At 41.7% G+C, this 69,925-nt stretch overlaps 1 protein-coding gene across 5 annotated transcripts; it reads left to right on the forward strand.

Annotated features, from left to right (window-relative positions):
* Positions 1-9,678: 9,678 nt before the first annotated feature.
* LOC143286793 (uncharacterized) lies at positions 9,679-58,147 on the forward strand. 5 transcript variants are annotated; one of them, XM_076594581.1, is made up of 6 exons: positions 9,679-9,874; positions 37,374-37,476; positions 43,324-43,544; positions 44,550-44,707; positions 46,241-46,416; positions 51,226-58,147. In XM_076594581.1, exons 1-6 carry the CDS (start codon positions 9,818-9,820, stop codon positions 51,291-51,293), a joined length of 783 nt encoding a protein of 260 aa, XP_076450696.1. In that variant the 5' UTR covers positions 9,679-9,817; the 3' UTR covers positions 51,294-58,147. The 5 variants fall into 5 exon arrangements, with proteins under 5 accessions (XP_076450696.1, XP_076450693.1, XP_076450694.1 ...); XM_076594578.1 differs by lacking the exons at positions 37,374-37,476; positions 43,324-43,544; positions 44,550-44,707; positions 46,241-46,416; positions 51,226-58,147 and adding exons at positions 11,152-11,254; positions 17,184-17,419; positions 18,615-18,772; positions 20,633-20,811; positions 25,586-26,285 and having other exon boundaries at positions 9,727-9,874; XM_076594579.1 differs by lacking the exons at positions 37,374-37,476; positions 43,324-43,544; positions 44,550-44,707; positions 46,241-46,416; positions 51,226-58,147 and adding exons at positions 11,152-11,254; positions 17,199-17,419; positions 18,615-18,772; positions 20,633-20,811; positions 25,586-26,285 and having other exon boundaries at positions 9,733-9,874.
* The last annotated feature ends 11,778 nt before the right edge of the window (positions 58,148-69,925 follow it).

A 69,925-nucleotide genomic window follows, 5' to 3' on the forward strand; every position in this document is an offset into this window, starting at 1 on the left:
CCTGACGATGACATAATCGATGAGATGCCAATGCTTTGAGCGAGGGTGCATCCATGACGTCCTGTTACGGGTAGGAAGGCAGAAAACTGTGTTGGTTATCAGCAGTTCGTGCTCTGCACAGGTCTGAAGCAAAAGCAATCCATTTGGGTTGCAGTGGCCCACACCATGCTTTCCAATCACTCCATCCCAGGAGATGTAGTCAGAGCCAACTCTAGCATTGAAGTCCCCAAGAATGATGAGCTTGTCTGCTTTAGGGATAGCAGCAATGACAGAGTGAAGGTCCTCGTAGAACTTCGCCTTCACTTCATCCGGGTTGGTCATGGTTGGGGCGTAGGCACTGACAATGGTGAGGTGCTTCTGGCCAGATGCCAGTGGGAGTTTCATGGTCATAAGCCTATCGTTGACTCCCTTTGGGATTCCAGCTAGCTTGCTGACAAGTGCTGTTTTTACTGCAAAACCAACGCCAGCCTCACGTCGCTCTTCGCTTCCTCGTCCACTCCAGAAGAATGTGTAACCAGATCCCCGTTCACAGAGCTCGCCTTCACCTGCAAGCCGAGTCTCACTCAAGGCTGCGATGTCAATGTTGTATCTGGCGAGTTCGGATGCAACTAGTGCCGTTCTCCTTTGGGGTCTGTCCGCGTTATCTCTGTCCAGGAGAGTCCTTATGTTCCAAGCACCAATGGTGAGAGGAACGATCCTTGTTTTTTTCTTTTCTTTCTTGTTGTTTCGACCGCTGATGTAGGGTCCCCGCCAGCCGCGGTATGCTGGCCAGGGTGATATGGAGCAGGCAATTTTTAGGGCACCTTTTCTAGCCCCTTCCTCATGCCAGGGAGGTGAGCAGTGCATTCCTAAAGAGGGCTGCTCAGACGCTCAGACGGCTGCCGAGCTCCATCGCTGCTCCTGTCGACGAAGAACGACCCTATGGCCTGAGCCGCCTGTGTGCAGGTCTGCAACTGCGACTGCCAGTGTACCCACACCTGTCGTTTCGTCGCTCGCCTGTCGCCACAGGACTTGGGGGTGATGAAATGATGAAGGATGAAAGGTCATTTTGGATGACTGATGACTTGCGCGATGAGTTTGTTTAAAGTGAAGAGGAGTTGCGCAACGTCAACCTCACTCTCTCGTCCGGGTCCACCAATTTCCAGTGGCAAGACTAAGTCGAGACGACTGGAGGATGAGCACGGATGCAGTGGATGACCAAGATATCCTTTCGGTGTCTCATCTTGCTCTCTGCACTCCACAGTGCGTTGCTGTAACCGCCTTCCTCTCCGTTGAACCGATAGGTTTCTTCCGCAGATACTGCCGGATCCAGACTTCGCATGCATGGGTAGACACACCCCGGGGGCCAACTGCGTGTGGCATGCACACAGCACAGTGGAGCTAGATGGCCGTCGGTGGCTCTCCTGAGCCAACGCCCTTTTATGGATCTCCATAAGGGTGTCTAGCCACCCGCCTCACCAGTCCCAGAAGGGAGCGGTGGGAGTGCCGGTTTAGTCGCCGGCAGATTAACGTCTGACTGACTACAACAAGACTCATATAAGATCTCGAGGCTCTTCAGCAAATCAACCAGACACCCCGAACATCAACTCCAGTCCACACCAACCACCTGCGTGAGCGGCAACCTCCCCTTTCACGCCAACGAACCTTCAGAGGGCTACACAGCTGGTCGAGAGACGCTCACGAAGTACACGGCGGACTGAGCTGAGCCGGCACACACACACACTAACGGTCAGTGTCCAGATAGATTCTGCCTGCACTATGCTATCATTATATCGGGGAAATATCTCGCATATTCCCTAAGGTGTACGTCGGCTAGGGTTATCCTGACACTTCAGTAGGGCTTATGGCACTTTATAGTTTTTATGTTCATTGTAAAAACGAGAGACAATAAAGTGGTTACGCTTACAGACACGGGCATCGCGGGCCTTTCTGTTGTAGCTTCGAACTGAGCCAAAAAATAAAGTCGGAATAGTTTTCTCATATCAGAAAATGTACTTTTTGTCAACTGCTACGTCATACTAAAAACTATTGTTCCAGCAAGACTCGTCGATGCCGCAGACAAGGACAGTCGTCACATTCTCGAGACAAATGTACTGGTGGTGTAAGGTTTTGTTTGAACTGCAAAGGAGACCATTCATCTGCTCTCCACGGATGTCCGGCAAAAATCAGCTGCTCTCCACGGATGTCCGGCAAAAATCATCGCAAGAGAAGGGAACAAAACTGAAATCTCAAACATAGATTCTATTTCAAGAAGCACTTCGACAGGCAAAGCTGAGGCCGACCCAAAGTGTGTTCGAAAACAAGAAATGATATGCAGAAGTTGTTAAAGCTAATCATAAACTTTGCACCAAGCCTACACAAACTAATGTAGATTATGATAGTGCATCATCTCAAACTGAAGTCATCAATAAAAGGTCAGTGTTGAAATATGAATTTGGTAATTACATGGTTAAATCATCAGAACAGAAATCATCCGGTCTACATGATCTTCACGTGTCATTTGGCCTTTACAACAACCACCTACTGCTGTCTTCAGAGGAGACATCACCTGTTTTACAAGATGACCAGCTGACATTGTCATCAGAGGAGATATCACCAGTTGAACATAATGTGTACCTGATATCGTCATCAGAGGAGATATCACCAGTTGAACATGTGTACCTGATATCGTCATCAGAAGAGATATCACCAGTTGAACATGATGTGAACCTGATATCGTCATCAGAGGAGATATCACCAGTTGAACATGATGTGTACCTGATATCGTCATCAGAGGAGATATCACCAGTTGAACATGATGTGTACCAGATAGTCATCAGAGGAGATATCACCAGTTGAACATGATGTGTACCTGATATCGTCATCAGAGGAGATATCACCAGTTGAACATGATGTGTACCTGATATCGTCATCAGAGGAGATATCACCAGTTGAACATGATGTGTACCTGATATCGTCATCAGAGGAGATATCACCAGTTGAACATGATGTGTACCTGATATCGTCATCAGAGGAGATATCACCAGTTGAACATGATGTGTACTTGATATCGTCACCTGGGGAGACATCACGTGTTCTACATAACGATCACCTGACGTCATCATATCAGAAGACATACCTGTTCTACATGATGACCAACTGACATCGTCATCAGAGGAGACATCATAATTTCAACATGATGACCACCTGACATCGTCACCTCAGGAGACATTACCTGTTCTACAAGATGACCACATGACATCATCATATGAGAAGACATTACGTCATCATGTGGTCTACAAGACGATCACCTGATTACCATGTGTTTGATTACATTATGTTCTTCCTAGATCATTATCCTCTTTTAAATCGTATATCACATTACTAAAGGTATATTTGTTCTGCAATTCATTTTAGCTGATTATGACTAAAAAGAAGTTGCAACAAACGTGTGGGAATCTATCAGTCCTGCAATGGAATGCCCGCTCTCTAACAACAAATATTGATAGACGTTTGCTAAATTCTGTTTCACGTCAGATTTCCTCGATCTGTCAAATCTGTTAACTTGAATTACATAGAAAAAGCTCCATTCGGCACTTTCTGTCTCAGGATGCAACAAAAACTCTTGTCTGTTCCCTGGTCCTCTAGGCTTAACTACTGTAATTCTTTGCTCGCTGGATGCCCCAACTACTTGTTATCAAGACGTCAGAGAGTCCCATACGATGTTGCACGGCTCATCTTCTGTTCTCCCAAATCTGCTCGTATCACTCCTCTCCTTTATTCCCTCCACTGGTTATCTATTGAGAAAAGAACAGAGTACAAACTCTATCTCCTGTGCTACAAATATATGATCGGCATGTCTCCTTACTTTTCTGACCTCCTGCATTACTATTCTCCATCTCGCCAGCTCTGGTCATCAGGTAATGACCGTCTCTTAAAAAATCCCTCTTACAGAACCAGATAATATGGAAAATGCACTTTCTCTTTCCAGGGTTCTTCCACATGGAAGTCCGTCATGCTGTTTCTTGCCCTTCTTTCAAAACCTCTTTGAAAACTCATTTATTTCCAGCCATTCAAATCAGTAAATAACTTCTTGTCTTTATTATTATGTTTTAGTCAAGTTAATTTTTTTACTTCTATTATCTTTACTATCTTTAAACGGACATATGTTTATATGGTTTGAACGGCCAAGATATGCGTGCTCGCGCCAATGTGTGTGTTTGCATCTTGTGTGGAGTGGTTGCGGGTTGGAGTTGGAGTGGAAGGATTTGTGTGTTTTTAGTATGCATACGGCATTGTATTTTTCATTGTAAACGCCCAGGGCTTTTGTTTCATTAGATTGGGCGTACCAAATGTCCTTTCATTATTATAATCTGCGTCCATACCTTTCTCATAACTTTCATCATATTCTTCTTAGTCCTTAAATGGTACTAAAAACAAATTACAGAATCTGAAAGGTTATTATTATTATCCTCCCATTTATCATACAAGCGAGGATTCTGACAAAATTAGTACAGCTATTTATGTGCAGGATGGTTTGAATTATGCATGTGTCCTTCCGTCTCCTATTTCAAATTATACCGAAAAGATGTCAGCAATATTTGTAAAATTGCATGTCTCAGATAATCAAATCATACATTTTACGCCTGACTACTAACCTAAAGGCCCAAGTGAGCAATATACAAATTGGTTGTGAGCATTAGATTGCTCAAAAGAAAGATGGATCGTCAGAGGAGATTTTAATTCCCATGCGCCCTTCTGGGACAGTGATTCTCAAATAGTATCTCATCCTGATTTTGTCGAAAACATTGTTGATTCATCGTTACATCTACTTAACGATGGGAGGGTTACACGTATCCCAGATGTGGCTTACATAGAGCATCAACACTTGACCTAACCTCCATATCACTATTGCTAGACTTATCATTACAGTAGTATACTGGCGATGATCTGCTAGGCAGTGATCACGTGCCAATCACACTGTCTTTTAAGGAATATACCGAATCTAAATACAGCAGAGAAGACGAAATCCCCAAATTTGATTATAAACAAGCAAACTGGGAAACAATTCAAAACTATCTTATAAACATTTCTAAAAGTGAAATAGTTTGTGAAGATTTAACTATTAATGTTGTTGTTTTTTTAAAATAATAACCTTCAAAAGTCAATTATTGGAAATGCTGCAATACTATTCCAAAAAAAAGGTTCAAAGAGGAGTGACACTTTTTCTGGAAATGTTTGGTGGAATAGTACATATGCTTTGGGTGCCAGTGCAAAGAAATTAGCATGCCTAACATGACTAAGACTTAGAAAAGAACATGATAAAGATGTTACCAAAAAAGTCGCTCGTGAAGAAATCCGCTTCACAAAAATCAAGGCGAACAAAGTAACAGCGCAAGAAAAAGACAGTACTGTCACAGTTCTGTTTCAAGGAAGTATCTGACCACGAAGATATGAAAAACGTGTGTGCCAAAATGAAAGAAATGAAATCTGGCATTGTACTGCAAGACTACCCTGTTAAAAAGAAGGATAAAGAGTACTGTCCCCTCAAGAGAAGGCTGATGAATTTGTATATATTCTAAATCAGGTAGTGTGGATAGTTTGTCAAATGAACAAAAGACATTAAGAGAGGAAGAAGAAATCAGTGACAAATATAGAGATCCCACCACACAAAATGATAATACAATCAACTCGGCAATAACTTTACAGAAGGTAAAGAATGCTATTCTTTTACTGAGCAACAAAAATGTGTCCATTGATAAGGATGGAGTATCTTATGGCATGTTAAACCATTTACCAGAAAACTGGATAATGATATTGCATACACTATTTCAAAAGTTCTGGCAATGCGGACAAATCCCTGAGGTATGGAAAACTTCCATTGTAACTCTTGTACTAAAAAAAGTGTAAACCTCAAACGGAAGCTTTGAGCTATAGACCAATTTCTGTTACTTCCCACGTTGGGAGAGTCATGGAGAAATTGTAAATTTTAGAGTGATATATTACTGTGACAAAAATAATATAATTCCGTCAGCTCTAACTGGATTTCGGAAAGGAAGATCTACAACTGATCATCTGACTCGTCTCACTACACAAATAAAAAAACAGTTTTTCAAGCGAAAAAGTAACCTTGCGTCCTTCTTCGATCATACTAAAGCTTATGACTGAGTGTGGTGTAGCAGACTGTCATATAAACTGAAACAAATTGGTCTGTCTGGTCATGTTTATGACTATGTTAAATCCTTTTTAAGTATTAGATATGCAGTGGCAAAAGTAGGAGTAACTTTATCAACCTCTAGGACTATAAATATGGGAATCCCTCAGGGTTCCATTATTTCTCACTGTTGTTCAACATTATGGTTTATGATTTGCACACATGCTTTTCATCATCTACCAAGCTGGCACAATAATTATGCATAACAAAAAGGACAAACCTACATTACATCATTTATGTACAGAAACCTTTTCGGGGTGAATTTGATAGATTGAATAGCACTTGAATGGATTTGAGTTTTCTGTAGAAAATACGCACTTGATCCTCCTTAATGATGGTTATAATCCCAGCATATTACCACGATTTTTTGGGGACGACGTGAAATATTTTTCAAGTGGGAAATAACATTTCTTGGGACCCAAGTTACTTCAAAACTTAACTGGAAGAAACACATTGAATCGCTAGTGACTAAAGCGGTTAAAAGTTCAAATTTCTTTTAAAAACAAAAACACTTGTAAGTCACTCTCCAAGGCTCCAAGGTTCTGTTAGATTTAGCGACTTCTCTCGTAAGATCAAGATTGACCTACGGTCAAGAAATTTTCTTTTCTACTCCAGCGACACTTCTTCAGAAGCTCCGAATCATTGACAGAAAAGCTGTGAAACTGGCTTTGGCGGTACCTGTGCATACTTAGATCTCCGAAGCCTATAAGCTTGCGGGTATTATACCACTCGATGAAATAGGAAAATTAAGTTCTGCTAATGCATAGTGAGATTTACAGCAATGGATGATTTTGATGAATTAGATATTAGGTCTGATATTGATTTTTTTTTTTAATGCACAAAATAATTTAAATCTACAAACCATTCGCACATGTCTCAGATATTTTACATTCCTCAGACACTGATTAACATGGTTTTTGACTGTGATTTGACGAAGCCTTACCCGCAAGGAAGTGTGTCGTCACAAGTGACTGAGACTGTTGATGTTTTTGACTTTTTGTATTCATTATCAGTTGTTTCGCATATTTTTATGAAGTCCATTAATATTCTGTAACTGTATTTAGACATTTGCTTCAAATTTCACACCCCATTTACACTGTTTCCCTCCAACTCAACATTGATCCTTCTCCCCTCCTCTTCTAAAAGATAATACTCAAATGCATATATTGATACTATAACAAAATGTCTTAAATCACCGACACGTGTGGCGGGACATTAAACAAAATTCCCCCCTCCTGTCCCCACCCTCCTCTCCCCACCCTCTCCCCAATCTATCTGTCCCCTTCTGATCTAAATCACCTTTCCACACTACTTCCACCCTTCTTCCCCACTCCTGTTTAAAGCTATTCAGTTTAAAGCATGTTTCATAACCATCAGATTATTTCATCTGGATTTATCATGTTCACAAAATCAGAGGTTGAGCATTCTACCAATCTTTTTCAGTTCGTTTTATATTTTGTTGTTTCCCACTCTCACAGGTATATGCTCCGTGAAGTTCAAAAGAGGTTGTGATCTGATCCTATTTTGTTCTATTATTTGGCAAATGATAACACATAACATTTTTCACATTCCACGTTCATTACACATTTCTAACATATTTCATGACATTTGATATTGTTGATTTGAATCCACCCGACCGCCGTATCAGGACTGCCCAACCATGTTTAACCCAACATATTTCATGAGAATGCTCTTTTTTAAACATGTGACTCCACCTGATGTCTTCCCACGTTCAACAAGACTCCACGACTGATGTTGCAGTGGAGAAAAGAAAACGTTCGACATTCACAGACGTTCTATAACATTAGCTGGAAGTCAATGCTTGTGTGTTTGTTGAACATTGACACTGTCACACAAATCTTTTTCTCAATATCCACAACCGGACACGCATGTCCCAGCACATAAAGATTAATGTCTATCAGAACCAGCCTCACCACCAAAAATATCCAAACACACAATCTCTGTCACCAAAATCAAGACAGCATCTCTGTCACCCAAACACGCAATCTATGAATCAGCTTTTCTGCTCATTTTCCTAACCGGACACACATGTGTCCCGACACATAAGGATTCACGTTTATCAGAACCAATCTCACCACCAAACCCATCATTACCCCCAAGTGCATCAGTTTTCCCTATCTGCTTTTTGTATGCAGTGTTCTCTAGGGCACTTCTATACTTTTTTCTGTCATCCCCAGCCAAAACAAATTTCCTCTCTTCATTGGGTACATTGTTAAAATCATGGTAGTTCTTTCATTTTGGCCCATAAAAAGGTTGAGGTAAAATGAAAACTTATTTCGTATAAGCCTTGCCCTTTGAGGAAAGTCCTCTTATCTAAAATCATTGTCACCATTACGTTTCCAAGCATCCTTTCATAGCTGAACCTCGTCTTTGTACAAAGTACACCTGGTTGTCATCGAAAGTCGTTCTTTTCATTAATACCCTTGAGAGGAATTTTCGTTTGGATCCTTCATTGCTGATGATGGATCCCAGGTAACTGAGCCATTGAACACTTCCTAGCTTGAGTCCATGTGGCTTTATCTTGTTGATAATTCATCCAGTCTTTACAAGCATGGCGATTTATTGTACTACATGCCAGGTCATTGATGTCAGATGCGAAGCGAAAGTTTGTGATGGTTCTTCCTCAAATGCTGACTGTGTTGTTGATAAGCTTTTGCCCAATTTTAAATTTCTTCAATGTTATTCATAGTGCCTCTGACTGTCAGACGTCTTTTTGAAGTTAATTAAGACGTGGTAGAACTCCTTGTTGTGTTGAATGTGTTTTTCGCAAAGGATAAGCTGGTTAAAGATCTTCTCAATAGCACTTCTGCATTTGCAGAATCCGGCATGTTCCTCAGCAATAATGGTATCTGCTTGCAGCTGTAATTTGTTCAGAATGATTTTTAGCATTACTGTACTGGCATAGCTCATCAAACTGGTGGTGCGATAGTTCTGGCATGTGCCAGATGTTTTTGCAGATGGCAGTAAGGATATCAGATACTGCCTCTCCACTGTGTTTGAAGAGTTCATCATGGATCTTGTCCATGCCAGCAGCCTTGCCACGTTTCAGGAACAGACAGCCCACTGTGCAGGGGTGGACGTGCAAGGTGCGCATTGTATCGTAACTGCGAAATAGAGAGATAGATAGATAGGCAGCGAGAGAGAGAGAGAGAGATAAATAGATATAGAGACAGACAGACAGACAGACAGACAGACAGAGAGGTGCAGACAGATGGACATACAAACTGATAGGAGTAAGCTGTAAGACAAACTGCAAAAGGCAACATCCACTATGCGTGAGTATTAGCAGAAGTAGTGGTGATGGTGGTGGTGGTGGTGCTGCTGCACTACCACTACTGCCATATTGCATTTTTTGCGATATATCTAGAAGGGGTTGGGCGCTGATGAAGCTGGAAGAAGAAGGGAGACAGAGGGAAGGTGGTGGTTGGTGGTTGAATGGGCGTGGCGAACAAGCAGTTAGTTCCCGGCTCAACCAGAACTTTTTAAAATGTGAACAGTCCACTGAAAGACCTGTGCAATGTGACAGTTTATCCCTCCAACCAAAAAAGTAACCCCCAGGAGTTTCTCGGTCAAAGGCCAGGAGTTCGTTTGGATCAGATCAAAATGACTCCCATCTGCTCCCCCAGTTTGTGTCCTTTGTGTGAGGACTGCATGAGAACGGTGAGTACGTGCGTGTTTATGTGTGATCTTTTGAATCAGTGTGCATATGTCTGAGGTGTGTGTGTGCCTGTGTGTGCGTTTGTATGGATGTGTGAGTGCATAGGAGTGCGTGATCACATGCAAATATGCGCATGTATATGTGTGAGTGTGTTTGCGCACCCGTGCATTTAAGTTTGGGTGATAGTAAGGATCAGATTTATATCAGTGGAAACAACACCAATCATTGGCATCTGTCAGAAAGAGAGAGAGAGAGAGAGAGAGAGAGAGAGAGAGAGAAGGCAGAAAGTGGAGACAAAGAAATTTGGAATTATGCACAACGCACTCTCTCTCGCCTTGACTACTGTAATTCTCTATTGTCTGGTTTGCCTACTTCATTCATTCAGTCCCTTCAGTGCATACAAAACTCTGCTGCCCGACTCGTCCTCAGAAAGAAAAGATCTGAGCACATCACTCTTCTTTTGCGACATCTCCACTGGCTCCCTTTCTCACACAGAATAAAGTACAGGATCAGCACACTATGTTATGAATGTATTCACAAATTTGCCCCTTCCTATCTCTGTGGCTGGTTTCACCTCTACACTCCATCTCGCTCTCTACGATCGGCTTCAGATCCACTCTGTTTATGCATACCCAGATTCAAACACTCGTCTGTTGGCCGCTGTTCTTTCTCTATCTCTGGACCTTGCTATTGGAATGAACTTCCTCTTTCGCTTCATCAAGTCTCCACACTCTGCTCTTTCAAGTCTGGCCTTAAAACCCACCTCTTCCCAAAATAGCCTCCCTTCCCTGCCTCTTCCTTGTCTTCATTTTCTCCAGTTTTACAGTTATGCATGCGTGTGAATGACTGGTGCAAAAGCGCTTTGATTTATCTCTGCACAAGATTCAGCACTACATAAATACCATTATTATTATCATTATTCATTTACGTACACACGCAAGCGTACGTAAGAATAAACACATGTACACAGGCATGCACACACGCATCTACAGATATATTCAGCAAAAATGGGCATGCACACACATTCTTAGAGGCATATCAGTGTGTACATAGAATAACCTTCATTATAAGATGGGAGTGAGCATAGAAGGAAGGGACTCAGTTTGGATAAGTGTAAAGCTGTTTTAGTCTGATCCGAGAATTCTCGGGAATTCATCTGGCCATTGCGTGGAATCATTCCAGGGAGTTACTTTGGTTGGGGTGCTAAACTATCACGTTATACCACTAACAGCACTTAGGCCCAGGCTCTGTTGATCTTGAGCTGATACTGTATAAACAGACGGTCTCCATTCGCCAGTCGTCAGAGCTCAGGAGGGGAAAGAGAATGGAGAAACTACTGGTGATCATCGTCGTTATCCAGTCGGCTTTGTCCGCAAAGTCAGGTCAGTGGGCTTAGCAAGGGAAGATCTCTTCTCTGTTCTGTCTCTCTGAATCTTGGCTGGACTATTTTTTGTGAGCATGTTTTGATTGTCGTTTTAAAATGAAAGGGCGTATTGCTTTCCCTGGAATGGGGGTTTCATTTTAGAAAATGTGCGCTTCAAGGTATCATTCCAAAGTTATTTTAAACACAAAGCATAATATTCTTAAATGTCATCGTGCATCAGAAATGACAAAACAAGGAGTTCTATTGGATTATAATGGTATAAGGAGTGTGCGAACCATGACACATATATATGCTAAGGTTTATTATTCTTTTCATAGTGGTGTATCATGAATATCAATGGAATAAGAATTCTAGAGGCATTCTGTAAACATGATTCAAACTAAACATATGCATTGTTTGAAGAGAATTGCTCTCTTTCAATTTTACATTAAATATATAAAAGACCAAACTGTAAACCTGCAAATTATTGTCAGTAGCTGAGAGTTGGGTGGTTATCAGTAATTCATTTAAACAGTCGTAATGTATCACATGTTCTTGATTTTTCAGAGATAACTTATGCTCCAGCTCATCAATGAACCTTTGTAGTTTGGGCTGTACTCTTGAATTAACTTGGGTAAAACACAAAAAAACACTGAACCGTAACTCATTACATTGTTTTTGATCATCTATGCCAAGCAATTGAACTGAAAGGGCAGTATTTCAATGCTTTTACCTTTTTTAGGGGTTGAATATGCTTACCACTACAGCCGTCGGTTTGGTCTGTTGGCCAAATTTTGCGGCTAATCCAGTACTAAGATGCCTCTGCCAAGCCCGTCATTTGTTCAGCCAGTCAGCCCTACTCCCAGCCTTCAGAAAGAATTATTCACACGGCAACTGCCCCCAGGGCTAAGTCTATTAGCGGATCTTCTGCTGTGTTTGATTATTTTTTTTAGATTACTTGAATCCCATTTTCTTAGATTGAATACTAAATTAATTTCAACCTGGTGCATGATAATATTTGTTTTTCCAGGATTACGTTTGACTGGTTTTGCTAGACAGTCTATTTCTTGTTCACATTTAAAAGAATAAAATCTTGACAGAACACATAGAACAACAATAACTATTCTTTTTGGGGGGTCAACCTTTGTGCATGAAAAGTCAGTCATTGTGGGAATCGTTCTACAAACATCAGCTACATTTGTTATGAAATACCTGAATGGTAAAGTCATGGAAGATAGGAACAGGATCTGATGCTGGCTAAGACTGTCTAGCACAACCAGCATAATGTTTCAATAAATCTGTAAAAGTTCGTACTGATAGTGTGCATTTAAATATGGTTTTGATCAAATCATGCAATCTCCACATCGACTAACTGCAAAAATACAAAGAGAATAACCCCAGAATAGAAGATTTGTGTGTGTGTGTGTGTGTGTGTGTGTGTGTGTGTGTGAGTCCATGGTAAACTTCAGCATTACCATTATCTCTGGAAATACTTTGTCTGCCAATACCAAATTTGGCTTGAAAATAGCAGGGGAAAAATCTCAATAATAGTTTGTATGTCTCCCGAATTTCGCTGTGTTTCCAGATCATTAACGGTTGATTTCGATGAGGCACATTCCCGATTCCGAGAACACTACATTACCCCATCCCAGTTGCCGGAATGTACGCTGTGTCTGGTACGAAGACGTCATGACCTCCTTTTTCTTGTTCACAATTAAAAGAAAAGAAATACAAATTCTGGACAGAACACAGACACTGATACAGTGACGCTAACTACACAATGACGTGTTTACCGCATATGAATATTCTAAAGTGGATACTGAATTAACTAGAATGCACGTAAAAGAAAAATTGAATCCACTATTTCACTGAGTCAATCAACCTTGTCTAGACTGGTCAGTACAGGTCTTGACAAAAAAAAGAAAAAGAAAAAGAATATAAGTCAGCAATGAAAGAGTGCATTCGACAAACAAACATAACTGTTGGCAATGATAAATGCTTGAATATGTCTATACTGTTAAATAAGTTGATATTGATACCTAAAGGCTCAAAGTTGTATCATGGTGTACTGACTGACAATGGTAGCCATCTACAATGCTGTTCAAAATGGGATGAAACACTTAATATTGTATGTGATTGGAAAAAATGGTTTACACACACACAGACACACACACACACACACACACACACACACACACACACACACACACACACACACACACACACATATATATATATATATATATATATATATATATATATATATATATATATTAGTAAGATTCCAGATGTAAATCTGAAATGGTTCCAGTTTAGAATCACACACAGATGTCTCGGAACAAATGTTATATTTAAAGAGATGGGGTTAATTAGCAGCTATCTATGCAGTTTTTGTAATGTAGTGAAAGACAGTATGAAACATATGCTACGGCGTGCACAGTTGTTCAACAATTCTGGCACGCAACGAATAAAATGAATGGAAGATGTCCAAACATGTCCAAACATTCAAAATTTACATATAACTGAGCCATTAGTCATACTTGGATTTGATAAAAATGCAGTCATTGATTCCACCTTATATTTCATCTTATGGTTAACTAAACAATGCGTGTACACAAAGCTGTGCCTTTTCTACAAGGTTTCAACAATAAACTGAAATATAGAAATACAATTCAGAATATTTATCCCGAAAAAAACCCTCATAATTATTTTATCATTAGATGGTTTCCATATGTTTATAGATACAAACTAAAGTGATGAATATATGTTGACTACATTATGTACCATTGCAATATTGATCTAGATGTACTCTATATTTTACATCACAGTTCAAGATGATATGACGATATGTCTAATAACAATATAAATTGCAACCCCCAGTTTATCAAACTTATCAAATTTCGGTGTGTATGTGTATGTATACGTTTATATGTTTATGATCACAGTATAATTTTGTGTATTTAAAAAATGTGAACGTGAATGTAGATGTGTGTGTGTGTGTGTGTTTGTTTGTTTTTTTTGTTTTGTTTTTTTTTCGTTTCATTCATCTAATGATAATTTTGAATTTATCTAGTATTCGGATGAGACGATAAACCGAGGTCCCGTGTGCAGCTTGCACTTAGCGCACGTAAAAGAACCCACGGCAAAAAAAGGGTTGTTCTTGCCAAAATTCTGTATAAAAATCCACTTCGACAGGAAAAACAAACAAAACTGCATTCAGGAAAAAATACAAAAAAATCGGTGGCGCTGTAGTATAGCGATGCGCTCTCCCTGGGGAGAGCAGCCCGAATTTCACACATAGAAATCTGTTATGATAAAAAGAAATACAAATGTCTGTTTTTCTTTCAGTCTTTTTCCCCTCACGTTTGTTATTATTATTATATGGATGTGTGTATGTTTTGTAATGTCAATATAGAAACTTTTTAATTAAAACGTTTGAAAAAAAAATGTTGGGTGTGTCTGGCGCAGTGCCAAGTCTCCTTTACCGCAGAATTAAAAGAATTTATTGAACAATCATCGGCGTGTTTACTGCATATGAATGTTTTAAAGTAGATACTGAATTAAGTGGAATGAACATAAAGATAAATTGAATGGACGGTGTCATAGTTTCTCAGTGAGTGTAACGACTGAATCTTGTTGAACATGGATCTCTGCAGATCTAGAAAAAAAGAAAAAAAAAAGCCAAAAAAAGCCACATATTGCAGCGTGTTTGAGGCGATGGGAATTTCTCCTTTACCTCGCATTTGAAAGAAATTCTCAAGTGCCCAACCAAAATAGCATGTTTTAAACGACGTTATCATTTCGACTACCGTTGTCAATTTATAATGCTAAAAGAACATGCTCAACTAATAATTTTTGAATGTCATTGGAAAAGCTGCGTTAGCGCTGCGTATAAAACCACTTGCTCCCGACCCAAACATGCATGGTTCGAATCTGCTGTGTCTTTTTTTTGTCTTTTTAGCGCAAAGCTTTATATAACCATGATGATGAATACAGAACGAATTTTAACAAAATGATCTTTTTAAATTCATTTTAATTATTGCTATTTCTTTAAGTGTGTATCACAAGTGAGTCTTGAAGGCGTTTCCTCTCGTTATTTTTTTGTTTGTTACAATCTACTTTTTTTCCCTTGGGTTCTTGAAGATAGTTCAGTTATTTGGAGTCATTTTAAAATAGCGTATCCTTTCAAAGTCCTCATTCTCATTTATTTTCTACTTCTTCTGCTTCTGCTTCCATAACCTTGTGAAGAGTCATTGGGGCACTGCACAGAACTGTCCATCAGATTCATCCAGGACTGGTGGTTGTGGTTTTCCCGTCCATTCTGCAATGTTGACAGTGGTTGTGGTTTTCCTGTCCATTCTGCAATGTTGACAGTGGTTGTGGTTTTCCCGTCCATTCTGCAATGTTGACAGTGGTTGTGGTTTTCCCGTCCATTCTGCAATGTTGACAGTGGTTGTGGTTTTCCCGTCCATTCTGCAATGTTGACAGTGGTTTTGGTTTTCCCGTCTATTCTGCAGTGTTGACAGTGGTTGTGGTTTTCCCGTCCATTCTGCAATGTTGACAGTGGTTTTGGTTTTCCCGTCTATTCTGCAGTGTTGACAGTCCATCACTTTTCCTGTCTTACCCCCATCTCTGTCCCTCACCAGTCTCTTGAAGAATATACATTTTCTCACAAGTTTCACACCAGTTTCAGTTTCATGTAGGTGTCAGAGCATGTGCACAGATCCATTTATGATAAAGTGATTGTTTAGCGCTCTTGTTTATGTGTGATATGATCAGTGTAGCTGGTGTTCAGTTGTGATAAACCCTCATTTCCATGGCTTGGATTTTTTTCTCCAAAGCTGCCGTGAGGGTCTATGTCGCAATTATGTCCAGGGGAAAATGAATATGTTAACCAGTACGATGGACACACACACACACGCACGCACGCACGCACGCACGCACGCACGCACGACACACACACACACACACACACATAAACACACACACACACACACACACACACACACACACACACACACACACACACAAAGGGATGGACAACCAAAACAGGATTATTACACACTCATTTTGTATTTGCGTACACACGTACACACGTGAACCCAAAATGATCGTAATGAACAGAAACGATGCATTTGGTCACAAATCAACAAGCAAAACCAATGCATGTTTCAATTGAATTTGGAGAATGTGTATGAGTCATTAATGTATAAGCATAAACCGAAAGAGTGAATTCACTGTGTTCAGATTTCTAAGGAAGACCAGAAAATGAGATGGCTGATTGGTTTTGAATATATTCAGCATAAAAAGAAATCCACAAGATAATGAGCCTCTTCTAAATCGAGGAAAATCTTATGGTGATCTTGTATTGACTGACTGCATCTAACAATGTGTTGGGTTATAGGTGTATGACAGTAGTTAATAATGGCGACCTTAAGGAACATAACATCATGAAGCTTTAAATAATTATGGTTAGAAATAGCCATAAGATAAATCTACCCATATTACCACATGATACAGTTCACTAAAGCATTATTTTGCTGCAATTATAACTATGTACATATTTTTCTGCTGTTTCTTCAGTCAGTATGTATTGTAAAACTAACATTGCCCGTTTTCTAACCACTCAGTAGCTGTGTTCCTCACCGTCATTCTCACTTATTAATTAATGACATAGCAATGACTTGACTGTAATTAGCGTTTACAGAAATTTTCTGTAAATTAGTCATCGTTTTCTATCATATATTCATTTTGCTAAAACAGTACCAATGTTAATTCACTCTACTGTTTGTTTGTTTTTTGTCTGTCAGTGCAACACTAGTTAATCTAACAATAAATGGCCGATGCCTGACTGCCTGGTTGACACGCACGTACGTGTGTGTGCACCTGTCTTTCAATATTTGTGGATTTGTCAATCTATAAATTATGTGCATGTGTGTTTGCACCAGTGTGGTCTGTTTCAGGCTTGGTTCATGATGGGGAGTACATTCTGGCTTTCCGCCTGACACCCGGCATTGGCAAGTCGTCCTACGACACGTACACCAAGGTTGGCTACAATGATGACGACCCTCTGGTCCGCAGGGTCATGCCTGCCGGCTGTCTGACAGTGGACGGCTCGCAGCCCTGTGACAGACACTACCGCAGCAAAGTGCTGGACCTGTGGGATGGCCTCCGTGTGAAAGAGGTCCTTTTGCTTACACACACACACACACACACACACACACACACACACACACACACACACACACACATATATATATATATATATATATATATATATATATATATATATATATATATATGTACTGTTACTGACTTCTTTAGTGAGCTAGTTGGGATCAGATTTTCGTTGTAGAACGTATGTGTGCTTCCATGCCATGATTGTGAATCAGCTGTGCAAACATTTTACCTTCCTTATTGTTACTTAGGATCCGTACCTCACTGCCTACATGACGGGTTAACCCGTCATTGGGTTTTCCCAGGCCAGCATGGAGAGGACAACAAAAGCATGCCAGAGAAAAGGAGGAAGGGGGGGGGGGGGGTATGGTGGTGGGGAGGGGGGCGGGGGGTGAGTGTGGTGATGAAAAGGAGGATGAGGGAATGATGAGAGCACGCTTTTTGGTCCAAAGCATTGTGCAGTCATGACAGTTTCATTGGTTTTTGGAACGGATATCACTCATTGCAAACATAAATATTGAGTTCTTGCAAAATGGTATTTAGTAGTCATTATCACCATGAGCTGCTGACCAGTAGCTATGAACTGGTGCTAGGTGGGTTAGGGGATCAGGTTGAGCGAAAGGTGGTGTCAGCTGTCACTGGCCAGAGAAGGGAAGGAAGGGATGGTAGGGGGTAGATGGCAGTATGACAGTTTTGCATTCACCGCTGTCAGAAAATGGAGAGCAGCTCACCAAAAAATATAAAAACGAGAGGGTGCTTCTGTTTTTTGCTGAGTTGGAGACCACGCACAAGGACTATGAACAAAACTAATGGAGATGCCAGATACTTTTTTCTTTCTTTCTGTGTTTTGGTCTGCGACTCCTAGGCAGCCATACTATTTTTTCGGGATGTACATGATGGTTTTGTTTGTTTGTTTGTTTTGTTTTGCTTTGTTCCCATAACCCACCAAATACTAACCTGGATTAGGGGAATCAACGTGTATGTTTCGTCATTTGAGTATGTATACACGTGAAGCAGGTTCAGGCACTTGCAGGTCTGAAGATAGGTTAATCTGGAGGATTGGAAAAACAATCTCCACCCTTAATTCACCAGTCGCCGATCATTGGACAGACAGACAGACAGGCAAGCAGACATGCAAGATCATTATTAGCTAAGCCTGGTTGCTTGGTTGTTTCATTGACGGTTTATGCTCCCATTGACAGGCGTGGGTGTCGTTGTACGTGAACGGGAGTGAAGTTGCTTTCTTTGAGTTCAATGCTGTGGGGGCGGACTACATCAACTGGTTCAAGGCAGAGAGACTTGCCAGCAGCAGCTACTGGGACCTGTTCACCGAACCTAAAAACTACTGCTCTATTGAAGGGTAACTATGAACTTCACTTTCTTTCATAACTTGTCACTGTGCTGTATTGAAGGGTAGCAGTACACTTCATTGTATATCTTGTCATTGTGCTCTATTGAAGAGCAACTTCACTGTATATATTGTCACTGTGTACTATTGAAGGGTAACTGTGCACTTCGCTGTCTATCATATCTTGTCATTGTGCTGTGTTGAAGGGTAACTGTACACTTCATTGTATATCTTGTCATTGTGCTCTATTGAAGAGTGATGGTGTACTTTAATGTATATCGTATCTTGTTATTGTGTACTATTGAAGGGTGACAGTGCAGTTCTTGTCTCTGCACTGTACTGAAGGGTGACTGTGTATTCCATTGTATTTCATACTTCGTTATAGTGCTCTGTTGCAGGGCAACAGTGCATTTTACTGTATATCGTACTTTGTTATTGTGCTCTGTTGAAGGGTAACAGTGCATTTTACTTTTTATCATATCTTGTTAATGTGCTGTATTGAAGGGCAGCTAGTCATTTCCCTGTCTGTTGTATCTTACTGTGAGTGTGGATGTGGGTGTGTGTTCTGTCTGTCTGTCTATCTGTCAGCCTTATCTTTGTCTGTGTTTGCTACTTGTGATAATTTGTCATAGCAGATACGCTGTTGATATATTCATCCGTATGTGAAAGTTAACAAGTATTTGTATTTAGGAAGAATAAAATTCTAGGACAGATGCTTGCTCTTGGTGTGGATTCATGTTTTACGAGTATGTATGCCTGTGTAAAATCTAGGGTTGGAATTGGGGTTTAGGTGACGTATACATATTATATCAAATGTACTTCTGGTATGAAACAAGATGACAGCCATGCTCTGTTTTCTCTTTCTGTCAATGAGATAAGCATAACCTTAGAAATTATTAGAAACGGAGAACACGTTGCACAGTTTACTGGTGAGATACTGGAGTTGTTTATCCTTCTTCTAATAGTTAATGTTGTGTTCATGGATGAAACTGTTGTTGGTTTGTTAAGACAACCGAATAGTGTATTTCGAGCTGCGACTTCGATCAATTGGACGGGCGCAATAGCCGAATGGTTAAAGCGTTGGACTTTCAACCTGAGGGTCCCGGATTCGAATCTCGGTAACGGTGCCTGGTGGGTAAAGGGTGGAGATTTTTACGATCTCCCAGGTCAACATATGTGCAGACCTGCTAGTGCCTGAACCCCCTTCGTTTGTATATGCACGCAGAAAATCAAATACGCACGTTAAAGATCCTGTAATCCATGTCAGTGTTCGGTGGGTTATGGAGACATGAAAATACCCAGCATGCACGAACCACGACAGAGTCATCGGCAAGTCGATGTTGGTCGTGTAACGGAAAGAAAGAAAGAAAGAAAGTTCAGATGAAGGTAAAATGGTCAAAAAGTAATATTTTGAAGCTGGTTTCTAGGAATATGAGAAAGTTGGAAATATGATGGGGAGATGGCGGATGTACTGAAAATGTTTGAATATATAGGAATATTTTTTCCACTGAATTAAGTTTCACAGCTGCATGTAAGGATCGTTCAAGTAGAGGTTAACACGCATAATTCCATGTTATGCAAAAAAGGAAAGTTAAAAAAAAGAAGTCTTTTGGATTGTTTGATTAGCTATTTGACACTAAAGTACAACCTGTTGTAGTCTATTGTGTGAATGCAGATTTATTTTCGTTGAAATCATTTCTAGGAGTAACCACGGAAACGCCTAACGGTGTGATTGATGGGTAGACAAATAGATAACATGTGCATTTGTGGGTTAAGTTGGAAAGAATGGGGTTTGCTAAAACATATAATGCTTTGTGTGTTCCTGACACTGGTTATAGTTTCTGACTTCTTCCGCTTTGTTTCATGGTGTAGGGCAGCCTCATATCGACGGTTCTACATCAACCGGAATTACGATGGCTGCCCAAAAGACAGGGGCTGGCTGGTTGTTTGGGACACAGCCGATGGGTGTCGCCCCATATGGGGAGCGGACCCTCCCTACCCTGCTGTTGGCTACATGCACGGGAAAACCCAGCAGCTCTGGACCAGCACGTGTACGTGTCTATTCGTAGTTGGTTGAGGAGTGTGTGTGTGTGTGTGTGTGTGTGTGTGTGTGTGTGTGTGTGTGTGTGAGACAGAGAGAGAGACTGTGTGTGTGAATGTTTGAGTGAGTGCTTGCATGTGTGTGTGTGTGTGTGTGTGTGTGTGTGTGTGTGTTTTATAATAGTATTCTTCAGTTTTACGTCTTTCCACTTTGAACGGTATCACAACATCAACAACAACAACCACCTAAGAAACAGTATATGTGGGTGGCAGGGAAGGGGGGGTGGATGCGGGGTTGGGATGGGGTATTAGGGGAGTGAGGTTGAGAAGAAAATGCAAGTAAATCCACTATGTGTAGAGGTGCGTGTGCATGCGTGCTTATGTGAGCGTGAGTGTGTACGTGTGTAAATAAGTAATAGAGAACAAAAGTTCTTGAACATGAGCATGAAAGACAGCCATGGAGAGGAAGTGAGGGGAGGGGAGTGGGGAGGGGAGGGGGGAGGCGTATCTCTATCAGTGAGTGTGCTGCTCTTGATGTTGGTGGGTGTATGAATAATGTTTAAACTAGAGGTGACCTGTTTGGTGTTCTATGGGATTCTGGTCGTTTGTCGGCTAATAGTAATACTTACCCGGGATTGGGGAGGGTTTTTTTTCATAGTGGTTTTCTTTTGCATTTTATATAAGAAATGAATAATTTACCTGTCTGCCAAGTTTAAATTGCGATATAAATGCTAGAGGAGGGTAAAAATATAGGCCATTTCCCTTCTTAAGGCACGGTAATAAGCTTTTTGGGTATAGGTGCTTGAAACTGCACCATATCCACATGTTTTATCATACATTCAATTTCAGAAAGGAATTGGATTTGCGTCGCATTAGCTTGTCACGTGATCAAATATTTCTAGTGTATTGAAAATGCTCATGTGCCAGCAACCTGGTTACTGTATGAAGGATTTCTTAATGACAGTGTTGTAACTGCTGACATAACTGGGCACTGCATTACAATGCATTTGTGTTGTATAATTATGTAGTATTTCATTTAATCTGTCTAAATGACATCGTTTATAGCCGAGTCAACCGCAAAAGCCATGTTGTGAATGAACGGGATGTTTTTCTTTTTCTTTCTCCAATGCATTTTTTTTCCATGAAATCACTATGTATCTGTCTGGCTGGGTTTATTTGCGAATTTAATGCAGAGGAAGCAAACATATAGGCCGCTTTTCCTTCTTTCATCTATACAAATGAAGTCTGGACATACCTGGTTGCAACGCCATGGGGTGTGAAAGACAAAATTCATGTTTTTGTGTGAAACAGGAGTCAGAAGCATGGACACACGAATTCTGAATCATTCACGTCAGTATCCTATAGACAAGAGATCAATGTAGTTACCGAACAAGCAAGATTCAGAAATATGAAATTCAATGCGCTCACAAAGATTATGAAAATGTTCAGGATTGCATGAAGTTTCCATTGATACTAGATGAGACATTGCACAGTAATGTGGGACGGGTAATTATGGACTGAAAAAACAGACCAAAGTTTATAGCCAGTATAATGAAAAATCCCCCTGCTGATCTAAATGGGGTTTATGGACATCTGATTCATTACTGGTGATACTTTGTTTACCAGTGAAACGTTGCTGTAAATTGCTTTGATGCCACAAGTGAAAATTATGCGGCTTGGGTCAGTTTTAGAAAGTATGTTATGCCCTGGTTCATTTCAGCAGGTCATTGTTGATAAGAGAAGGATGGGTAATATAAATACAATGCCTTACAAACCTAATTTTAGTCAAACAGTACACTTCACTCATAATAACAGACCATTTTTCTTGATCACACACATTACAAAAAACGTGCATTTTGTAACCGTATCGTAATTTTTGACGGCAAGTTGATCAAACTGCCGTGAAAATTTATCAATAACTCCCCCCACCCCTCGTTACCAGGGTAAGGAGGTTACGGTGGTTGTAATGAGGTGTACTCGTTGTTGTGTGGCGGTGGTGACGGTGGTATGTTTGGGGTGCATAGACAAAGACACAGACAAAGAATTCATTCACTGGATTTTAAGTTACTGGTTGGTCACTATGCTGGCTGACTGAAAACAAACAACAACAACAAAGAAACAAAAAACTCTTTTTCGATCTTTTTATATTCTTCTTTTGTTAAACATGCACATCATCAAACAAAGGTGTGTGGTACAACCAACTACTGATAAATCTATCATAATGATGTGTCTGGTCTTGTCTATTTCTGTGTCTGTGTCTAGTCATTCGGATGAGACGATAAACCGTGGTCCCGTGTGCAGCATGCAATTAGCGCACGTTAAAGAACTCACGACAACAAAAGGATTGTTCCTGGCAAAATTCTGTAGAAAAATCCACTTTGAAAGGAAAAGCAAATAAAACTACATGCAGGAAAGAGATACCAAAAAAATGGTGTCGCTGTAGTGTAGCGACGCGCTCTCCATGGGGAGAGCAGCCCGAATTTCACACAGAGAAATCTGTTGTGATGAAAAGAAGTACAAAATACAAAAAATTCAAAATGGAGACCAGCCGCCGTGGCGAAGTGGTTAGCGTCGCAGACTGACGGCTGGGAGGACGCGGGTTCGAATCCCAGCGGAGGTGGGTTTTTCAGCCCGTGGCCGGACCCTACCCAGAAGTGTGCTGTGGGCTTAAATGGGGAGACTGGGACCACAATGTCGAGTGTCATCCACTTCAAGGATGCGTCTTTGGGTGTGTTGCTCTAATTACTTGACCAACACTGCGAGTGTCTGTATCTCTCGGGCCTGGTTAACGCCGGGATACCATTATGAAAGGACCTCCATGGCAACATCGTCGTCGTCATCCTCCTCCTCCATCATCATCAAAATAGACAAAACAGTCTCAAAGTCTGTGGCCTTTCATGCCCTGCTCTCATGGTGACCTCAGTTTCGATACCCCTCCATATCTGTGCTGGGGGTGAGTCCTGTCAGTGTCTTCAGTGTCGGCAGATTCATGGGGTTTTTTTTGTTGGAGGGACGTGGTGGCGGTCTCCACTCTGGGAGGGACGCTCACTCGGTCTGGCTCCGCGACTAAGCCATTATTGTCGTTAGTAGGGGGCATAGTAGGTGGTGTCCTAAAAATACATTAAATCAGAACAGGCACCACTGAACACCACCGAAGTGACTCAGCAGCAGTGCAGGGTCTCCTCTGGTGTGTGGCCTCCTGGCGACCTAACAACGATGGTTCCCTGCGGACTGCCGATGCTGGAACTGTGACGGACGAACCCGGGTGTGGCCGTGTATGGGGAAATCTAAATGAGCGACGTGGGAGTAATGCCGCTGAAACGGTGCAGATGATGGGGCAATAAAGAGAGAGAGAGAGAGAGAGAGAGAGAGAGAGAGAGAGAGAGAGAGAGAGAGTTAATTATGGTAACATGCTTATCGATGTGAAATCGTGTTTTTAGATGTTTAAAAAAAAAAAAAGTCAAAATTGTATGCATTTATTCATTTTACACCTGTAAATAGAAAAAAAACGCATGTTGAACAATCATGTCAAAAACATAATTTGTCTTGAATTTTTCGAATAACCAAACAGCATGCCTACGATTATTTCACTGGATTTGAAATATGTGAAGTGGAGAGAATTTCCATTCAAAGTTCTTTACAATTATAGCTAGAAGGAGTGCAGTTATACACAGTTCCAAAAATGTATGCTGTATATTTTCCTTTTCTCGCTTGCAAAAGGTGCAAGTGTCACCAGTCTCTACGCCTATATTCTTTGATATCATATTTGTGGCTAGAATCCTATGCACTAATCTAATCTCAAACCACTTTAATTTGATTTCTTTAATTTTCTATACTTCCTTTAGAACTAATTTCCAGCTGATGTCTTCTTGGCATTTGTTGTTCCATACCTGACAAAATTTCGAAAGGTCTTCAACCTGAGCCAACATATCGTAGTATACCCTATGTGCGACTACCTTTTTCTACCGAATAGAGTTCGGTCAATAAAGCAGGAAATTGTGGTCTGATATTACTCACTATTTATATCTTGAATTTCAACATGACTGCTGTGATCACTTTTAATAGACATGCATCGGAAAAGAAATTTGTAATTATGTTATACCTTTCTCTCAATTCAGCATAAGACATAAAGCTACCATTTTCTTTATACATATCTGCAATTTTACTTAACAACTATGCTCCATTCCCTTTTGTTTAATTCAAGATTATTCAAAATAGATTTGTTGTTATGAAATATTAGTTCGGCCAACATTCGTGCTTCCGTTTTGTGGCCAGATTAAGTTTGCAAAGTCTTTAAATGCATGAAAGACATCCTTTCAAAATACAATATTTTTTTTTCCAAAACAATCAAAATAATTTGGTCCATACTAGTTTCAGGATGAAAAACAAAACAAAACAACAACAAAAAACAAACAACCCAATTTTACCTCCCGTTTCTTTGGGAGAGAATGTAATAAACCTGGTGTACAAAAAAAAAACATTCAAATTTTCGGCGTTCATCGCCCACATAATGAATTATTGCTGCTCCGCCAAGTTATACAACATTCGCCACCACCACCACCACCGTTCTGACGTCCCCACTTAGATTATTTCTGTGAACGAAAGTGATTGATATGGATTAACATAACTTGCCAGTCAGCATTTTTTTTTTTTTTTTAAGTAGGCAGCGGCCACCTTAAATTTAGATTTTGATCTGAACTGGTAGATGAGGTTGGTGTGTGCAGGTATCGATATAGCTGTTTGGGTCGTGCTGAAACGCGAAAGCTGAATGTTCATGGTTTTCAGATGTGCGCTACGCTGATGTGATGGCTATCTGGGTCAAGATAGGGTCCCAGGGAAGGCTGCGTGGTTGATGATCCAGACGGCAACAAGACGGCAACGGAGAGAGACGTACAGGCTGCAGAAAAGGACAGCGTTTTCGACAAAGCATTACACGCCACATTGCCCAAAGTTTTGCTTTCAAAAACGTGCCAGAGCTGGTTAGCAAGACTGATTCAATATGGTTCAGTTTTACTTCTAGCATTCATTAGTTCCGCTGATGTTCAGAAGCTGGAATATCATTCACCATTTTATATATATATATATATATACTACACACACAAAAAGTATTCAGATCTAAGCATATCTGTCTATTGGTCTGTCTGTCTGTATATCAATCTAACTATTGTTTTAAGATTTCATGTATCATTAAAAAAAATTACCAACTTGTATAAGCAACACAAAACAAAAGATAACAAAAGAAAACAGGAGAAATGTAAGTGTCCCAGAGACCAGTACAGAACTTTATTAAAAATCTGTCAGATAATCATGTATATGTTGGTTGTTGTTGTTTTTTTTAATTGATTCAGTCAGATTCATTACATTGCATCAGTAGACAACAACAACAAAATAGAAGAAACGTATATCGTATGCATGTAAAACTTTTCAGCTGGATTTTTGAAAGTGCGCTGCAAGCAATGAAAAAAAAAATCATCTGCAAAACAAATATGATCTCTGTGTGTTTGTGTGTATCTCTCTCTCTCTCTCTCTCTCTCTCTCTCTCTCTCTCTCTCTCTCTCTTTCTCTCTGTGCATGGATGTGTATATGTGTGCACATATTTCTTGATGGAATACTGAGTAACAGAACTGGCAGTTCGTCCATCTAGCCTGGTCCATTGAGGTGTGCTTTGAGAGCTGCTTTCAGACTGCAGAGTGTGGTGTTTTCTACACTAATAATAGTTGGGTCCTTGATCACAAGAGTTCTCAGCATACAATCACGACTGAACACCGTAATTCATCCTTGTATTCACGATAACACCAGCTGGGTTGAGTGCTCTCAAGTTCTCCTCAGTCGGACCCGTATATCGGAAATGACGGAAATGTATCACTACGCGAACGAACGCGATTGAATAAGGCTCCAAACGAACCACGCTACATCTCCCTACCTTTCAATTGTCGATAAACTTTGAGGATTCGGAGTGTATGGACATATTTCAAAATGAACATGATTGTTCTCAAACATAAATGTCTTCTTAGCTTTCAGCAAATGTTCATACCTTTAACACGAATGTCTGTCATTGTGGGCAGCTAACAAAACGAAACAAAATGAAATAAAATTGCGCTGCCCATTTTATGAAGACTGGACTGGAAGCCGGTTCACTCCTGGAGCCGGGCAGTTCTGTTGATCTGGCGTCCACTGTGGATTGTCACCAGCAGTGAAGACATCACGGCGGGCGGAGAATCAGGAACGCAGGCTGGGCCACGTCTGCTGGCACCACGGGACAGCTAGCTGGCTGGACCACGGCTGCTGGCACCAGGGAACAGCTGCTTCGGCGGCACCACCAGGCTCGTACCACCAGAAGATGAGGAGCCAGAGTGAGTAGTGGCGCCAGTTGCAGGACCATGAAGACCTCTGGACTGCAGCTTTCTTGGAGACTGCATGATCTGGTCAGGTTTGGACAGGGATTACAGGGATAGGAAAGGGAATACTTGGTCAGGGATAGGATACAGGGACATGGACTTGGCAGGGGAAAGACCAGGATCAGACATGCAAGACATTGGATTTGGTCCTGCGATCTTGGCTCAGCTGAGCCCTTGAACGACCTGACGATGATGACTGGTGTCTTTCATCAGCTTGAGATGACGGCGGTTGCGTGGGATTTGGCCCTTTGAAGTTGCAACACGTAGGATGGGCTCTTCTCCGTTGCAGACGAGGGTGTCGCTCTATAAGCCAGTAATCCCAAAAATGGGTCTTTCTGTGCTAAGATTTTCTTTGTGAGCTGAACAGCTCGTTCTGCTTCTCCGTTGGACTGAGGGTGATGAGGACTTGATGTCTTGTGGGAAAATCAGTCAGCAGCAAACTTTTGAAATTCACAAGATGTGAACTGTGTCCCATTGTCTGTGATGACAGTCTCTGGCACTCTATGTCTGGAGAAAATGTTTTTCATTCTATCTATCACTGTTGTTGAATGCATGCTGGTCAGCTGACCAATCTGCAGGTAGCGAGAGTAGTAGTTGATGAGGACTAAGTAGTTTTTTCTCTGAATTCACAGGAGTCCACCGCTACTCTTTGGAATGGATGGTCTGGGCGTTCTGTCGGCCTACCCTCCTGGTCGTGATGACAGTTTTCTACAAGTTTGCGTGATTGTTTCGTTGATACCAGGCCACCAGACTAACATTTTTGCTCGTTCTTGGTATTTGTTGATCCCTTAATGTCCAGCATGTATTTTGTCAATGATGTCTTTTCTCATACTCTGAGGAATGATGATCCTGTTGCCTCTCAGTAGGCAGTTTCCTGCCTGGCAGTTTCCTCCAGTTTGTGGTCAGATGCTCGCCATGATGACCACAGAATCCACATGAATCTCGACATCATCTTGCAGCTCCATGTCTTTCACGTCACTAACAGTTTTCTGCGGACTGTGAGAAAGTGTGTCGGTGATGATCATCTTTTTCCCTGGCATGTACTCAGCTGGGAAGTTGAATCTCAAGTCTCATCAACATGCGTTGACATCTCACTGGGCAATCTTCTAAGTCTTTCTTGTTCATGTGTGGAAGGAGCGGCTTGAGGCAAGTCAAAACCATGAAATGCTCCAGACCTACTAGATAGCGTGAAAACTTTTCACATGCCCAGACTGATGCAAGACATTCCTTTTCAATCTGTGCATAGTGTTTCTCTGTTGGTGTCATGCTTCTTGAGCAAAATGTGACTGGTTTCAGATCTCCATCCACTTCTTGCAGAAGGACCCCTCCTAGTCCGTATGAACTGGAGTCTGCGCTGACAACTGTTGGTTTAGTCAGATCAAAGAAAGTGAGTGTTGGTGCAGTGGAAAGCAGTCTTTTCACTGTCTTCAAAGCTTCTGCCTGTGCTGGCCCCCTTGACCATGCTCTGTTTGTCTCCAACAGTTCGTTGATTGTCTGAAGGATTGTTGACAGGTGTGGAATGTTTCTGCCTAGAAAGTTCACCATTCCAAGCATCCTGTGTAGCTCATGGACATTCTGTGGATCTGGCATATTGAGGATGGCTTGCACTTTGGACAAGTATGGAGAAATCCCATTCTTTGTGATTCTGTGTCCCAGAAATTCCACCTCAGACTTCCTGAACTCACATTTGGAGTGGTTCAGCTTCAGGTTCACTTTCTGAAGTCTGTCAAAGACCCTCTTCAAGTGTGTTTCATGCACTGTGTCATTCTCACTGTGGACTAGGATGTCGTCAAAGAAGCAAATCACGTTTGGTTCATCTTTCAGTATTTCTTCCATTGTTCTCTGGAATATCTCTGGTGCGCTTGATAAGCCAAAAGGCATCCGTTTGTAGTAGTACCTGCCACAAGGAGTGATGAATGTAGTCAGTTTGGCTGTTGACTCGTCCAATGGAATTTGCCAAAATCCTGATGTAGCGTCGTTTTCTGAATACTGTAGAGCCTTTCAGTTTGTGGAGTAGATCATTGATGGTAGGGAGAACATGTCTCTCTCGTTTCACTGCAACATTGAGTTTCCTCAAATCTGTGCAGACTCTCCCTGTGCCATTCCGTTCTGTGTCCATGAAATACTCTGCTGCGACCTATCCTACAACATGTTGCAAAGTGTCCCAATTTTCCACATTTTCAGCACTTTTCCCCCGTTGTTGGAGAGTCTTCATTTTGTCTGTGTGATTTCCTGCATCTTGTGCATTTGAATCTTGATGTATGTTCCTGCTGTGACCGAGGTGGTCCAGAATATTCATGACCCCTATAGTTGAGCGACTATGTTGAGTAACTATGCTGACTGTGTTCAATGATTGTGTTGAGGGTCTGTGCTGAGTAACTGTGTTGAGGGACTGTGTTGAGTGACTGTGCTAAGTGACTGTGTTCAGGGTCTGTGATGAGTGACTGTTGAGTGGATGTGCTGAGGGTTTGTGATGAGTGACTGTGTTCAGGGTCTATGCATGCCAGGCCATAGATGTTCATATGTAAAGCGAAAGGTTGCAGTGGTTCTTCCTCCAATGCTGACCGTGCTGACAAGACCTTCAATTGCGTCAATCATGTTCAGTTCCTCGTTGTTTTGAACAGTGTTGGAGACAAACGTCGGCCCTGACGAAGACCCGAAGTATGATGTATGGGACTACTCTCTAACAGCACCCTGTATGAGTACTGCTCTGGTCGCTTTGGTGTGTAGCTGCTGGTTGATGTTGAAGTTAATGAAGACGTGGTAGAACTCATTCTTGGGTTGAATGTGTTTTTCACAAAGGGTACACAGGTTAAAGATCTGCTCGATAGCACCTTTTGCATTAGCAGAATCAGGCCTATTCCTCAGTAATAATGGTATCTGCTTGCAGGTGTAATTTGTTCAGAATAATTTTTAGCATTACTGTGCTGGTATAGCTCATCAAAATGATAGTGCGATAGTTCTGGCATTGTTGGAGATTTTCTTTTTGGTATGGGCCACTCGCCTGTGTGCTAGAGTTTTTTTTATGCAGATGGCAGTAAGGATATCAGGAACTGTCTTTCCACCATGTTTCAACAGTTCAGCATGGATCTTGTCAATGCCTGTAGCCGTGCTACATCTCAGGAGCAGACAGAAACATTTTGATGGATTCCTGACTGTGAAGTTTGTTTTCCTGTCTGCATCTTGCTGGTGTTTTTTGTTGTTGTTTTTTTATTTTTTTTATTTTTTTTTGGTTTTTGTTTGTTTGTTTGCTTGTTGTTGTTTTTGTCTGATTGAGACAATTTTGTGTGTGGAAAATAAATTGCTAGCTTGCTAAGACGCCATATCATGCATGGTTCATTAACTCAGATGAATAGTCACCGTCTGAAAAATCCACTATCGTCGCAATAATGTTACCATCGTCAAGTCATGTTCTCGTCATTAATGTTGTCATTGTCATCATGGGTGTTGTTCTTCTTTTTGTCGTCGTTGATGTTATCATTGCATTTGAAAAACACATCTATGGAAAACATAGGGTGTTGAAGCCACAGGTGTGAGGGTGTGACAGTCAGCGTTCTGGCCCAACCGGACACGGAGCCCGTGCACAGGTGTGAAGGTGTGACAGTCCGTGGTTTTGTTAGAGTTCTGGCCTAACCGGACACGGAACCCACCCACAGCTGTGCACTGTGCAGGGGTGGAGGTGTAAAGTGTGCATTGTATCGTAACTGCAAAACAGAGAGTATATAAATGGTCAGCGAGAGATAGATATATATTTAGACAGATATATATATATATATATATATATTGAGAGAGACAGGGACAGACAGACAGAGAGTTGCAGAAAGATGGACATACAAACTGATAGGAGTAAGCTGTAAGACAAACTACAAAAGGCAACGTAGTAGTAGTAATAGCAGTGGTGGTGGTGGCGCACTACTACTTCTGCTACTGCCATATTGCAGTTCTTGCGATATATCTACAAAGCGGTGGTTGGGCGATGATGAAGCTGGAAGAAGAAGGGAGACAGAGGGAAGGTGGTGGTTGGTGGTTGAATGGGCGTGGCGAACGAGCAATTAGTTCCCGGCTCAACCAGAACTTTTTTAGAATGTGAACAGTCCACTGAAGGACCGGTGCAACCTGACAGCTAACCTTCCAACCAAAAAAGTAACCCCCAGGAGTTTCTCTGTCAAAGGCCAGGAGTTCGTTTGGATCAGATCAAAATGACTCCCATCTGCTCCCCTAGTTTGTGTCCTTTGTGTGAGGACTGCATGAGAATGTGTTTGTGTGTGATCTTTTGAATCAGTGTGCATATGTCTGAGGGGTGTGTGTGCCTGTGTGTGTGTGTGTGCCTCTGTGTGTGTGTGTGTGTGTGTGTGTTTATGTGCCTGTGTGCGCGTTTGTATGGGCGTGTGAGTGCGCAGGAGTATGCGATTACGTACTAATGTGCGCATGTATATGTGTGAGTGTGTTTGCACACCTGTACATATAAGTTTGGGTGATAGTAAGGATCAGATTTATATCAGTGGAAACAACACCAATCACTGGCATCTGTTAGAGAAACTGAAAAAAATGTTTCAATGCCGTTGACATTACAGTCCTATTGGCATGGGACATATCAGAATAATCGTTTAACAACATAAAAACTAACAAAACAAAAACAGCATGAATACATGAATCAAAGTCGCAGCAACAACCCCGCAAAGAAAATCGCAAGGTCTGTTGAAAGACAATAAAAACACTTGTGTCGAAAACAGTTTCACCCACGTTCGACAAACTCATGGCGCACTCAACTGAAAAGAAAAGTTTGAAAAAAGAAAAGTAAACCTATGCCTATTCAGTTAATTTGCACTTTCTCCGTGCATATTAGAAAACGATACAAATGTCGGCTTCTTTGAGTCGACCATCCAACCAAACCGTTATGACAATTGAAACTTTAGTGTGATTATTTTTTTAACTTTCGAAACTGCAATTCTTTTGTTGTGTATGCCTTTACAAGTTAGAGCAATTCTTGATACTAAAGTGCCAAGCAAGGGCAATAAATTTAGCAAGTGACCGAATTATCTTTACATTGTCTGACAAAAGGAGATGAATGATGTCCCTTTCAACTGAAACACTTTCTTTAAAAACTCCACATTTTTTACGGATATCACTATAGGCGTTACAAACAAAAACAAAATGAATTTCGTCTTCTGTCTGCGCCCCACACATAGGGCATGGGGGTCGAATGGATGTGTCAATGGAGTACCATCTTTTACTGGCATTCAGCCCCAATACCCTCAGCCTGAACCGAGCAAGACGAAGTCTGTGCCATTAATTTTTTAGAACTGAAATATATTTTTCCGTCTCAAATATGCTCTTGAATGAAAGAAACCAGCTATATTTTTCCGAATCTTCTAAATGAGAATGCCAGTCCGGCATCTGTCAGAGAGAGAAAGAGAGAGAGAAGGCAGAGAGTGGAGACAAAGAAATTTGGAATCACGCTCTCTCGCTTTGACGACTGTAACTCTCTATTGTCTGGTTTGCCTACTTCATTCATTCAGTCCCTTCAGTGCACACAAAACTCTGCTGCCCGACTCGTCCTCAGAAAGAAAAGATCAGAGCACATCACTCCTCTTTTGCAACATCTTCACTGGCTCCCTGCCTCACACAGAATAAAGTACAAGATCAGCACTCTATGTTATAAATGTATTCACAAATCTGCCCCTGCCTATTTCTGTGGCTGGCTTCACCTCTACACTCCATCTCACTCTCTACGATCAGCTTCAGATCCACTCTGTTTACGTATACCCAGATTCAAACACTCGACTGTTGGCCGCTGTTCTTTCTCTGTCTCTGGACCTTGCAATTGGAATGAACTTCCTCTTACGCTTCGTCAAGTCTCCGCACTGTCCTCTTTCAAGTCTGGCCTTAAAACCCACCTCTTCCCAAAATAGCCTCTTCTTCCTTGTCTTCAGTTTATCCAGTTTTAGAGTTATGCATGCATACGTAAAAATGAACACATGTACATAGGCATGCGCACACGCATCTACAGATATAATATTTAGCAAAAATGGGCGTGCATACACATTCTTAGAGGCATATCAGTGTCAGGTCAGGTCAAGGGCATAGCCCTTGCTTCTGGTACCATGCAACCCAGTACTACCTGCCGCATGTAAAGTATCCCAACGACGGATCAGTTGGAGGAGGAAACCTTTCCCAACGGCTGTGAAGGCGGAAGAGGATGACAAAAGGGCATGGGGAGTTCTTATCCTAGGCTGGAAGTCCTTCTAGGAGACAGAACTCTGAAGAAAAAACCTGCACCTGCCGAGGCCGTTCTACATGTGGCAGTATCTGCACCTGTGGGACTCTGAGCGTCGGTAGGCGAGAGAGTGGGGAAGGGACTGCACAACTCCTCTTCACTAAAAAAAAGTAACCTGTGTTAGTCAGGCAAACAGGTTAATGTCGGAACGACGAGCTAGCCCTTAAACACTGAGCTTTCCCAAGCCCTTCAGCAATGGAGAAGTGGTAACGGGGACAGGCAGAGGATGCTGCTGGCAGTTCCTAGTCACGACTCTGCACGCAGGCGGCTGTGGGGGTGATGGTCGTCCGCCGTAGACTGGGACAGATGCGGCGCCCGTATCCTCCCACAGCGTCAGAGCAGCCCTTTTCAGGGACAGCATTGCTCTCCCCACACGGGGAAGGGGAGATAAAAGGATCCCTAAACAAAGCCTGCCTCACCTATTACCTAGTAGGAAACCGCACCTACTTGGACATCCAACACTAGCGGTCGAAGACAACAGAAGAAAATTACCAGGAGTCATGCCCTGACTCTGGGTGCCTGGAATGTTCGCACCCTTTTGGACAGAGACGACAGACCACAAAGGTGCACGGCGCTTATTGCTAGAATGCTTGATCGCTACCAGCAGCCCTGAGCGAAACCAGGTTTGCGGGTGAAACCCAGCTGGAGGAAGTTGGAGGGGGCTACACCTTCTACTGCATTGGGAAGCCAGATGGCACCCCAAGAACCTCAGGCGTGGGCTTTGCCATACAAACCAAACTTGCATGACAGTTTGACAGCCTTCCACGTGGGATAAATGATAGGCTGATGACACTGCGTCTGAAGCTGTCCGAGGGCCACTTCGCCACAGTCATCAGCTGCTATGCCCTGACAATGACCAACCATGATAATATCAAAGAAGCTTTCTACGAGGAGCTCAGCCAGACCATTTCAGCAGTAGACAGAAAGGACAGGCTGATTATCTTTGGGGATTTCAATGCCTGCGTCGACGTGAACTTCTCCTCGTGGCCAAAAGTCCAAGGACAGCACGGCACTGGCAAGTGCAACTGCAACGGACTGCTTTTGCTCTTGCTCTGTGTGCAGCATGGACTGACCATCACCAACACCCTCTTCCAACAAGTGGACAAGTACATGCTGGACTATGTGATTGTCCGGCAGAGGGACAGAGGTGATGTTTCCATTACACGCTGCATGAGAGGAGCAGTCTGTTGGTCGGACCATTGCCTGGTTCACAGCAAGATGAACATCAGACTTGCACGCAAGCTCCAACCAGCCAGGCAGAAACCCCCTAGGAAGCTGAACATCCACCACCTCCCTATCACCAAGGTCGTGCTGCAGCAGCAAATCCAAGCAGCTCTCCAAGAAATTCCTGCATCGACTGATATAGAAGAGGTTTGGAGCACCTTTAGATATGCTGTGTACACAGCAGCAGCTGACACACTCGGTTTTGTACAGAGGAGCCACAAAGACTGGTTTGACGAGAACGACTCTGGAATCACACTGCATATACGGCATCAGGATCACATTTCCGATAAAGACTGCCAGAGGAAGAAGAACCAGTACTTGCAACCCAAGCAACTCGTACAGATGAAGCTGCGTGAGATGGAGAACACCTGGTGGGAGAGAAAGTCTGAAGAGCTTTAGTCAGCTGCTGATGCTCACGACACCAAGATCTTCCATGATGGTCTCTGAGCTGTGTATGGGCCAATAGTCACAGGATCAATCCCTGTCTGAGCCTTGGACCAGACCACCCTCCTGACAGACAAGAAAAACATCCTTGCCTGCTGGGCGGAGCACTTCAACACCCTCCTCAACAGGGACTCGTCTGTATCTGACGAGGCAATTGCAGCCCTCCCACAGCTACCAGTCAATGACTCACTAGCTGCCCCTCCCACCAAAGCCGAGACCCAGAAGGTCCTGAAGCTGACAACGTCAGGAAAAGCACCAGGAGTGGATTGAATCCAGGCCGACATCTTCAAGTATGGAGGCGAGGTGCTGACAGACAAGCTGACCGCCCTGTTCCAGTCTATCTGGGAGAGAGGGGAGGTTCCCCAGGATTTCACGGATGCTTCAATTGTCCACATTTACAAACAGAAGGAAGACAAAACATCCTGCAATAACCACCGTGGAATTTCTCTCCTCTGCATTGCCGGCAAGATCTTCGCCCACATCATACTGAACAAACTGGTTGACCATGTCTCCAACACAGTCATCCCTGAAGCACAGTGCGGCTTCCCCTCAGGCAGGGGAACAGGTGACATGGTGTTTGCTGTATGTCAGATGCAAGAGAAGTGCCGTCAGCAGAACAAGGAGCTCCACATGGTCTTTGTAGACCTGACTAAGGCCTTCGACATGGTGAACCGCCGTGGTCTGTGGAAGATCCTCCTAAAGTTTGGCTGCCCAGAGAGCATAATACAGCTGATTGTGTCATTCTACGTGGCATGCAGGCGAGAATACAGGAAAATGCCGACATGTCGGATCTGTTCCCTGTGGTAAATGGAGTGAAGCAAGGCTGCGTCCAGGCACCCACACTGTTCTCCATTCTCTTCTCTGCCATGCTGATTGACGCCTTCCAAGACTGTGACTGGGGCATCTAGATTCAGTTTCGCACAGATGGCATACTTTTCAACTTGCGGTGACTCCACGCTAGGTCCAGGGTGTTTGAGGTACTGTTGGGAGAGTTCCTCTTCGCTGATGACTGTGCGCTTGCTGCACACACCCATGAGGACATGCAGTTCATTATGGACAGGTTCTCAACCTTCTGCAGGTGCTTTGGACTCACCATCAGCCTCAACAAGACCGAGTCCATGTACCAACCAGCTAGCTCACAGAACGCCAGTGCCTCTCCCCCACCTGCAATCAAGATTGATGACACAGAGATCAAGTCAGTCGACAAGTTTTGCTACCTGGGCAGCACCCTATGCAGCAACAGAGCCCTTGATGCAGAAGTGACGCTGTGCATTGCCAAAACCAGCTCCGCCTTTGGCAGACTCAACAACAGGCTGTGGAACAACAAAGGCATCAGGCTCAGCACCAAGATGAAAACCTACAGAGCTGTTGTGCTGACCACCTTATTGTACTGCTGTGAAACTTGGACGACGTATCGCCGTCACATTCAACAACTCGAGCAGTTTCACCAGAGATGCCTATGAAAAATCCTCGGCATAAAGTGGCATGACAGGGTCTCCAACCTCCAGGTCCTAGAGAGGAGCAGCCTCCCCAGCATCGAAAGCCTGCTGATCCAGTGCCAGCTACGCTAGACAGGACACGTTGTCCGCATGGCAGACAGCAGAATCCCGAAGATGCTACTGTGTGGTCAGCTGAAGGAAGGCCACCGCGAAATTGGATGACCCTGCAAGCGCTTCGAGGACACCTTGAAGACAAACCTCAAAGCCTGTGACATAGACATCGCTTCCTGGGAAACTGATGCCCTTGACTGCTCTCGCTGGAGGATTCTGTGTTCTAGTGGCATAACGACGTTTGAAAACAAGAGAACACTGGCCATTAAGAAATGGGAGTGAATGAAGCAGGGTTCAACTTCTGGAGACGTTTTCCCTTGCAACACCTGTGGGAAGTGCTGCGCATCTAGAATCGGCCTTTCTCCCATATGAGGATACACACTGATGGATAAGCCTGCCTGCCTACTCATCCGTCGGTCCGACGGGAGACTCCATCATCATCAGTGTGCACATAGAATAACCTTCATTATAAGATGGGAGTGAGTATATAAGCAAGGGACTCAGTTTGGATAAGTGTAAAGCTGTTTTAGTCTGATCCGGGAATTCTCGGGAATTCATCTGGCCATTGCGTGGAATCATTCCAGGGAGTTACTTTGGTTGGGGTGCTAAACTATCACGTTATACCACTAACAGCACTAGGCCCAAGCTCTGTTGATCTTGAGCTGATACTGTATAAACAGACTGTCTCCATTCGCCAGTCGTCAGAGCTCAGGAGGGGAAAGAGAATGGAGAAACTACTGGTGATCATCGTCGTTATCCAGTCGGCTTTGTCTGCAAAGTCAGGTCAGTGGGTTTAGCAAGGGAAGATCTCTTCTCTGTTCTGTCTCTCTAAATCTTGGCTGGACTATTTTTTTGTGAGCATGTTTTGATTGTCGTTTCAGAATCACAGGGTGTATTGCTTTCTCTGGATTGGGGGTTTCATTTTACAAAATGTGTGCTTAAAGGTATCATTCCAAAGTTATTTCACACACAAAGCATGATATTCTGAAATGTCACTGCACATCAGAACTGACAAAACAAAAAGTTCTATTGGGTTATAATGGTATAGGGAGTGTGCGAACCATGACACATATATATGCTAAGGTTTATTATTCTTTTCATAGTGGTGTATCATGAATATCAATGGAATAAGAATTAGAGACATTCTGTAAACATGATTCAAACTAAACATATTCATTGTTTGCTCTCTTTCAATTTTACATTAAATATATAAAAGACCAAACTGTAAACCTGCGAATTATTGTCAGTAGCTGAGAGTTGGGTGGTTATCAGTAATTCATTTAAACAGTCGTAATGTATCACATGTTCTTGATTTTTCAGAGATAACTTATGCTCCAGCTCATCAATGAACCTTTGTAGTTTGGGCTGTACTCTTGAATTAACTTGGGTAAAACACAAAAAAACACTGAACCGTAACTCATTACATTGTTTTTGATCATCTATGCCAAGCAATTGAACTGAAAGGGCAGTATTTCAATGCTTTTACCTTTTTTAGGGGTTGAATATGCTTGCCACTACAGCCATCGGTTTGGTCTGTTGGCCAAATTTTGCGGCTAATCCAGTACTAAGATGCCTCTGCCAAGCCCGTCATTTGTTCAGCCAGGCAGCCCTACTCCCAGCCTTAAGAAAGAATTACTCACACGGCAACTGCCCCCAGTGCTAAGTCTATTAGCGGATCTTCTCCTGTGTTTGATTATTTTTTTAGATTACTTGAATCCCATTTTCTTAGATTGAATACTAAATTAATTTCAACCTGGTGCATGATAATATTTGTTTTTCCAGGATTACGTTTGACTGGTTTTGCAAGACAATCTATTTCTTGTTCACATTTAAAAGAATAAAAATCTTGACAGAACACATAGAACAACAATAACTATTCTTTTTGGGGGGTCAACCTTTGTGCAAAGTCAGTCATTGTGGGAATCGTTCTACAAACATCAGCTACATTTGTTATGAAATATCTGAATGGTAAAGTCATGGAAGATAGGAACAGGATCTGATGCTGGCTAAGACTGTCTAGCACAACCAGCATAACGTTTCAATAAATCTGTAAAAGTTCGTACTGATAGTGTGCATTGAAATACGGTTTTGATCAAATCATGCAATCTACACATCGACTAACTACAAAAATACAAAGAAAATAACCCCAGAATTGTGTGTGTGTGTGTGTGTGTGGTAAACTTTAGCTTTACCATTATCTCTGGAAATACTTTGTCTGCCAATACCAAATTTGGCTTGAAAATAGCAAGGGAAAAAATCTTCAGTCATACCAATAATAGTTTGTATGTCTCCCGATGTGTTTCCGGATCATTAACGGTTGATTTCGACGAGGCACGTTCCCGATTCCGAAAAACACTATATTACCCCATCCCAGTTGCCGGAATGTACGCTGTGTCTGGTAAGAAGACGTCATGACCTCCTTTTTCTTGTTCACAATTAAAAGAAAAGAAATACAAATTCTGGACAGAACACAGACACTGATACAGTGACACTAACTACACAATGACGTGTTTACCGCATATGAATATTCTAAAGTGGATACTGAATTAACTAGAATGAACGTAAAAGAAAAATTGAATCCACCATTTCACTGAGTCATCAACCTTGTCTAGACTGGTCAGTACAGATCTTGACAAAAAAAAAGAAGAAAAAAAGTCAGCAATAAAAGAGTACATTCGACAAACAAACATAACTGTTGGCAATGATAAATGCTTGAATATGTCTATATTGTTAAATAAGTTGATATTGATACCTAAAGGCTCAAAGTTGTATCATGATGTACTGACTGACAATGGTAGCCATCTACAATGCTGTTCAAAATGGGATGAAACACTTAATATTGTATGTGATTGGAAAAAATGGTTCATATATATATATGTATATATATATATATATATATATATATATATATATGTTAGTAAGACTTAAGATGTAAATCTGAAATGGTTCCAGTTTAGAATCACACACAGATGTCTCGGAGCAAATGTTATATTTAAAGAGATGGGGTTAATTAGCAGTTATCTATGCAGTTTTTGTAATGTAGTGAAAGACAGTATGAAACATATGCTACAGCGTGCACAATTGTTCAACAATTCTGGCACGCAACGAATAAAATGAATGGAAGATGTCAAAACATGTCCAAACATTCAAAATTTGCATATAACTGAGCCATTCGTCATACTTGGATTTGATAAAAATGCAGTCATTGATTCCACCTTTTATTTCATCTTATGGTTAGCTAAACAATACGTGTACACAAAGCTGTGCCTGTTCTACAAGGTTTCAACAATAAACTGAAATATAGAAATACAATTCAGAATATTTATCCCGAAAAAAACCCTCATAATTATTTTATCATTAGATGGTTTCCATATGTTTATAGATACAAACTAAAGTGATGAATATATGTTGACTACATTATGTACCATTGCAATATTGATCTAGATGTACTCTATATTTTACATCACAGTTCAAGATGATATGACGATATGTCTAATATCAATATAAATTGCAACCCCCAGTTTATCAAACTTATCAAATTTCGGTGTGTATGTGTATGTATACGTTTATATGTTTATGATCACAGTGTAATTTTGTGTATTTAAAAAATGTGAACGTGTATGTAGATGTGTGTGTGTGTGGGTTTTTTTGTGTTTTTTTTTTCGTTTCATTCATTTAATGATAATTTTGATTTTATCTAGCATTCGGATGAGACGATAAACCGAGGTCCCGTGTGCAGCTTGCACTTAGCGCACGTAAAAGAACCCACGGCAACAAAAGGGTTGTTCTTGCCAAAATTCTGTATAAAAATCCACTTCGACAGGAAAAACAAACAAAACTGCATTCAGGAAAAAATACAAAAAAATCGGTGGCGCTGTAGTATAGCGATGCGCTCTCCCTGGGGAGAGCAGCCCGAATTTCACACATAGAAATCTGTCATGATAAAAAGAAATACAAATGTCTGTTTTTCTTTCAGTCTTTTTCCCCTCACGTTTGTTATTATTATTATATGGATGTGTGTATGTTTTGTAATGTCAATATAGAAACTTTTTAATAAAAAGTTTGGAAAAAAAGCATGTCGCGGTGTGTATGGCGCAATGCCAAGTCTCCTTTACCGCAGAATTAAAAGAATTTATTGAATAATCATCGACGTGTTTACTGCATATAAGTGTTTTAACGTGGATACTGAATTAACTGGAATGAACATAAAGATAAACTGAATGGACGGTGTCATAGTTTCTCAGTGAGTGTAAGACTGAATCTTGTTGAACATGGATCTCTGCAGATCTAGAAAAAAAAAGCCAAAAAAAGCCACATATTGCAGCCTGTTTGAGGCGATGGGAATTTCTCCTTTTCCTCGCATTTGAAAGAAATTCTTAAGTGCCCAACCAAAATAGCATGTTTTAAACGACGTTATCATTTCGACTACCGTTGTCAATTTATTATGCTAAAAGAACATGCTCAAGTAATAATTTTTGAATGTCATTGGAAAAGCTGCGTTAGCGCTGCGTATAAAACCACTTGCTCCCGACCCAAACATGCATGGTTCGAATCTGCTGTGTCTTTTTTTTGTCTTTTTAGCGCAAAGCTTTATATAACCATGATGATGAATACAGAACGAATTTTAACAAAATGATCTTTTTAAATTCATTTTAATTATTGCTATTTCTTTAAGTGTGTATCACAAGTGAGTCTTGAAGGCGTTTCCTCTCGTTATTTTTTTGTTTGTTTTTGTTACAATCTACTTTTTCCCCTTGGGTTCTTGAAGATAGTTCAGTTATTTGGAGTCATTTTAAAATAGCGTATCCTTTCAAAGTCCTCATTCTCATTTATTTTCTACTTCTTCTGCTTCTGCTTCCATAACCTTGTGAAGAGTCATTGGGGCACTGCACAGAACTGTCCATCAGATTCATCCAGGACTGGTGGTTGTGGTTTTCCCGTCCATTCTGCAATGTTGACAGTGGTTGTGGTTTTCCTGTCCATTCTGCAATGTTGACAGTGGTTGTGGTTTTCCCGTCCATTCTGCAATGTTGACAGTGGTTGTGGTTTTCCCGTCCATTCTGCAGTGTTGACAGTGGTTGTGGTTTTCCCGTCCATTCTGCAGTGTTGACAGTGGTTGTGGTTTTCCCGTCCATTCTGCAATGTTGACAGTGGTTGTGGTTTTCCCGTCCATTCTGCAATGTTGACAGTGGTTGTGGTTTTCCTGTCCATTCTGCAATGTTGACAGTGGTTGTGGTTTTCCCGTCCATTCTGCAATGTTGACAGTCCATCACTTTTCCTGTCTTACCCTCATCTCTGTCCCTCACCAGTCTCTTGAAGAATATACATTTTCTCACAACTTTCACACCAATTTCAGTTTCAAGTAGGTGTCAGAGCATGTGCACAGATCCATTTATGATAAAGTGATTGTTTAGCGCTCTTGTTTATGTGTGATATGATCAGTGTATCTGATGTTCAGTTGTGATAACCCCTCATTTCCATGGCTTGGATTTTTTTCCAAAGCTGCCGTGAGGGTCTATGTCGCAATTATGTCCAGGGGAAAATGAATATGTTAACCAGTACGATGGACACACACACACACGCACGCACGCACGCACGCACGCACGCACGACACACACACACACACACATAAACACACACACACACACACACACACACACACACACACACACACACACACACACACACACACACACACAAAGGGATGGACAACCAAAACAGGATTATTACACACTCATTTTGTATTTGCGTACACACGTACACACGTGAACCCAAAATGATCGTAATGAACAGAAACGATGCATTTGGTCACAAATCAACAAGCAAAACCAATGCATGTTTCAATTGAATTTGGAGAATGTGTATGAGTCATTAATGTATAAGCATAAACCAAAAGAGTGAATTCACTGTGTTCAGATTTCTAAGGAAGACCAGAAAATGAGATGGCTGATTGGTTTTGAATATATTCAGCATAAAAAGAAATCCACAAGATAATGAGCCTCTTCTAAATCGAGGAAAATCTTATGGTGATCTTGTATTGACTGACTGCATCTAACAATGTGTTGGGTTATAGGTGTATGACAGTAGTTAATAATGGCGACCTTAAGGAACATAACATCATGAAGCTTTAAATAATTATGGTTAGAAATAGCCATAAGATAAATCTACCCATATTATCACATGATACAGTTCAGTAAAGCATTATTTTGCTGCAATTATAATTATGTACATATTTTTCTGCTGTTTCTTCAGTCAGTATGTATTGTAAAACTAACATTGCCCGTTTTCTAACCACTCAGTAGCTGTGTTCCTCACCGTCATTCTCACTTATTAATTAATGACATAGCATTGACTTGACTGTAATTAGCGTTTGCAGAAATTTTCTGTAAATTAGTCATCGTTTTCTATCATATTCATTTTGCTAAAACAGTACCAATGTTAATTCACTCTACTGATTGTTTGTTTTTTGTCTGTCAGTGCAACACTAGTTAATCTGACAATAAATGGCCGATGCCTGACTGCCTGGTTGACAAGCACGTACGTGTGTGTGCACCTGTCTTTCAATATTTGTGGATTTGTCAGTCTATAAATTATGTGCATGTGTGTTTGCACCAGTGTGGTCTGTTTCAGGCTTGGTTCATGATGGGGAATACATTCTGGCTTTCCGCCTGACACCCGGCATTGGCCAGTCGTCCTACGACACGTACACCAAGGTTGGCTACAATGATGACGACCCTCTGGTCCGCAGGGTCATGCCTGCCGGCTGTCTGACAGTGGACGGCTCACAGCCCTGTGACAGACACTACCGCAGCAAAGTGCTGGACCTGTGGGATGGCCTCCGTGTGAAAGAGGTCCTTTTGCTTACACACACACACACACATTTTACCTTCCTTATTGTTACTTAGGATCCGTACCTCACTGTCTACATGACGGGTTAACCCGTCATTGGGTTTTCCCAGGCCATCATGGAGAGGACAACAAAAGCATGCCAGAGAAAAGGAGGAAGGGTTGGGGGGGGGGGGGGGGGGGGGGGGGGGTTATGGTGGTGGGGAGGGGCTCGGGGGATGAGTGTGGTGATGAAAAGGAGGACGAGGGAATGATGAGAGCACGCTTTTTGTTCGAAAGCATTGTGCAGTCATGACAGTTTCATTGTTTTTTGGAACGGATATCACTCATTGCAAACATAAATATTGAGTTCTTGCAAAATGGTATTTAATAGTCATTATCACCATGAGCTGCTGACCAGTAGCTATGAACTGGTGCTAGGTGGGTTAGGGGATCAGGTTGAGCGAAAGGTGGTGTCAGCTGTCACTGGCCAGGGAAGGAAGGGATGGTAGGTGGTAGATGGCAGTATGACAGTTTTGCATTCACCGCTGTCAGAAAATGGAGAGCAGCTCACAAAAAAATATAAAAACGAGAGGGTGCTTCTGTTTTTTACTGAGTTGGAGACCACACACAAGGACTATGAACAAAAACTAATGGAGATGCCAGATACTTTTTTCTTTTTTTTCTGTGTTTTGGTCTGCGACTCCTAGGCAGCCATACTATTTTTTCGGGATGTACATGATGGTTTTGTTTGTTTGTTTTGTTTTGCTTTGTTCCCATAACCCACCAAATACTAACCTGAATTAGGGGAATCAACGTGTATGTTTCGTCATTTGAGTGTGTATACACGTGAAGCAGGTTCAGGCACTTGCAGGTCTGAAGATAGGCTGACCTGGAGGATTGGAAAAACAATCTCCACCCTTAATTCACCAGTCGCCGATCATTGGACAGACAGATAGACATGCAAGATCATTATTAGCTAAGCCTGGTTGCTTGGTTGTTTCATTGACGGTTTATGCTTCCATTGACAGGCGTGGGTGTCGTTGTACGTGAACGGGAGTGAAGTTGCCTTCTTTGAGTTCAATGCTGTGGGAGCGAACTACATCAACTGGTTCAAGTCAGAGAGACTTGCCAGCAGCAGCTACTGGGACCTGTTCACCGAACATAAAAACTACTGCTCTATTAAAGGGTAACTATGAACTTCACTTTCTTTCATAACTTGTCACTGTGCTGTATTGAAGGGTAGCAGTACACTTCATTGTATATCTTGTCATTGTGCTCTATTGAAGAGCAACTTCACTGTATATATTGTCACTGTGTACTATTGAAGGGTAACTGTGCACTTCACTGTCTGTTATATCTTGTCATTGTGCTGTGTTGAAGGGTAACTGTACACTTCATTGTATATCTTGTCATTGTGCTCTATTGAAGAGTGATGGTGTACTTTAATGTATATCGTATCTTGTTATTGTGAACTATTGAAGGGTGACAGTGCAGTTCTTGTCTCTGCGCTGTGCTGAAGGGTGACTGTGTATTCCATTGTATTTCATACTTCGTTATAGTGCTCTGTTGCAGGGCAACAGTGCATTTTACTGTATATCGTACTTTGTTATTGTGCTCTGTTGAAGGACAACAGTGTGCTTTACTTTTTATCATACCTTGTTAATGTGCTGTATTGAAGGGAAGCTAGTCATTTCCCTGTCTGTTGTATCTTACTGTGAGTGTGGATGTGGGTGTGTGTTCTGTCTGTCTGTCTATCTGTCAGCCTTATCTTTGTCTGTGTTTGCTACTTGTGATAATTTGTCATGGCAGATCCGCTGTTGATATATTCATCCATATGTGAAAGTTAACAAGTATTTGTATTTAGGAAGAATAAAAATCTAGGACAGATGCTTGCTCTTGGTGTGGATTCATGTTTCATGAGTATGTATGCCTGTGTAAAATCTAGGGTTGGAATTGGGGTTTAGGTGACGTATACATATTATATCAAATGTACTTATGGTATGAAACAAGATGACAGCCCTGCTCTGTTTCCTCTTTCTATCAATGAGATAAGCATAACCTTAGAAATTATTAGAAACTGAAAACACGATGCACAGTTTACTGGTGAGATACTGGAGTTGTTTATCCTTCTTCTGATAGTTAATGTTGTGTTCATGGATGAAACTGTTGTTGGTTTGTTAACACAACCGAGTAGTGTATTTCGATCTGCGACTTCGATCAGTTCAGATGAAGGTAAACTGGTCAAAAAGTAATATTTTGAAGCTGGTTTCTAGGAATATGAGAAAGTTGGAAATATGATGGGGAGATGGCGGATGTAGTGAAAATGTTTGAATATATAGGAATATTTTTTCCACTGAATTAAGTTTCATAGCTGCATGCAAGGATCGTTCAAATAGAGGTTAACACGCATAATTCCATGTTATGCAAAAAAGGAAAGTTAAAAAAAAAGAAGTCTTTTGGATTGTTTGATTAGCTATTTGACACTAAAGTACAACCTGTTGTAGACTATTGTGTGAATGCAGATTTATTTTCGTTGAAATTATTTCTAGGAGTAACCACGGAAACGCCTAACGGTGTGATTGATGGGTAGACAAATAGATAACATGTGCATTTGTGGGTTAAGTTGGAAAGAATGGGGTTTGTTGAAACATATAATCCTTTGTGTGTTCCTGACACTGGTTATAGTTTCTGACTTCTTCCACTTTGTTTCATGGTGTAGGATATATAATCGACGGTTCTACATTAACCGGAATCACGGTGGCTGCGCAGCAGACAGGGGCTGGCTGGTTGTTTCAGACATAGCCGATGTGTGTCGCCCCATATGGGGAGCGGACCCCCCATACCCTGCTGTTGGCTACATGCACGGGAAAACCCAGCAGCTCTGGACCAGCACGTGTACGTGTCTATTCGTAGTTGGTTGAGGAGTGTGTGTGTGTGTGTGTGTGTGTGTGTGTGTGTTTGTGTTTGTGTGTGCGTGAGAGAGAGAGAGAGAGAGAGAGAGAGAGAGAGAGAGAGAGACTGTGTGTGTGAATGTTTGAGTGAGTGCTTGCATATGTGTGTGTGTGTGTGTATGTGTGTGTGTGTGTGTGTGTGTGTGTGTGTGTGTGTTTTATAATAGCATTCTTCAATTTTACGTCTTTCCACTCTGAACGGTATCACAACAACAAAAACAACCTAAGAAATAGTATATGTCGGTGGCAGGGAGGGGGGGTGGATGCGGGGTTGGGATGGGGTATTAGGGGAGTGAGGTTGAGAGGAAAATGCAAGTAAATCCACTATGTGTAGAGGTGCATGTGCATGCGTGCTCATGTTAGCGTGAGTGAGTGCGTGTGTAAATAAGTAATAAATAATAAGAAAAGTTCTGGAACATGAGCATGAGAAACTGAGCCATGGAGAGAGGGGAGGGGGGAAGAGGGGGGCACGGAAGGGGGAGGGGGGAGGCGTATCTCTATCAGTGAGTGTGCTGCTCTTGATGTTGGTAGGTGTGTGAATAATGTTTAAACTAGAGGTGTCCTGTTTGGTGTTCTATGGGATCCTGGTAGTTTGTTGGCTAATAGTAATACTTTCCCGGGATTAGGGAGGGTTTTTTCATAGTGGTTTTCTTGTGCATTTTATATAAGAAATGAATAACTTATCTGTCTGCCAAGTTTAAATTGCGATATAAATGCAAGAGGAGGGTAAAAATATAGGCCATTTTTCCTTCTTAAGGCACGATAAATAATTTGTTGGGTATAGGTGCTTGAAACTGCACCATATCCACATGTTTTATCATACATTCAATTTCAGAAAGGAACTGGATTTGCGTCGCATTAGCTTGTCACGTGATCAAATATTTCTGGTGTATTGAAAATGCTCATGTGCCAGCAACCTGGTTACTGTATGAAGGATTTCTTAATGACAGTGTTGTAATTGCTGACATAACTGGGCACTGCATTACAATGCATTTGTGTTGTATAATTATGTAGTATTTCATTTAATCTGTCTAAATGACATCGTTTATAGCCGAGTCAACCGCAAAAGCCATGTTGTGAATGAACGGGATGTTTTCCTGTTTCTTTCTCCAATGTATTTTTTCCATGAAATCACTATGTATCTGTCTGGCTGGGTTTATTTGCGAATTTAATGCAGAGGAAGCAAACATATAGGCCGCTTTTCCTTCTTTCATCATACAAATGAAGTCTGGATATACCTGGTTGCAACGCCATGGGGTGTGAAAGACAAAATTCATGTTTTTGTGTGAAACAGGAGTCAGAAGCATGGACACACGAATTCTGAATCATTCACGTCAGTATCCTATAGACAAGATATCAATGTAGTTACCGAACAAGCAAGATTCAGAAATATGAAATTCAATGTGCTCACAAAGATTATGAAAATGTTCAGGATTGCATGAAGTTTCCATTGATACTAGATGAGACATTGCACAGTAATGTGGGACGGGTAATTATGGACTGAAAAAACAGACCAAAGTTTATAGCCAGTATAATGAAAAATCCCCCTGCTGATCTAAATGGGGTTTATGGACATCTGATTCATTACTGGTGATACTTTGTTTACCAGTGAAACGTTGCTGTAAATTGCTTTGATGCCACAAGTGAAAATTATGCGGCTTGGGTCAGTTTTAGAAAGTATGTTATGCCCTGGTTCATTTCAGCAGGTCATTGTTGATAAGAGAAGGATGGGTAATATAAATACAATGCCTTACAAACCTAATTTTAGTCAAACAGTACACTTCACTCATAATAACAGACCATTTTTCTTGATCACACACATTACAAAAAACGTGCATTTTGTAACCGTATCGTAATTTTTGACGGCAAGTTGATCAAACTGCCGTGAAAATTTATCAATAACTCCCCCCACCCCTCGTTACCAGGGTAAGGAGGTTACGGTGGTTGTAATGAGGTGTACTCGTTGTTGTGTGGTGGTGGTGATGACGGTGGTATGTTTGGGGTGCGTAGACAAAGACACAGACAAAGAATTCATTCATTGGATTTTAAGTTACTGGTTGGTCACTATGCTGGCTGACTGAAAACAAACAACAACAACAAAGAAACAAAAAACTCTTTTTCGATCTTTTTATATTCTTCTTTTGTTAAACATGCACATCATCAAACAAAGGTGTGTGGTACAACCAACTACTGATAAATCTATCATAATCATGTGTCTGGTCTTGTCTATTTCTGTGTCTGTGTCTAGTCATTCGGATGAGACGATAAATCGTGGTCCCGTGTGCAGCATGCAATTAGCGCACGTTAAAGAACTCACGACAACAAAAGGATTGTTCCTGGCAAAATTCTGTAGAAAAATCCACTTTGAAAGGAAAAGCAAATAAAACTACATGCAGGAAAGAGATACCAAAAAAAATGGTGTCGCTGTAGTGTAGCGACGCGCTCTCCATGGGGAGAGCAGCCCGAATTTCACACAGAGAAATCTGTTGTGATGAAAAGAAGTACAAAATACAAAAAATTCAAAATGGAGACCAGCCGCCGTGGCGAAGTGGTTAGCGTCGCAGACTGACGGCTGGGAGGACGCGGGTTCGAATCCCAGCGGAGGTGGGTTTTTCAGCTCGTGGCCGGCCCCTACCCAGAAGTGTGCTGTGGGCTTAAATGGGGAGACTGGGACCACAATGTCGAGTGTCATCCACTTCAAGGATGCGTCTTTGGGTGTGTTGCTCTAATTACTTGACCAACACTGCGAGTGTCTGTATCTCTCGGGCCTGGTTAACGCCGGGATATCATTATGAAAGGACCTCCATGGCAACATCGTCATCGTCATCTTCCTCCTCCATCATCATCAAAATAGACAAAACAGTCTCAAAGTCTGTGGCCTTTCATGCCCTGCTCTCATGGTGACCTCAGTTTCGATACCTCTCCACTTCTGTGCTTGGGGTGAGTCCTGTCAATGTCTTCAGTGTCGGCAGATTCATGGGGGGTTTTTGTTGGAGGGACGTGGTGGCGGTCTCCACTCTTGGAGGGACGCTCACTCGGTCTGGCTCCGCGACTAAGCCATTATTGTCGTTAGTAGGAGGCATAGTAGGTGGTGTCCTAAAATACATTAAATCAGAACAGGCACCACTGAACACCACCGAAGTGACTCAGCAGCAGTGCAGGGTCTCCTCTGGTGTGTGGCCTCCTGGCGACCTAACATCGATGGCTCCCTGCGGACTGGCGACGCTGGAACCGTGACGGACGAACCCGGGTGTGGCCGTGCATTGGGGAATCAAAATGAGCGGCGTGGGAGTAAGGCCGCTGAAACGGTGCAGATGATGGGGCAGAAAAAAAAGAGAGAGAGAGTTAATTATAGTAACATACTTATCGATGTGAAATCGTGTTTTTAGATGTTTAAAAAAAAAAAAAAATCAAAATGGTATGCATTTATTTATTTTACACCTGAAAATAGAAAAAAAAAATGCATGTTGAACAATCATGTCAAAAACATAATTTGTCTTGAATTTTTCGAATAACCAAACAGCATGCCTACGATTATTTCACTGGATTTGAAATATGTGAAGTGGAGAGAATTTCCATTCAAAGTTCTTTACAATTATAGCTAGAAGGAGTGCAGTTATACACAGTTCCAAAAATGTATGCTGTATATTTTCCTTTTCTCGCTTGCAAAAGGTGCAGGTATCACCAGTCTCTACGCCTATATTCTTTCGATATCATATTTGTGGCTAGAATCCTATGCACTAATCTAATCTCAAACCACTTTAATTTGATTTCTTTAATTTTCTATACTTCCTTTAGAACTAATATCCAGCTGATGTCTTCTTGGCATTTGTTGTTCCATACCTGACAAAATTTCGAAAGGTCTTCAACCTGGGCCAACATATCGTAGTATACCCAATGTGCGACTACCTTTTTCTACCGAACAGAGTTCGGTCAATAAAGCAGGAAATTGTGGTCTGATATTACTCACTATTTATATCTTGAATTTCAACATGACAGTTCTGATCACTTTCAATAGACATGCATCGGAAAAGAAATTTGTAATTATGTTATACCTTTCTCTCAATTCAGCATAAGACATAAAGCTACCATTTTCTTTATACATATCTGCAATTTTACTTAACAACTATGCTCCATTCCCTTTTGTTTAATTCAAGATTATTCAAAATAGATTTGTTGTTATGAAATATTAGTTCGGCCAACATTTGTGCTTCCGTTTTGTGGCCAGATTAAGTTTGCAAAGTCTTTAAATGCATGAAAGACATCCTTTCAAAATAAAAAAATTTTTTCCCAAAACAATCAAAATAATTTGGTCCATACTAGTTTCAGGATGAAAAACAAAACAAAACAACAACAAAAAACAAACAACCCAATTTTACCTCCCGTTTCTTTGGGAGAGACTGTAATAAACCTGGTGTACAAAAAAAAAAAAAAAAAAAAAAAAAAATTCGGCGTTCATCGCCCACATAATGAATTATTGCTGCTCCGCCAAGTTATACAACATTCGCCACCACCACCACCACCGTTCCAACGTCCCCACTTTGATTATTTCTGTGAACGAAAGTGATTGATATGGATGTAACATACCTTGCCAGTCAGCTTTTCTTTTTTTTTTTCTTTTTTTTAAGTAGGCAGCGGCCACCTTAAATTTAGATTTTGATCTGAACTGGTGGACGAGGTTGGTGTGTGCAGGTATCGACATAGCTGTTTGGGTCGTGCTGAAACGCGAAAGCTGAATGTTCATGGTTTTCAGATGTGCGCTACGCTGATGTGATGGCTATCTGGGTCAAGATAGGGTCCCAGGGAAGGCTGCGTGGTTGATGATCCAGACGGCAACAAGACGGCAACGGAGAGAGACGTACAGGCTGCAGAAAAGAACAGCGTTTTCGACAAAGCATTACACGCCACGTTGCCCAAAGTTTTGCTTTCAAAAACCTGCCAGAGCTGGTTAGCAAGACTGATTCAATATGGTTCAGTTCTACTTCTAGCATTCATTAGTTCCGCTGATGTTCAGAAGCTCGAATATCATTCACCATTTATATATATAATACTGAGTAACACACACACACACACACACACACACACACATATATATATATATATATATATATATATATATATATATATATATTACACACAAAAAAAGTATTCAGATCTAAGCATATCTGTCTATTGGTCTGCCTGTCTGTATATCAATCTAACTATTGTTTTAAGATTTCATGTATCATTAAAAAAAGAATTACCAACTTGTATACGCAACACAAAACAAAAGATAACTAAAGAAAACAGGAGAAATGTAAGTGTCCCAGAGACCAGTACAGAACTTTATTGAAAACCTGTCAGATAATCATGTATATGTTGGTTGTTGTTTTGTTTTTTTTGTTTTGTTTTTTAATTGATTCAGTCAGATTCATTACATTGCATCGGTAGACAACAACACCAAAATAGAAGAAACGTATGCATGTAAAACTTTTCAGCTGGATTTATGAAAGTGCACTGCAAGCAATGAAAAAAAACATCATCTGCAAAACAAATATGATCTCTGTCTCTCTCTCTCTCTCTCTCTCTCTCTCTCTCTCTCTCTGTGTGCATGGATGTGTATATGTGTGCACATATTTCTTGACCGAATACTGAGTAACACAGCTGGCAGTTCTTCCATCCAGCCTGGTCCATTAAGGCGTGCTTTGAGAGCTGCTTTCAGACTGCAGAGTGTGGTGTTTTCTACACTAATAATAGTTGGGTCCTTGATCACAAGAGTTCTCAGCATACAATCACGACTGAACACCGTAATGTTGAATTAAACAAAACATTTGTTGCTCCTTGTATTCACGACAAGACCGCCTGGGATGAGTGCTCCCAAGTTCCCCTCAGTCGGACCCGTGTATCGGAAATGACGGAAATGTATTAGTACACGAACGAACGCGACTGACAAAGGCTCCAAACGAACCACGCTACATCTCCCTTCCTTTGAGATTGATGGACATCAGTTGTCGATAAACATTAGAGTCATTGAGGATTAGGAGTGTATGGGCATATTTCAAAATGAACATGATTGTTCTCAAACATAAATGTCTTTTTAGTTTTCAGCAAATATTCATACCTTGAACACAAATGTCATTGTGGGCAGCTAACAAAATGAAATAAAATTGCGCTGCCCATGTTATGAAGACTGGACTGGAAGCCGGTTCACTCCTGGAGCCGGGCAGTTCTGTTGATCTGGCGTCCACTGTGGATTGTCACCAGCAGTGAAGACATCACGGCGGGCGGAGAATCAGGAACGCAGGCTGGGCCACGTCTGCTGGCACCACGGGACAGCTAGCTGGCTGAACCACGGCTGCTGGCACCAGGGAACAGCTGCTTCGGCGGCACCACCGGGCTTGGCAGGGGAAAGACCAGGATCAGGCATGCAAGACATTGGACTCTGTCCTGCAACCTTGGCTCAGCTGAGCCCTTGAACGACCTGACGATGATGACTGGTGTCTTTCATCAGCTTGAGATGACAGCGGTTGTGTGGGATTTGGCCCTTTGAAGTTGCAATCCAGTAGGACCGTGGGGAAAACTGCTTCACAACAATGCCTGGGTTTGTCCATTTCTTCTCACTGTCCAGCTTTTGGAGAACTGGGTCACCTGGCTTGAGCTCTGGTGGTGACTGTGCTCCATGATTTGCATCATAGTTCTTTTTGTTGTGTTTCTTTCCGGCTGCATCCATCTTTTGAAATGCTGATTTCCTCACTGTGGCCGGTTGCAGATTTAATGGCAGCAAAGGCGGTGTTGTCCTGATTTGCCAGTTAAACAGAAGTTCTGATGGCCTTTTCCCCGTTGCAGACGAGGGTGTCGCTCTGTAAGCCAGTAATCCCCAAAATGGGTCTTGCTGTGCTAAGATTTTCTTTGTGAGCTGCACAGCTCGTTCTGCTTCTCCGTTGGACTGAGGGTGATGAGGACTTGATGTCTTGTGGGAAAATCCCCAGTCAGCAGCAAACTTTTGAAATTCACAAGATGTGAACTGTGTCCCATTGTCTGTGATGACAGTCTCTGGCACTCCATGTCTGGAGAAAAGGTTTTTCATTCTATCACTGTTGTCGAATGCATGCTGGTCAGCTGACCAATCTGCAGGTAGCGAGAGTAGTAGTTTGATGAGGACTAAGTAGTTTCTTTCTTTGAATTCACAGAAGTCCACCGCTGCTCTTTGGAATGGATGGTCTTGGAGTTCCATCGGGAAGAATGGCTCCTTTCTTTGAGTCGGCCTACCCTCCTGGCAGTGATGACAGTTTTCTACAAGTTTGCGTGATTGTTTCGTTGATACCGGGCCACCAGACTGACATTTTTTCTTGTTCTCAGCACTTGTTGATCCCTTGATGTGCGGCATGAATTTTGTCAGTGATGTCTTTACTCATACTCTGAGGAATGATGATCCTGTTGCCTCTCAGTAGGAGACCGTTACTTTCGCTCAGTTCATTTCAAAGAGAGTACTAATCTCGAATGCCAATCTCCACATCAGCCATGTATTTGGGCCATCCATTCTGTGTGTACTGAATCGCTGCCTTGATCAGCAGATCTTTTGCACTCCCCAGGGCAGTTTCCTCCAGTTTGTGGTCAGATGCTCGCCATGATGACTTCACAGAATCCACATGAATCTCGACATCATCTTGCAGCTCCATGTCTTTCACGTCACTAACAGTTTTCTGCGGACTGTGAGAAAGTGTGTCGGTGATGATCATCTTTTCCCCTGACATGTACTCAGCTGGGAAGTTGAATCTCAAGTCTCATCAACATGCGTTGACATCTCACTGGGCAATCTTCTAAGTCTTTCTTGCTCATGAGTGGAAGGAGCGGCTTGAGGCAAGTCAAAACCATGAAATGCTCCAGACCTACTAGATAGCGTGAAAACTTTTCACATGCCCAGACTGATGCAAGACATTCCTTTTCAATCTGTGCATAGTGTTTCTCTGTTGGTGTCATGCTTCTTGAGCAAAATGTGACTGGTTTCAGATCTCCATCCACTTCTTGCAGAAGGACCCCTCCTAGTCCGTATGAACTGGAGTCTGTGCTGACAACTGTAGGTTTAGTCAGATCAAAGAAAGTGAACGTTGGTGCCGTGGAAAGCAGTCTTTTCACTGTCTTCAAAGCTTCCACAGAAGCTGGTGCTGGTAAATCAGCTTCCAGGGTTCGGTCTGCTGTCTTTGCGAGAGTGTCAAGGTCAAATTCATAGGTTTGTGTCAAGATACGGCGCACCTCTGGGGGAAGCTGGTTCAGGAAAAGAGCCCGAAAAAGGGTCTGAGGGTGTGAATTCATTGTTTTCATATACTGAAGTAGTTCTGAGGGACGCTTGTCTCCTAAACCATGCATGTTCAATAGTGAAGTGTCTTTTTGAAACTATGTTGCTTCATATGTATCTAGGAGCGCTGCCTTGATAGCCTCATACTTCTGAGTAGCAGGGGGATGTTCAATGACTGCTTGGATATGCCGGGAAGGAAGTTGCGGAATCCAGAAGCTGAACAAGGTCATTTGTAATGGGCGGAGTATGAGTGGCAAATGAAGCTTCTAAACGTAAAAACCATGCACTGGCATTAGTTGTCCAGAATGGTGGAGCTTTGAAAGCAATGGCGGCCACTGTAGGGGACGGGAAATCTTTTTGTGTTTGTACTGCTTGTGTGAGCGTTTGTTGTCGAATGGTGTCAGCGAGCTGACAGATGGCTTCTGAGGTAAACTCTATGAGTGGTTGGAACTGCATAGAATTACAGTGTTGTCACTATTTGAGTCTGTACTGTGTCACCAATGAAGCAACACATGAAAACAGGTAACATCTGAGATTCATTTAATAAGAATCAAAACCATCGTTGACTGTCAGGGTCAACTCAACAGAAATATATATAACAATAACTTCCGGTTGAAAAGTGACATGAAAACTGAATATCGAAACAGTAATCAAAACGCACGCGACGTTATACGATAATAATTGTAATGCTACAAACGTTTACTGCAGGCTCAAATGAATGAAAACATAACTTCTTAGTTTTAATGCTGCTGATACAGAAGATAATATTCCTACGTCAAATAAACGTTCCAAGTGAAATCATCGTAAATGACGTTGGCAAAGCAAGTCGACTTACCAGATTCCGTGTCTTCGAGTTCATCCCCATTTTCCACTGACACAGGTTGATTTTCATCACCACCACTGCTAAAATCTTCGAGTTCTGATAGTCTTTTGACTCACTTGTGTAAATAATGTGAGTCTGCGTAATAACCCAGTGTTCGGTTGTCTCTGTGTGCGTGTCTGTGTGTCCGTGGCCAACTTTAACAGTGTCATTTTCTCTGGTATACTTTGTTAGATGACACCAAATTTGGTACAAAAATAGGAAAAATTAAATTCTTTCCACTCAATGGACCTCTGTACACACAAAAAAGTAATAATAAAAACAAAAAACAAAAAGAAGCCAGATTATTTGCACCAAAAATCACTATTACATCTATATTTTTTTATTTATAAAATCTGGCTCTTTGACCAGATGCCGACATACTGATTAGTAGCAGTTGTTTTTATTGTTTGTTGTTCAAATATGAACATTATTTGCTTAGTATGGAAGTTACATTGACGAATGCATCGCTTTGGAGCAGCTTAATTAAGGTAAATTATTCTTTTTTTTTCTCTTTTTTTTTTTAACAATGGGAATAAATTGATTTTTTAAAACTAATCTCCAATATCTATACGTCACATTTAAAAATCATGACACGACACATATAAAGGCTTTTGTGATTTACACTCAGTATGAAGGTCTTTCGCCCAAGTGGTCTTTTTTCGGATAATACAACAATCGGTAGCGTACACCTCTTTACGATAATGAGCGCGTGCGCGGCTTCGGAGGAGGCCGCCATGTTGTTTCCTTCAGCATCTCCGTTTCAAAATTCAGCGTTCCATCGATAATTGACGATAGCATATGATTGGAAGGAGGCTGCCAAATGTTAATTCAGATAACGATTTATGCATGTGTCATCACTTACTGGATTATGTCACATATGACCACCCAAAAAATCTAAATATTTCCATCGCACAGTTGTCAGGAAAGGAATACCAAACCAGTTAACTCCCATGAATTTTGATACTTCTCGGAGATAAGCTCTTTTCACCTCATACGACGCTTTTTGACTCACTTGTGCAAGCAAAGTGACACTTACTACATCATCGACATGTTTACTGCATAGGATACTGAATTAACAAGAATGAACAAGAAATTGAGTGGACCGTATCGAACAACGGATCTACACATATCTAGAGAAAACGACTACATGTGCTTGCGGCAGTGGCAAGTCTTCTTTACTGCAGACTTAAAAGAATTTCTTAAATGCCCGAGATATACCAAAATAACATGATTAATTTTTTAAACATCTTTGTCACTTCCAATACGAACCGCAATCGATTTATCACCCATAATTTAAAAAAAAAAAAGAGAAACAGCCTTGAATGTTAATTTCTGAACGTCACTGGTAGAATCGCAATAGCACTGCGACTAAAACTTTTTTTCCACCCGAGCGTGCTTAGTACGAATCTGCTTTTATGCCTTTTGTTTCACCCGAAGCTTTATGATAACAACTACAGAACACATTTTAACGATGAATTTAAAAAAAAAATTAAATGTGTATCACATTTAGTGAGTCTTGAAGGCCTTGCCTCTCTTGTTCTTGATAAGTGTTGGTTATAGAACATGTTTTCACTACTAAATCAGCAGGCTCTCTTAAGGAGAGGAGTCCGGACCGATAGGCAGCAGGGGTAAAGTCCTATTTTAGCATCCTAGATTTAGGGACCTATATCTTACCGGCAATTTTTGTGCATTTTTTAAACAAATTACCATAAGCAGATGTTGTCACCCATTTTCAGTGGCTTTCCACTCTATTTTGAACGTTATTTTACTCAGTTTTGATGCAGATTTAGTCACTAAACTCAGTAACGTGCCGCCATCTTGCTCTTTCCGTTTTTGGTCCTGCAGTCCATGAAAATGTAAACCCCCAAAATGGCGGCTTGAGATAACAAGTGTGGGTTCGGGTTGATGTTATGAGTCATTTCACGTCAGTCGTTTTGTGCCTACGTCTTGATTAGAAAGGCCGACAACACGTACGCAACATGTCATTCCTCATATGCCTCGGCTGGAAAACACGCGAAATTTTTCGTGTGAATAGGTGCAATAATTTAGGACGCTAAAATAGGACAGCGGGACAGGCAGACACTCAGGGGTAATCGGACTTCTGTCTGCACTGAGGAGGGCGCTTTTAGTCGTCCCTACAGGGTGGAGAGGCAGAGAAAGGTCGCCGCTCTGTAGACGAAGGCCACGCTGACAATACAGCAGACTGGGAAGTTGGAGGAGTGCACGTGCAGGGCAGACCTGATAGTATGTGGTAGAATGTCAAGAGGTGTCTTGGTGAAGAAAACTAGTATATAAAACACACACACACACACACACACACACACACACACACAGCGTGCAAGGGTGATTCAATGTCTTGTTCAGCATTTATCTATTTTTGTTTTGCTTTTTTTTGTGCGTGGTTTCATGTAACTTTGCATGCGTGTCTTATAAACCTTGTTCAGGTTTAATTGACATTAAAATTGATTCTGATTCTGATTCTGATTCACACACAAAACCAAAAACAAACAAAACAACAACAAAAATACAACAACCAAAAAAAACAACAACCCCCCCCCCCCCCCCCCACTAAAAACAACAACAACAACAACAAACCAACTTCTGTTCCATTTGATAATTTTCTTTGTTTACAGGGGTGTTCCTGCAACATATTTGCTGTAAACAAAAATGTAATTTTTGATTCGTGCTTTCCTCATAAAGACTCGCCATATTAAAAACGATCAGAGAGGGAAAACGGTATTGCGAATTTAGACTTTTTTTCGTTCATCGTATTTAATGTGGTCAGGCATCTGCCTGGCAGGTGTGGTGCAGCGTACATAGATTTGTCCAAATGCAGTGAAACTGAAACTTCCAGCTTTATCAGCATCCACTCAGATACATCATGTGCCAAAGCTCACATACACCTGACATCACTTTAGTGAACAGAAGTTAGATTCATGTCCAACCTGCGTACGCACGCATACACACACACACACACACACACACACACACACACACGTGCACATTGCATACTTTTTAAAAAGATATTTAAAATTCGAATAACACAGGAAATATTCCCAGTCAGGTGATGCTAACAGATGATGAATATATACAAACAAGATTTGGAAAATTTGTTTATGAATGCTGCTGCAATTTACTGCATTAACGGACTGATTAATTGTTTTTTTTCATTCATTCATTTATTTACCATTGCACCTGTGTCTTATAAACCTTACGGTTTCATGACAATAAAATCTATTCTATTCTATTCTATCTACTTGCAGTGACAAGACACATGTACAAACACACATTCACATATACACATACATGCATACGCACATACATACATGAGTCCGTAAACATACATACACTCACGTATACACATATATGCATGCATACATACATACATTAGTCCGTAAATACAAATACACACACACACTCACGTATACATATACATGCATGCATGCATACATACATTAGTCCGTAAACACACATACACACACGCGCGCTCGCGCGCATACACACCACCCCTTCCTCCGTTACCCTTCCCCCCTCTCCTCCAGCCTCACCAGCTCGCGTACGCGCGCACATCAGTGAGAGAGAGGATAAAGGGAGAGTAAGTTACAGACGCACATCAACTGTAGAAGGAGCAAAAATGAAATATGTTCACGAAGTGCAAAAGAAATCAACAGTCGACCAAAATAGACATCTCAATTTAAGAAACAGAAAAATAAATAAATTATTTCTCCCTCCTCAACAGAATATAAGTACCACACTTGCCGGCATTTTCCATACCCTTTATGTTCTCTGGTCGATGTCAGTCGATACAGACAATGGAAAGAAAACTGTACTTTATTTTTCTCTGGTTTTCCACTGGAGACCGTTTCTCAGGTTTCCCGGTGTGTGTAACGATCGTAGCTTTTCTCTGCGGCAATTCATTGCTTGACTCCGTTGTCGCCCAGTCGTCCTCTCAACTATATTTTCATACGTCTGACAGTTTTTCCACTCACAATCTAACGTCGTGCTTACAGCATAATCAAACGGTAAACCTGCAAGTGACCAAACTGGTGATTTCATACATTCAAAGCAAAGAAGGGAACTATCCTACAAACAGTGGCTTGAGATGCTGGTTTAAGCTGAAGTCCTTACGCGGTTACATCAAATACCGCTTTACCCAACAAACGTGTTCGAAAGAAAACTACTTTGAAATGAGGATAAAAGTGAATGATTCCTACACATACACAGAAAGGAGGAATGGCTGCGAAGACTGTATTTCTCCTCTTTTCATTGAGTACAGCAGCTTGTCGACTTCTTCAGAATGTGGAATTGTGATTCAAAACTTCACGGTTCCTTACGTAATTCAAGTCGCCGTCACAAATGAGGTTGCAAAGAGGCCGCGAATTGAGTTACAATACAAATCATCACGCATGGGTAACGTTTTAATCATATGACCATTGACAAGCCATCAACAAAAGATCTTTTATTTTTGACATCTCTCTCTCTCTCTGTGTCTCTTAGTCTTGACCATAATATTGATAACAACTAATAATAATGATAATTATAACATTAATGATGTTGATAATGATAATAACAATTAATGATAATAATGATAATGATAATTACAACAACAATAATTACAACAACAATAATGATAATAGCAACAACAACAACAACAATAATAATGATTATAATGATCATAATCATTAAAGCAACAGATAGTTGTCTTAGTATCAGTATCAGTAGCTCAAGGAGGCGTCAATGCGTTCGGAAAAATCCATATACGCTACACCACATCTGCTAAGCAGATGTCTGACCAGCAGCGTAACCCAACGCGCTTAGTACGGCCTTGAGAAAAAAAAGGAATGAGAGAGAGAGGGAGAGAGAGAGAGAGAGAGAGAGAGAGAGAGAAATTAATGATAACAGAAATAAGAATAGAAAATGAAAATAAAGATGAAATAAAATGGAATAATAATACAATATGATAATAGCAACAACAACAAGAATAATAATAAATAAGTATGAAATAAAGTAAGATGATAAATGAATGAATAAATAAATAATTTTGATTAAAAAAATTTAAACGAAAGAAAAGAGTAAAACAGAAAACAAAGTAGAGGGGGAAAACAGATTTTCCCCCACTTTCTTTCTTTTGTGTGTGTGTGTGTGTGTTTGTGTGTGTGTGTGTGTGTGTGTGTGTGTGTGTGTGTGTGTGTGTGTGTGACACACACACACACACACACACACAAAATAAAAGAAAGAAAAAAAAGAAAGAAAGTGGGAAAAAATAGCTAGGAGGATGGCAGTCCCACAAGAAACAACGACAACAACAAACAAAAACAACAACAAAACAAACAACAAAACAACAGGGTGTGTTAAAACAACAGTCGATAGGAATTAATAAAACTGCACGCAGGAAAAACAACAACAACAACAAAAATGAGTGGCGCTGTAGCGTACGAACGTGCTCTCCCTAGGGAGAGCAGCCCGAATTTCACACATCTGTTTTGATAAAAAGAAATACAAAATCCAAATCCAAAAAACGAAAACAGTGTGCGTGTGTGTGTGTGTGTGTGTGTGTGTGTGTGTGTGTGTGTGTGTGTGTGTGTGATCACCTTTATCTCGTTTTTTCTCTTTTTGCCTCCCCCTTCTTCCCCTTCCCCGCCTCCTGTATGTTATCGTCGCAGTTAACATTTCACAGCTGAGTAACCATTTTCTCTCTCTCTCTTCTCTTGTCCAGTTGTATGTATACATTAAAACCAAGGAAATTTCAGCCACAACAGATTTGCCAGCTTAATTAGAGAGACTCAGAGAGAGAGGGAGAGGCGTTCGCGGCAGGCAGTAGCCTCCAGCAAGATGGCGGCCTGCCGGCGCGCGGCCGGCCTCCCTTCTTCCCCTCCCATGCTATTGAGCTGGATGGGCTGTGGTCTCGGGAAAACGGCAGAGGGTTTCAATGGCTCGTTTCCTAACAAGGACGTTGGGTCTCTCTGCCTTTCAGCGTTAGTACGATTCTCGAACGCAACCGAAGAGTATTTACCCAAGACGAATGTACAGAAAACGATTCTCACTTTCCATTTCGCTATGAAGAGTATGAAAAATAAACGAGATGAATGTGACATTATTAAACCTCTATTAGCAGAAAGAAGTGACTTGGTTTGTCTACTTCAAACAGACAGAAAATATCAGATATAAATTCAGTCGCCAAGTTTCGTTTGGAAGTAAACAACTTACGAGAGCAAAAATGATAAGGGGCGCGGATTTTTTAAATTTATTATTATTTTTTTAAAATAATCAATTGGTAAAGTCTCCTTGTCGCTGCTGAATACCACTTATACAGGGATGATTTCTTTCTTGATTTGTCTTATTTCTTTTTATGTTTTTGTTTGTTTTCATTTGATTTCATTTCATACATAAAAGAAGACAAGCCGTGTATTCCCATGTCAAATAGCATGTTTACTGCTGTTGACATTTAAGTTGTTCTTTACATTGTAGTTTTGTCTGTCTGTCTGTCTTTCTTTCTCTCTCTCTTTTTCTCAGACAGAACAGGCAGACGGAAAAAGAAGACAGAATGCCGAATGAATGAATGAAGGAGACATAAACACAGGGAGAGAGAGAGAGATTAGTACAGAAAGACATCCATTACACTATCGTTTTAACAATTTCAACTCCGAAACCAAGTATGGCTGCTTTAATAACCGGCTAAAAATGGTCATACACGTATAAACACCGAATCGCACATTAGACTGAACGCAGAAGAAGGATAAGACGACTTCCCATTCATACTACCAGTTTAACGAGACTTCTTATGCATGTAGTAAACTCTCAACCAGTAGCATGCTGTAGTGTGAAACTAAGGGAATTAACTCCCACGAAGTGAGAAGTACCCAGTAAACGCCCACCCCTGACCTAAGAGTGAAATATGTGCAAAGAGCGGGTGGGGGCTTACATGGTAGCTTACTTTAGTTGGACATTTGTGCATATATTGTAAACTGCCTTGTAAACTCCCGTACCTAGTAAACGCCCACCCCATTTGGGTTAAAGAACTGTGCATTACATCACATTACAGTACATCGCGTAAAATAACTTGTAAACGCCCACCCCCACTTATAGGGGCAAAAAAGATAACCAAGTTTGCCTTTTGGCATCGCGTTGCTTCACAAATCAGTGAAGATTTAGATCTTGAGATCAAGAATAGAACGTGTGCAAGTGCGATCATGACGTCACTCCATTAAGGAGTGCCTTCTTTCAGAAGTTAGGGGTATGTTATAAAATTGTTTGCAGAGAACAGTTGATCTTTTCCTGGACATTTCACTCACATCAACACCAGTCACCAGTAACGGGTGAAACAAGTCTTATCATACAATTGTATTGAAACTTTCAGTATTGGGTTATCCTTCTGAAAGTGCGAGACTTCTCACGCATGGAGCAAATGCATGCCCAGCCAATTCTTTCGGAAGAAATTCAGCATGTCCACTCTGGCGAAGGGTAAAGTACCGAGTAAACTCCCATCCTCAACTTCAGGGTGAAATTTGTGCGAAGAAGGGGTGGGGGTGCTCACAAGGAAGTTTTCAGTACATCTCTGTGCATGCGCACACGCACGACCGACTGGGAAATAAGACTCGTACACCCGTTGGTTTTTCACCCTGGAGTCAAATCTAGTTATCCCAGATTAACACCACGTACCAATGTCTATAGACTAGCCAAAGTCTTCCTTCCAGTTAATACCAAAAGAATTCACTAACGAGTCTGGAACAGAATCGGTATCAGAACAAAAGTGACGCGCGTTGTGTCGCATTGTGGAAGACCTCTCTCCACTTCAAGGGGAGATCTGACATATGCATTGCAATGTCAAGGTCAAGGCCACAGGTCTACAGCAGTAATTGCCGACAGCCACCACGGCGGACTGGATACTGGAATACGTCACATGCTGTTGACGCAATTTGTAGGCGTTTCAGTAAGTGACGGTTTTTAGTTTCCATCTTCGTCATCTGGGTGTGATATGGTAGTGGTGTGGCGTGGCAACGGGTTCTTTTTCAAACAATTAAAAGTAATCGTTTTCAAACTTAATTATACGGCTAGAGAAACCATGACAAGTAACGTATACGCAGAAAGTATAAAAGCATGTAAAATAGCGAGTTTCTGAAAAAAAATCAAAATAGATCCTGACAAAATATTTCACATTCCCAGGCCTGTCTTCTGCCATCGCCAGATTCGTTCCCGCTCAACACTCGCTTTACGTCATCAACCATATTTGGCACGTAGCATGACTGATACATAACTGCAGAATGCCAGGAAATGTTTCTGACGCCAGCGAGATTGCTTTTTAAATAGAATTAAATTACATCTGAAAGCTAAGGACATATCAATATGAACATATGATTATCTGCATCCTGTCTTTGTTCTCAACTCCAGATGTGCATTTCGCCAGAGGTCAAATATTAGATAATCGATTTACATACAAAGTAAAATGTATTCTTCCCCGTTCAGACATGCTGTCCAGCACCAATTTGTATGGTAAGCCGCCTTTGTCAAAAGAAGCTACCTCTGTGCATGTCTCTGTCTGTCTGTCTGTCTGTCTGTCTATCTGTCTCTCTCTCTCTCTCTCTCTCTCTCTCTCTCTCTGTGGCGTGTATGTGCTCTCCCCCCCCCCCCCATTCTCTCTCTCTTTCTGTCTCTATTCCTCGTTCACATGATATGTTTGATAAATTTTTGTTTGATCTAATTTTTTCTCGACTGTTACATTTCTGTTGTGTCTTAAATTTCCTCCGCTGGTTTATTTAATGATAATCTTTCAATCTGAACACAATTGCCATAGCTTTCTCAACAGTAACTGCAAGCAAATTATGATGCCTGTCTTTTTTTCTTTTTTTTTCTTTTTTTTAAAGATATATTATCGTTTTGTATACAGAACTATTTAGACAAGAACATATTTTTTAATAAAACGAATAAGACAGGCATTGTTAGCAAAGTAATGAAGGATCTAGCAAAATGTGGCTGTGAAACACTTCAACAATCAACAAACACGTCAACAATCAAACAAACAAAAATGTAGGTCATCACCATGAACATCAAAGTGAATGCAACAGCAGTATTTGAATGTACTCAAGAGGTTGACATTGCATTCATCTTCCATTCCAAACTCGTACTCTTCATCTTGACCAGGCAGAACTTCTCCAAGAAATAAAACAGCACAAATCTACTTCAGCTGATGTGATTCTGATGTCCACTGTTGAACAAGGCGTTGAGGGTGATGAAGAAGATGAGGCTGTCCTGTGCAACACTACTTCCTGGAGAAAGCATGAACCTTTTTTTTCATCTCTATTTCAGGAACTACGTAACTTACATCTGTCAGTGGTATAAAACTCCCATTATTGTATTTCGAGTATGAATCTGCCCGCCCCTCACCACCCCTACCCCATCCCTCCCCCCTCCACTCACCTCCGGAAGAGATGCAGCCAGTTTAAGGCGTTTGGATGGCATTGATTGTTGGACCCACAGTAACATTTACAAGATGCATGTTTTTGACATCAAGGAATTAAGTTTTCCTGTCAAACCCAATCAACAGCCAGCAGTCCATCAATGTTCTGTCTCAGGCACTATTCTACCATGCTGTCCATGTCCTGAATGAAAAGAGTGATTCTGACAACATCATCGGCAGCACTGGCCTGGAAGGTGCAGCTACCCACAAGACGACAGTTGCTGAAGAGAAGAACAGCTGATCTACTGGTGCTCCTTCACCATTTACAGTACAACACAAAGCCCATCCTCTGTTAAACACGTGTTCATTGACTGCTGGGGTCTGCACGACATCAGTGGACTTTGTTCCGTGGACGTTAACTTACGTCTTAAAAGAACTGAACATTTTAAATCATATTTGAATGTTTTAAAACCTGGAAGATTAGATAACAAGAACAACTTTTTGAGTGAAAATATTGAAGCAGTGATTGATTAGTTTTTTTGTTTTTTTTTTGTTTTTTTTTAACCCTTGTTTTGAAATAGATGCTAACGTGGCGTTAGCCTTGAGATGGCCGTAGTGATGGGCGAGGCTCTAGGCACCATAATTTGATTTGATTTGATCTTCTATTGATCTGACAAACATGCACTGATATCGTGAGTGTATCATAAGGTGGCTGGCAGAAAACCTTTAATAACCTTGAACCATGTCAGCTATGTATCATATGTCACATGTCGGAGGTCAGCTACTACCTGTGGTCAATGCACAAAATGGCTGTGGCACATCATCGCGGCTTTGGACGACCCTCGGTGAGCAGTCAGGTCAGCGATGCATGACCACGAGGCCGTTCCCCGTGTCTGCATGCCCCGCTGGACAGACTGTTCTTTTCTGGGGCCCCTTCACGAACGGGAAGGAACTCAAGGTCCATGTCCCGTCACACACACACACACACACACACACACACACACACACACACACACACCACGCACGCACACACACACACACACACACACACACGCACGCACGCACGCACGCACACACACACACACACACACACACACACACACACACACACCAGTGATGGTTGACATCCCGACATGGACTCTACCATCGCTTTGCCAGCTTTCCCACGAATGTAGAATTCTTGTTTCTTGCTGCGAGGACGATTAACGACTTCTCATTTCCTCCCAATCCGGTCTCTTTTCTCCGTTGATGTTCTTTTAGGGTTTACTGGCGTTTCTCACACAAGGGAGTCAAACTTAATGAGATTTTTAGCACACAAGCTCGTTGATTAATGAAGTATACACTATAATTGGTAACTTTACCCATTTATGTTTTATTCCCTCCGTTTCTAGATGATTTTTATTTTCTGTTATATTCTCCTCCCTTCTTTGAATAAAGCACAAAAACTGAAAGCAAATTAAAAAATGATTATATTATTTCAAAAAATGTTGTGAAGTGGGGAGGGAGGTTCAGACTTACCTCATAGGTCTGCAAATGTATTGCGTGAGCATTTGCACCTGAAATCGAAATTGTCTTCAATTACACCCATAAATTATCGCAGTTACCACAACCCCATAGGCCTTATTCACGTGGAATGTTACGATGTCCACTAGTTGTTGATTTATGACAACTACGCCTGTGCTGTATCTTCGTCATTCACTATCTCTGATTACAAAGACTTTGGTATACTCAGTAGCCTTTTAAATGGAAACTCACTCATGGTAATGAGATATCTAGTCTCTAAAACTGCGATTTGTCACCAGCTCAATATGCGACATCAACAAGGTCATGGCACCACTGCCGCCCTGACACTGATTTATTGAGACAAGTCTGACTTACACTGGCGGAAGTTTCTAAAACAACATCTTATAAAGTTTTAATGTTCATACAAGTATCACTGTCTTCAATAAAAGGTATCGTGACTATCTGATGGAGGAATTTGCTATTTCTGTCAAGAAGTGATTTTATGTCTCATACAATGTGTATCATGACATCTCTCTCTCTCTCTCTCTCTCTCTCTCGCTCTCTCTCTCTGTGCTTGATCTCTTCATTTTGGAAATAAAGATGATGAATTGTCTGTCAACAGATCAAAGCAGAAAAGAAAACAGTCAACCAGCCAACCAGTCAATCGGCCAATTGTTCAGTCATTGTTTCTGCCAGTTTTAGTGAACAAAAATTCAAATGTCTCTTGGCTTTTTCACGCAGATGACGATGGGAAGAGACAAGGGGTGATGTGTGTGTGTGTGTGTGTGTGTGTGTGTGTGTGTGTGTGTGTGTGTGTGTGTGTGCATGTATGTACATGTGTGTGTGTGGGGGGGGGAATGGGGGGTGAGGGGGGGAAGGAGGAGGGGGGGGTCGCGGGGGGTGTATGTGTGTGTGTGTGTGCGTGTGCTAACGGGTCGGGGTGGGGTGGGAGACGCTGGTGAGGGTTGTGGGGAGGAGGAAATATAGAGGGAGTTAGGGATGAGAAGGTGGTGGGATTGTGGGGCAAACAAATGTAAGATGATGGGAGAAACATCGTGAACAATGTATATGTTGTCGACGCTTCAATCGAGCAAAGTCGTACCACATATGTAGGTTAAACAATAATAACGAGCAGGAAATAATATCATCATCAACGATTTCATAATGCATGCATTGTCTTCCGATTTCGCGAAATAAAATAAAATAAAATACTAGGACAAACCCACTTGCAGATGGAATTTGCAGATTGTTCATGCTATGGTACTATGGGGCCAACTTTCTTTTCTGTTTTTTTCTTTGGGGGTGGAGAGGAAGGGGAGGTTGCCAACAACGAGTGCTGTGAAGCCCCGTGCCATAGTATGGTGGATGGTTTGTGTTGAGGGAGTTAGGTCTGTTGTTGAAGGGTTTATGCTGAGGGTCTGTGTTGAGTGACTGTGTTGAGGGTTTGTGATGAATGGCTGTGTTGAGGGTCTGTGCTGAGGCCTGTGTTAAGGGTCTGTGCTGAGGCCTGTGTTGAGGGTCTGTGTGTTGAGGGTCTGTGCTGATGGTCTGTGTTGAGGGTCTGTGCTGATGGTCTGTGTTGAGGGTCTGTGCTGAGGCCTGTGTTGAGGGTCTGTGTGTTGAGGGTCTGTGCTGAGGCCTGTGTTGAGGGTCTGTACTGAGGCCTGTGTTGAGGGTCTGTGCTGATGGCCTGTGTTGAGGGTCTGTGCTGAGGCCTGTGTTGAGGGTCCGTACTGAGGCCTGTGTTGAGGGTCTGTGCTGATGGTCTGTGTTGAGGATCTGTGCTGATGGTCTGTGTTGAGTGACTTTGTGGAGGGTCTGTGTTGAGCGACTGTGTTGATATTTTGATGGTCTGTGTTGAGTGACTGCGTTGAGGGTCTGTGATGAGTGACTGTTGAGTGGCTGTGCTGAGTAACTGTGTTGAGGGTCTGTGCTAAGTGACTGTGTTGAGGGTCTGTGATGAGTGACTGTTGAGTGGCTGTGCTGAGGGTCTGTGATGAATGACTGTGTTGAGGGTCTATGTTCAGAAACTGTGTTACATGACTGTGTTGAGGGTCTGTGCTGAGTGTGTTGAGGGTCTGTGCTGAGTGACTATGTTGAGTGACTGTTGAGTGGCTGTGCTGAGGGTTTGTGATGACTGACTGTGTTGAGGGTCTATGTTGAGTGACTGTGTTGATGTTTTGAGGGTCTGTGTTGAAGGTCTATCGAGAGTTTGTTTTGAGGGGCCGTGGCGATGGGTTGTGTTGAGGATCTGTGTTGAGTGACTGTGTTGAGGGTCTGTGTTGAGTAACTGTGTTGAGGGTCTGTGCTAAGTGACTGTGTTGAGTGACTGTGTTGAGGGTTTGTGATGACTGACTGTGTTGAGTGACTGTGTTGAGGGTCTGTGTTGAGTAACTGTGTTGAGGGTCTGTGCTAAGTGACTGTGTTGAGGGTTTGTGATGACTGACTGTGTTGATGTTTTGAGGGTCTGTGTTGAAGGTCTATCGAGAGTTTGTTTTGAGGGGCCGTGGCGATGGGTTATGTTGAGGATCTGTGTTGAGTGACTGTGTTGAGGGTCTATGTTAAGTGACTGTGTTGAGTGACTGTGTTGAGGGTTTGTGATGACTGACTGTGTTGAGTGACTGTGTTGAGGGTCTGTGTTGAGTAACTGTGTTGAGGGTCTGTGCTAAGTGACTGTGTTGAGGGTTTGTGATGACTGACTGTGTTGAGTGACTGTGTTGATGTTTTGAGGGTCTGTGTTGAAGGTCTATCGAGAATTTGTTTTGAGGGGTCGTGGCGATGGGTTGTGTTGAGGGTCTGTGCTGAGTGACTGTTGAGGGTCTGTGCTGACTGACTGTGTTGAGTGACTGTTGAGTGGCTGTGCTGAGGGTTTGTGATGAGTGACTGGGTTGTGGGTCTATGTTCAGAAACTGTGTTAAATGACTGTGTTGAGTGGCTGTGTTTAGTGACAGTGTTGAACAACTGTTTTGATGTTTTGAGGGTCTGAGTTGAGGTCTATCAAGGGTTTGTTTTGAGAGGCCGTGGCGATGGTTTGTGTTTGATGACCTGTGTTGAGTAACTGTTCATGATTTGTGTTGAAAGTCTGTGTTGAAGGTTTATGTTCAGGTATTGTTTTGAAGGTATGTGGTGAAGGTTTATGTTGAGGGATTTTGTTGAGGGACTATGCTGAAGTGTTGTGTTCAAGGACTGTGTTGAGTGACTGTGTTGAGGGTCTGTGCTGAAAGTTTTATTTTGAGGGTCTGTGTTGAGTGACTTTTATTGAGTGGCTGTGTTGAGGGTCTGTGTTGAAAGTCTATTTTGAGGGTATGTGTTGAGTGACTGTGTTGAGGGTGTGTTGAAAGTCTATTTTGAGGGTCTGTGTTGAGTGACCTGTTGAAGGTTTATGTTGAGGGACTGTGTTGAGGATCTGTGTTGAGGGG

Source organism: Babylonia areolata, chromosome 10 (assembly GCF_041734735.1).
Source record: "Babylonia areolata isolate BAREFJ2019XMU chromosome 10, ASM4173473v1, whole genome shotgun sequence".
NCBI classification, from domain to species: Eukaryota; Metazoa; Mollusca; class Gastropoda; order Neogastropoda; family Buccinidae; genus Babylonia; species Babylonia areolata.

Coding starts and splice junctions, on each gene's coding strand:
- LOC143286793 (XM_076594578.1), top strand. CDS start 9,818: ATGACTCCCATCTGCTCCCCCAGTTTGTGTCCTTTGTGTGAGGACTGC. Junction 11,255..17,183: donor GGCTTTGTCCGCAAAGTCAG/GTCAGTGGGCTT, acceptor TGTTTGCACCAG/TGTGGTCTGTTTCAGGCTTG. Junction 17,420..18,614: donor ATGGCCTCCGTGTGAAAGAG/GTCCTTTTGCTT, acceptor TCCCATTGACAG/GCGTGGGTGTCGTTGTACGT.